Source organism: Cetorhinus maximus, chromosome 19 (genome assembly GCF_964194155.1).
Source record: "Cetorhinus maximus chromosome 19, sCetMax3.hap1.1, whole genome shotgun sequence".
Lineage (NCBI taxonomy): Eukaryota > Metazoa > Chordata > Chondrichthyes > Lamniformes > Cetorhinidae > Cetorhinus > Cetorhinus maximus.
This window is the reverse complement of record NC_135897.1, coordinates 58,403,279-58,475,367: the sequence shown is the minus strand read 5'-3', so window position 1 is coordinate 58,475,367 and position 72,089 is coordinate 58,403,279.

The window sequence follows — 72,089 nt, the reverse complement described above, 5'->3', positions numbered from 1 at the left end:
CACTGCGTGGGTGGACACCCCATGCCAGTGGCTCTGAAGGTCACAGCGGCCCTCAACTTCCATACCTCCAGCTGTTTCCAGGGTTCAGTGGGAAATCTGTGTGGAGTCTCCCAATCAGCTGTCCACAGTTGCATCAAACTGGTGACAGATGCTCTGTTCTGGCAGGTATTGACATTCACTCATTTCCGCACGGACAAGGCCAGCCAAGCTGAGCGAGCCAGGGATTTTGCAGCGATTGCTGGGTTTCCCCATGTCCAGGGTGCAATCGACTGTACACATGTGGCCGTCAAGGCGCCAGCGGGTTAGCCGGATGCCTTCATCAACAGGAAGGGCTTCCACTCCATGAACGTGCAGATAGTGTGTGACCACAGGATGCAGATACTGCAAGTCTGTGCAAAGTACCCTGGCAGCTCCCATGATGCTTACATCCTCAGACATTCCCAGGTGCTGAGGCTCTTTTGTGCTTCAGCCTGGCTGGATGGATGGCTGCTGGGGTGACAAGGGCTATCCACTGAAAAGATGGCTCACAATGCCTCTCCGCCATCCAAGAACAGAAGCTGAGCAGCGGTACAACAGGAGCCATGCTTCCACAAGGGCAGTAGTAGAGAGGACCATTGATGTTCTCAAGATGCGCTTCCGATGCCTGGACCGTTCAGGAGGTGCACTGCAATACCCCTCAAAGCGGGTGTCACTCATAGTGGTGGCATGCTGCATTCTCCACAATCTAGTACTGGCAAGGGGGGACCCACTGGAGGAAGAAGATGTTGACACAGCTGCACATGCAACAGATGATGAGCCCAGTAGTGAGTCCAAGGGCGAGCACGGTGAGGAGAACACTGAGGGCCTGGAGGCAGACCTGGGTAACCTCCAGGGAGGCAGGGATACCCAGGACACTTTGATCCAACTGTCCTTCAGCTACCAAATAAGAATCATCACCACATGCCAGGGCTGCAGCCTCCCTACTCGATCCCAGAGGGGACCATTTCCTTGGCCAACAACATACACTTTGTGCCTATGCAATAAAGTTTCAGGAGACACACATCCATCATTACATAATGGCTTGCCCTGCATCTACAGAACAAATGAAAAACACAGGCCAATAGCACAAAATCAAATCTCATTTAATGTAGCATGTGACAGATTGCTGAATTAAACATTAACCGGTGTTGCTTGTCACACCATTAAAAAACTCAAAGCAAAATGGGGGAACAAAATATCACCCATGATAAGCCCGTCTTGTGCTTAGGGTGCTTTAAATTTATGTTTGCGAGTGCTACACCTAGGTGCTCCCCCGTCGCTGGCAGCGACATTGGAGACAGCCTGCTGACTCTGCTGTCTTGTTGGCCCTGATGACCTTGGCAGTCATCCTCTAGCCCGTGGAGCCTGTGCAGGCCCCGCCTGGGAGGGAGCGGCCAGTCATCGCAACCTCATCAGATCCCACGGTCACTGGCTGAGGGGCAGAAGAACTGCTGCTGTCATCCGGAGCGCCCTGAAAGGAGCCCGCAGAGATGACAGGCAGCTTGTGCACCAACGTGAGGTTGCTCCGGACTTCCCTGCTCACCATTGATGGACGGGCACCTAGCTGGGATACTGGGTGCCCCATCTATCTCCCACCCGAACACTGACCACCCGAGATCATTGCCTGTGTGTGGGCTTGCAGGTCTGAGTGCATCCCCAGGGATGCCTGATTGTGTCCCTGGAGTAGCCTCTCCATGAGAGTCGTCACTCTCTCCATGGATGAGGCAGTGCGCTCGGCCATGAGGTTCAATGCAGTGGTCATGCTCCAAAATGGAGACCATGGCACGCATACCCTCATGTATCTCCGCTGGACTTCCAGCATCTGCTGCCTAATGGATGACTCCAGATGCCCATCATCAGCCATCGACTGAGCGTTGTGCTGGTCTCCAGTAGTCCTCCGACTGCCGGCTCCCTGAACGCTCTCTGCCTTCGCCTGCACCTCAAGCGAATGTGAAATGCACTCACCAATGTGCACCGAGATACTAGGCAGTGATCTAATGCCCACCAAGGTACTGGTATCTGTGCTGGGTGCCTGCTTGACAGAGCGTGTGTCACGCAGGTGCATGGGGAGCACGGTGATCCTCCAGGGTCAGGGGTGGTCCTTCAGGGTCCTCAGTGCGAGTGTCTGCTGGTGAGCCTAAAAGGGAGAAGAAGAACATGTCATTAGTGAAAGTCATCACACTGTCACTCTACATGCCAGGCACCCTGCTGAGACAATGCAGAACTGCATCATGGTGCCCTCATCTTTCAATGATCAATGGGAACTCCAGGTTTGAGACTTTCATCAATGAAGAGACTACAGTAGAATGGTTGCACTATCCGAAAATCTCACGTCTGTGCACTGCATTCTTACCTTCATCTGACACCCCAACCTCACCATGGCCGGTTGATCGACCGCAGGCAGCCTCCCTGGCAGCGTGAAATCGCCTTCCAGCCCCGATCGCGAGCGGCAGTCGGCTTCCTGACCGCCCGCCCCCACCGAGCCAGCCTGCCAAGGGCTAAATTCTGTCCCATGACTCCATTGCCCCACCCCAGTTTACTTCCCCACCCATACACCATTTTCTATAAAATTGTGGCTAAATGAGAAGCTGCTGAAATTTGGCACCAATCCACAAGACACGTGAAAAATTGGGTCTCTGCTGATGCCAGAACAATATAATTTGAGCAACCAATTTCCAAGTGCACCCAATGAAAAAACAAAGCATTTACTCTAATCTGCACCCTGGCATGACAAAAACATCCAAAACAATTTACATTAAAAATAAGAAAACCAATTTATAGGACTTTTTCAAAATCACAATGGCTGGTTACGGCGGGTAAAAAGCATTGGCCAGTGTTATACCGATCTTACTAATAGATGAATAGCACTGAATCAGCTGATCATAGTGATTGGGTTACATTTGAGTCCAGTGACTCTGGATGGGAAGTGCAAGATAAACCTCTGTTTACATCTACTATCCTTTGTTTCCATTGGAAATTGCACAATGTGAAAGACATAAGAACATAAGGAAGAGGAGTAGGAGTTAGGCCTCACCAGTCCCCTAGCCTGCTCTACCTTTCAATAAGGTCATGGCTGAACTTTTACATCAATTTTACTTTCCTACATATCTTCACTTCCCTTTATATCCTTTGTGCCAAAAATCAATCAGTCTTAGTCCTGTATATCCTCATTGACTGAGCATCTACAACCCTCTGTTGCGGCAAATTCCAAAGGATCAGAAACCTCTGAGTGAAGAAATTTCTCCTCATCTCAGTCCCAAATGTTGAGCAAGAACAGGATTAGGCTTGGTTGGAATGCGCTCTGCTGTGAAATATCCAACAGCCACAACAACAAACAGATTTTAATTAAGGAGTTGAGGAAAGGTAGGCAAAATAAATTTCAACAAGTCTATGCAGTAATCCCAGCTGGAAAAACACACGTGTATGGACAGAATGGACTGAGCTCCAATGCATCCCGTCACATATCTGGAAATGATAAAACAGCCAAATCTTCTGAGCTCATACTCTCAGTAGGAATTGCCACTGTTCATTTTAATAGACAAAAGATCCTGGGAATAGCACCTGCATTTTCTTGATATAGATACAAGGAGAGGAAATGAGGGGAGGAATAAGGTGGTGGTGGGGGCTGAGGGGCGTGGTGGTGGTGTAGTGAGGGGTGGTAGCTGGGGTGGGGAAGGAGAATGAAATGAATAAAACTGAATTGAATAAGAATGGGTATGTTGTGATTCTGTTAGCTGAATGCCTGGGTTCCACATGGCACTTAAACAGCTTGGATGAGAACTAATGAAAACGTTGAAATCCCTCTTAAGACAGGGCAATCCAAATGGCAGACCCTCAGAAACCAGATTCCGGTGGGAGTCAAATGTTGCGTGACCAGTTACAATGTCCAGTTAAAATTTTTTAAAACTCAGTTTTAATACAATTATGCCATTTTCAGTGTTATTTTATATGCCAGGCAATTTCACGCCACTGATATATCTTTAGGATTTCTTAGGAAACCATTTTTCTCTTTAAAAGTAAGTCTGTATTCTGTGCACCATATGCAATGCAAACTGACATGCATTCCAACATCTGTTACTTCTAAATAGGAAACACTTTAGCTGAGAATTTCATGGTAAATTTCTTTCTATAATGCGGTGTGAATGTATGCTAGGAAGAAGATGAAAGCAATTTTATTTGATCTGAATTCTATTTATGTCCACCGAGGAAAATAGGATTTACCCAAAGAAGCTGGGGATGGGGGAGGGGGTGGTGGGAAGTGGGGGGTTGGGTGGGGGCGGAGGTAGTGGCTGTGTGGGGGGAAGGTGGAGATAGTTCAGACAGGAAGGGAGATGAAAAGCTGAACTCAATTTACCAGTCAGAATCCTTAATGCTAAGTTAATAGATAGACAGGTTAAACAGAGGAAAAGTCCAATCAGGCCACAAGTTTATCACAGCAATTGAAGCCAGCTAGGAAAATGAGAGACAGAAAATCAAAAACACAATTGATGGTAAGCTGTCATTGCTTTATTTTCAGTCACAATTAAATTTGAAGAATTTTGATAAGTGACTAACTAACCATATTTCTATGGCGTAAGTCCTCTCATGAAATTCAAATAGATAGATTTTCCTATCAACTTTCTGTCAACCATTTTATCATCGTACTGGCACTGTTTGACAAGTCAATGAAGTAATTACAAACTACCACTATATGCCACATTCAATGCCAATTTATTGAATTTCTGTATTTATTCAAAACATGTTTGTTCAGGACCTCCTGTTACCTTTACATGAATGACTGGGCAAAGGAAATCTTTTATTTTAAGGTTTTCTATTGGACTTTTTTGGGGCCTTTGTGTAGTTTCAGTCTCTTTTCCATAGTCAAAATGATCAATTGGTAAAGTTTATGTTGCGACAGGGACTTTGGGAGCAATTTTAATCCTAAGAACAGGTGGATTGAGTCAGGTGGGAAACAGACCTTGTAGAAATATCAAATGCAGTGCAGCCTACCTCCAACATGCCCAATTCTGTGTTTAATGGAGGCACATTCGGCAGCGTGTAAGTAGCCTGCTTGCTGGAGATGGGTGGATCATTAGGACTGGTGGGTCAATAACTATTGCAGCTGTTTACATCATTAGCACTTGGCAATGATGGGATTTTGAATTGATTTAAATGGACATTGGAATTTAATGTCTCAAGTGTGGGCTTCCTGGGGAAGGGGGAACTCACCAGTGCAAAGGAGACAAGATTGAACAGCATTTCATGGAGAGTTTAAAGTTCAGATTATCCAATATCAAAGCTTACAGTTGCTTTGTCAGTTCCCTTTTGCAAATGTTTTGCAGATTGAGTTCTTGAGAGCATAGAGTTTTTTTCCGAAGTATGTCAAGAGTCAGGATGTGGGGGCAGGGGGTGGGGGGGTTGCCATGGATAATTTTGAATGGACATCAGATGAGGAGGATAATCACCATTCACAAAAGCAAAGTTGTGTTGTTGTGGAATCTGTAGGTGCACAAAAGAGAAGTGCACAACACAGATATGGAGAACAGGTGAGATGAGAGTAACAGAGGGCCTGAGGCCATAGAAGGCACTATCCATGTGAAAGGGTCAACTACCATGACTTACCTGAAGCGCAGTGTTTCTAAACCTCAGACTGGCAAGGCAGGTAGTTGGTGACATTTGCAGTCTCTTTCAAGAAGAGCTGTTCCCTGCTGGACCTGCTGCCCATGCATTGCCGGTCACTGTCAAAGTCAGGGCTGCTCCGCTTTAACTTTGCCTTTGAATAATTCCAGTGTGCCACCGGAGATATTTTGAATATCTCTCAGTTAGCTGCATAAGACCATAATAAGACCATAAGACATAGGTGCAGAAATTAGGCCATTCGGCCCATCGAGTCTGCTCCACCATTCAATCATGGCTGATAAGTTTCTCAACCCCATTCTCCCGCCTTCTCCCCGTAACCTGTGATCCCCTTACCAATCAAGAACCTATCTATCACGGTCTTAAATACACTCAATGGCCTGGCCTTCACAGCCTCCTGTGGCAATGAATTCCATAGATTCACCACTCTCTGGATAAAGAAGTTTCTCCTCATCTCTGTTCTAAAAGTTCTTCCCTTTACTCTCAGGCTGTGCCCTCGGGTCCTAGTCTCTCCTAATAATGGAAACATCTTTCCCACGTCCACTCTATCCAGGCCTTTCAGTATTCTGTAAGTTTCAATCAGATCCCCACTCATCCTTCTAAACTCCATCGAGTATAGACCCAGAGTCCTCAAACGTTCCTCATATGTTAAGCCTTTCATCCCTGGGATCGTTCTCGTGAACCTCCTCTAGACCCTCTCCAGGGCCAACACATCCTTCCTGAGATACGGGGCCCAAAATAGCTCACAATATTCTAAATGTGGTCTGACCAGAGCCTTATAAAGCCTCAGCAGCACATCCCTGCTTTTATATTCTAGTCCTCTCAAAATAAATGCCAACATTGCATTTGCCTTCCTAACTACCGACTCAGCCTGCAAGTTAACCTTAAGAGAATCCTGGACTACGACTCCCAAGTCCCTTTGCACTCCATATTTCTGAATTCTCTCCCCATTTAGAAAATAATCTATGCCTCTATTCTTCCTACCAAAGTGCATGACCTCACACTTCCTCACGTTGTATTCCATCTGCCACTTCTTTGCCCATTCTCCTAACCTGTCCAAATCCTTCTGCAGCCTCCCCGCCTACTCAATACTACCTGTCCCTCCCACTACCTTTGTGTCATCTGCAAACTTAGCCAGGATGCCCTCAGTTCCTTCATCTAGATCATTAATGTATAAAGTGAACAGTTGTGGTCCCAACACTGACCCTGCGGAACTCCACTAGTCACCGGCCGCTATCCTGAGAAGGACCCCCTTATCCCCACTCTCTGCCTCCTGCCAGACAGCCAATTTTCTATCCATGCTAGTACCTTGCCTCTAACACCATGGGTTCTTATCTTACTGAGCAGCCTCCTGTGCGGCACCTTGTCAAAGGCCTTCTGGAAGTCCAAGTAGATAACATCCATTGGCTCTCCTTTGTCTAACCTACTTGTTACCTCCTCAAAGAATTCTAACAGATTTGTCAGGCATGACCTCCCCTTGATGAAACCATGCTGACTTTGCCCTATTTTATCATATAAATGCATGTCATGGATAGGTTACTTGCCAGGACTTATGTCAACTTCCCCTGTGACAATAATAGCCAGAAGGAGCTGGCAATTGCATTCACCTATCTAGCTGGCTTCCCACAGGTACAGGGTACCGTTGAATACACACATGTAGCAATCTAAGGAGCACCAGATCAACCAGGACTTTTTCTCAACTGCAAGGGACTTAATTTAATCAAGGCACAGCTCGTGTGCAACCACAGGAGGTCCATACAGATGCGTCCAGATTTACCATCATGTATACTACAGCAGTCCAACATTTCAGACCTGTTTGTACCAAAAAACAGACTTAAGGGGTGGCTTGTAGGAAATGAAGGATACCCCCTACAAACTCGGTGAAAGGACAAATTTGTAGGGCTACAGGGAAAAGGCAGGAGAGTGGCACTAAGTGAATTTCTCCTTCAGAGGGCCAACATGGGCATGACAGGCTGAATGGCCTCCTTCTATGCTGTAAACATTCTATGCTTCTATGAGATGCTACAACAAGACCAACATGGCCACCACTTGTGTCACTGAGCAAGCCATTGGCATGTTGAAGATGTGCTTCAGGTACCTAACTAGATTAGGAGGCACCCTTCAATACTCACCAGCAAGGTTGTCCAGAATAATAGTGATGTGCTGTGTCCTACACAACATTGTGCAGCAAAGGGATGAGAGGTGGAGGGGATGATCAAGATGCTCATCAGGCATCAGTTGATGATGAGAACTTTGAAGATGAGGAGGAGGAGGAGGAATATGAAGATGAGGCACCCATTGCCTTATCCATCATGCACATTGCTGCCCAGGATGCCAGGAATGCCCAAATAGCTCAAAGATAAATTAGTCAGTATGTAAAAAAAAACAAGCAAAATCCTCTACCACCAACCACCCTCCCACAATCCCCACCCTCCACCATTGCACTAAACAGTTCTTTAACCAACCATTGCACATCTTCCCATTGGGCACCGTCATGTCTTGACATTCATCATGAAGCAAGTGAAAGGGCAAATTGGTACTCAGGAAAAGATATTGAGGTGGTGCTAATCAATAACTTGTATGCATTGTTATTAAAAAAAAAAGGAAACTTAGCAACAAAGCATTTTGTCAAACACCCATATGCTTAGTCTTGGTGAATTCCAACTTTTTCAACCTACATTTCCAACCATTTCTATATGGTGCTTCCCACGTGGCTTCAGTAGAGGTAAATATGGGCTGTTCAGATCCTTGACCTAACCGCTGAAATGCTTTTGGTCTATGATGTCTGGATTTTGGAGCTCCTGAGAGCCCCATCAAAGATTGCCCCATCTGTACATGGACAGACTCCAATATTGGAAGACAAGGCGGAATGTCGGGTACTGGCTGAAGCAGGGGCAATGAGTGAGTAGTGGGGTTCCCACTGCCACATCCCCTTTCACAATCATTCTTCCCCGAGACAATGCCACATCATTTCTATCACTCTTCTGAAGAGTAGCTTGATGAAAATCAGTGACCTATTGAAGTCACTGTTCAAATGTTGCTCCCACACTAATATAAAGCACGCTCTCCACCCTATATTTATATCCCTCCTCTGTCTCTAGTACGTTAAGTTAGTGATGCAACTGTGTATTTATAGAAGGCATACAGATTTCCCCTGCCCTGCCAGACATGATGTTTAAGTTTTTAAATTGTAGGTAGGTTATTCAATACAAACATACAGACATATGAACATGCAAACATAAGAATTAGGAGCAGGGATAGGCCAGTCGGCCACTTGAGCCTGCTCCGCCATTCAATAAGATCATGGCTGATCTGACAGTGGCCTCAACTCCAAATTCTGCCTACCCCCATAACCTTTGACTCCCTTGTTAGTCAAGAATCTATTTACCTATGCCTTAAAAATATTCAATGACCCTGCCTCTATTGCTCTCTGGGGAAGAGAGTTCCCAGACTCACAGCCCTCTGGGAGAAAAAAATTTCTTCTCATCTCTGTCTTAAATGGGAGACCCCTCACTTTTAAACTGTGTCCTCTAGTTCTAGTCTTTCCTATAAGGGGAAACATCCTTTCAGCATCCACCCTGTCAAGTCCCCTCAGGATCTTATATGTTTCAATATGATCACCTCTTATTCTTCTAAACTCCAATGGATACAGGCCCAGCCTGTCCAACCTTGTGCAATAATTTGAATCCCCTTGGAATAAAAAGAAAGACTCAAATTTTCATAACTCTTTTCCTGACTTTAGAATGTCCCAAAGCCAATGACAGTTTGAAGCTGAGAACTCCTCAAATATTTTTCAAAAGAGTGCCATATGGGATCTTGTAAGGTCCACTTGAGAGTGCAGATGAGGCCTTGGTTTAAAAACTCATCTAAAGATGTCACCCAGCTGACAGGGCGGCACTCTGTCAATGCCGCACTAGAGAGTCAGCCTAGATTATATATTCAAATCTCCAGTGTGAGGCTTAAATGCACAATCTTCTGATTCAGAAGCGAGAGTGCTACCACTGAGCCACAGCTGACACCTGAGATTTTCACTCATCTTTTATAATCCTGGATGATTAAAGCTAAATAAAACAAACCTCTTTATCCTACGCAAAGTATCTTTGTGCTAGTTTAAAACATTCCTTTCTAAGTGCATTCCATCTCAAATCTATTCCTGAAGAAGCCTCTGCCGATAGTTTAATGATAAAAGCTGATATTATTTTGAGCTTGTTTCGGAGTCCTTGTAATTAAAGTGTAATGACAAGAAATAACTTTATTAAGGTTTACAAACAACATTATGTAGGAGCATTAAGCAGTTCAGTCTCTACTATGGAACTTCATCTTGCATTCTTTGCCTAGAGCAGGATATCTGTCAGACATTGATAGTCAAGGGAATGTCTCTAGCAATGACAGTTGCTGAAGTAAATAAGCACCTGTAAATCTTTATATTGTATGATTACAGCATATGTCTCTTTATAGCATTGTATTTGGCAGAATACATCTTAAGGTGCTGAAAAACCAACTGAACATGGGAAATAAATAGGTTTTTTATGACCTTACTGTCTTTAGTAAAGGAAATCTATGTCACATCTTGTCAATGTTTTCTAAATGTAATCATAAAGAGTGGAATTTCCTGACCTTTATTCCTGAGGAATGCCTAGTTTCCTGACTGTTACAGTCAAGAAAGAAACAGAAGAAATCTAGATAACTGGGTTTACATTGCCCTGGAATTGCTGAGACGTTCCTGAAGGGTTGGGGAAGGGTGGGGAGGGATGGTTGGGGGGGGGTTGGCTGCAGAGTTTGGCTTGCATCTAAAATACATACTGGCCGGTCACGAGAACGTAATGAAGCAAGTGACGACAATTCCAGTTTCCCACCAGGTTTTCACAACACAAGAACACAAGAAGTAGGAGCAAACGTAGACCATATATGGCCCGTTGAGCCTGCTCCATTATTCAATACGATCATGGCTGATGTTGGGCTTCAATTCCACTCCCCTGCTCGTTCCCCATATCCCCTCTGAGTGAAGTAATTTCTCCTCATCTCAGTCCTAAATGATCAGCCCCTTAGCCTGAGACTGTGCCGTCACATTCCTTGACCAGTGGATGCAGCCTCTCAACCTCTATCCGATCAAGCCTCTTCAGAATCTTAAACAAAAACAAAAATTGCTGGAAAAACTCAGCAGTTCTGACAGCATCTGTGGAGAGAAAGGCAGAGTTAACGTTTCGAGTCTGTATGACTCTTCTTCCTCTGAAGAATTTTTGTTTTTGTTTCAGATTTCCAGCACCCGCAGTATTTTGCTTTTATCTCTTCAGAATCTTGTATGTTTCAATGAGATTGCCTCTCATTTTTCTAAACTCCAGAGAAAATCTGACCCAACCTGCTCAGCAAATTTCTTGATGGTTGCTACATGGAAAGAGCATCAGAAAACATGGCACAGTGATCTGCCCCCAGATCATGATGACTAGGGGATTGTGCGAGTCCAAATGCAAGCCAAAGAGTTGCAGATAAACCTTCTTTTGACCATTATTACCTGTGAAATAGTTTCTGGATGTTAGGATTTCACCCTCCTAGAGAAATTTCCTCCACTTGTGATAGGAAATAAGGCTACAAGTCAGTGGTGCACTATTTCAACTTAAAATGTGTCTTTATATCATTTGAAATATTTACCAAATTAATAGCCTGTGGACAGAATTGATGCTTTATTAATCAGAGAGGATAGCAAACAAAAAAAGAAACATTGGAAAAAACAAATTTTGGGGTATGTCATCTTTAGATTCATTCACTCCAAACGTTTGTATTTCACGCTGATATTTGTGCTTTGGAGGCATGGTTCACATATCAATGGGAATTCCCACAAGAACTGGAATTTACATGTGCAGTGACTGCAATCTCTTCCAATTGTAACTCAGGTAGGATTAGTGCTGAGAATAGAGGAAAGAGAGGGGAATGAAGAGGGGAAGAAATGGATGGCAATCAAAGGGTGAATACAGAAAGAATTGAAGGGAGAAGATAAAGTAATGCTAATTGGGAAGGGAAAGTGGAGGGAAGCTGAGAATCGTATTTTGAGGTAGAAGAAGAAGGGGAGCACAGCTTGAACTGAAGAGGGTGAGGAGTGCCAGCATGAGTTGAGAGGGATAATGAAGAGTGCAAGCATGAATAAGGGTAGGAAAGAAATAAAAGGTGAAAGTTTGAATGGGGAAGGAAATAATCTGGGTAATAATCACTAATGCTTTTACAAAAATATATCCCTTCCAATTCAGCCTCAATTCAAAATGGCACTTTCCTACCTCTCCAACCTAGTTCTCCCATTGATGAATGGGGAAGGGGTGGTGATGGGGACAAGCTGATAGAAGAGGAATATCAACTTGAACTGGGTTGTTGGGAAAAGAGGAGCACCAGGTTTAATCAAGGCTGCCAAATGAAGTGGAAGTGTTTGAAAGAAGAGGTTTTTTTGGAAAAGGAGGAAAATGTACAGGGGGCTAAATTTTAATGGAATGAAAATCAGGTGCGTTTTCTAAGGGGCGTCTAATCCTCCCCACCACTATATTACGCAGTTAATGAGGGCTAAAACCTACCACCGTATTTCTGTGAATGGGTGGAAGGGCAGAGTGCCTTGGAAATATTGAGGCCAGTGGGGCTGGATATGGGAGATTGGCTGTTGAGGCAATTTTTGGGGAATAATGGTCTGATTGATTTGTTAAAAATCTAAATCACTTAGATTTTTATTTTTAGAAGATAAACAAGTCAATTTTAAAGCATATAAGCACTGAAAATTAACTAGAATGCATCATTTCCAATAATTTGTTTTTCTGGGGTTAATACCTCAAATTATCCTCAAATGATATCACTAATTTGGTGTCTTCAGCATTTAGATTTACCTCTTCAGGTTGTTATGTTTTATTTTCCCCTTCAATAGACAATAGAAGCAACATTGGGTATATCACATGCTAAGTTACAAAGACTAAAACAATGAATTTTCACCTTACATATATAAGTATGACCATTCTTGAGCTGTCAGCTTTTTGGGGCTATGTCAGCTGTTGGTCAGCTTTAGGTGGTTTTCTAGTTTGTAATGTACACAGGAGAAACACCAATACAGCACACTGACAGTAACATTGAGGGGGAGGTGGTGGTGTAGTGGTGTTGTCACTAAGCAACAGCCTGACATATTCATACTCACGGAATCATACCTTACAGATCATGTTCCAGACACCACCATCACCACCACCGGCAGAACAGGCCCAGCAGAGGTGGCGGCACAGTGGTATACAGTCCGTGGGGAGTTGCCCTGGGAGTCCTCAACATCAACTCCGAACCCCATGAAGGCTCATGGCATCAGGTCAAACATGGACAAGGAAACCACCTGTTGTTTACCAAGTACTTTCCCTCCTCAGCTGATGAATCAGTGCTCCTCCATCTTGAACAACACTTGGAGGAAGCACTGAGGGTGGCAAGGATGGGGGACTTCCATCACCAAGAGTGGCTCGGTAGCACCACCACAGACCAAGCTGGCTGAGCCCTAAAGAATATAGCTGCTTGACTGGGTCTGCAGCAGGTGGTGAGGGAACCAACAAGAGGGAAAAACATACTTGACCTCATCCTCACCAACCTGCCTGCCACAGATGCATCTGTCCATGACAGTGTCGATAGGAGTGGCCACCACACAGCCCTTGGGGAGATGAAGACCCTTCTTCACATTGAGTATACCTTCCATCGTGCTGTGTGGCACTACCATCGTGCTAAATGGGATAGAATTCGAACAGATCTAGCAACTCAAGACTGGGCATCCATGAGGCGCTGTGGGCCATCAGCAGCAGCAGAATTCTACTCAACCTCATGGCCCAGCATATCCCCCATTCGACCATTACCACCAAGCCAGGGAATCAACCCTGATACAATGAAGAGTACAGGAGGGTATGCCAGGAGCAGCACCAGGCATACCTAAAAATGAGGTGTCAATTTGGTAAAGCTATGACACTGGATTACTTGCATGCCAAACAGCATAAGGAGCAAGTAATAGGCAGCATTTAGCAATTCCACAACAAACAGATCAGATGGAAGCTCTGCAGTCCTGCCACATCCAGTCATGAATGTGGTGGACAAATAAACAACTCACTGGAGGCAGAGACTACACAAATATCCACATCCTCAATGATGGAGGAGCCCAGCACATCAGTGCAAAAGATAAGGCTGAAGCATTCGCAACAATCTTCAGGCAGAAGTGCCGAGTGGATGATCCATCTCAGCCTCCTCCAGAGATACTCAGCATCACACATGCCAGTCTTCAGCCAATCTGATTCACTCCACATGATATCAAGAAACGGCTGAAGGCACTGGATACTGCAAAGGCTATGGGCCCTGACAATATTCTGGCAATAGTACTGATGACTTGTGCTCCAGAACTTGCCGCGCCCCTAGCCAAGCTGTTCCAGTACAGCTACAACACTGGCACCTACCCAGCTATGTGGAAAATTGCCCTGTTGTGCCCTGTAGGCAAAAAGCAAGATAAATCCAACCCAGCCAAATACTGCCCCATCAGTCTACTCTCGATCATCAGTGAAGTAATGGGAGGGGTCATCAGCAGTGCTATCAAACAGCACTTGCTTCGCAATAACCTACTCACTGATGTTCACTTTGGGTTCTGCCAGGGCCACTCAGCTTCTGACCTCATTACAGCCTTGGCTCAAACATGGACAAAAGAGCTGAACTCCAGAGGTGAGGTAAGAGTGACTCCTCTTGACAACAAGGCAGCATTTGAGCAAGTGTGGCATCAAGGAGCCCTTGCAAAACTAGAGTCAATGGGAATCGGGGGAAAACTCTCCGCTGGTTGGAGTCATACCCAGTGCAAAGGGAGATGGTTGTGGTTGTTGGAAGTCAGTCAACTGAGTTCCAGGGCATCACTGCAGGAGTTCCTCAGGGTAGTGTCTCCAGCCCAACCATCTGCAGCTGCTTCATCAATGACCTTCCGTCATAAGGTCAGAAGTGGGGATGTTCACTGATGATTGCACAATGTTCAGAACCATTCGCAACTCCTCAGATACTGAAGCAGTCCATGCCCAAATGCAGCAATGCCTGGACAATATCCAGGCTTGGGATGACAAGCGGCAAGTAATATTTGTACCACACAAGTGCCAGGCATTGACTATCTCCAACAAGAGAGAATCTAACCATCTCCCCTTGACATTCAATGGCATTACCATCACTGAATCACCCACTATCAACATGCTGGGGATTACCATTGACCAGAAATTGAACTGGACTAGCCATATAAATACTTTGGCTATATGACCAGGTCAGAGGCTAGGAATCCTGTGACAAGTAACTCACCTCGTGACTCTGCTAACCCAATGCCTGTCCACCATATACTTGGCGCAAGTCAGGATTGTGATGGAATGTTCTCCACTTGCCTGGATGAGCTCCAACAACACTCAAGAAGCTTGACACCATCCAGGACAAGGCAGCCCCCTTGATTAGCACCCCTTCCACAAACATTTGCTCCCTCCACTACTGGCGAACAGTGGCAGCAATGTGTACCATCTACAAGATGCACTGCAGAAATTCCCCAGGGTTTCTTAGGCAGCACCTTCGAAACCCATGGCCCCTACCATCTAGAAGGACAAGGGCAGGGATTGGAACATCACCACCTAGAAGTTCCCCTCCAAGCCACTCACCATCCTGACTTAGAAATATATCGCTGTTCTTTCACTGTTGCTGGGTCAAAATCCTGGAACTCCCTTCCTAATAGCACTGTGGGTGTAGCTACACCACATGGACTGCAGCGGTTCAAGAAGGCAGCTCACCACCACCTTCTCAAGGGCAATTAGGGATGGGCAATAAATGCTGGTCTAGCCAGTGATGCCCACATCCCATAAAAGTGAATGAAAAAATTCACTTTGCAGCTTTCGCATGGTTCATTGTGGAATTTCCTGTCTAAGCCTTTACCTTTCAGTGCCCACTTCAGTAACACTTCCAGTAACCTTCTAGTCTTGCAAATCAATCCCTCCCTCTCTTAGGTGATTTGGCCACTGTTACCAAAGGACTAGCAATCTTCGCCATATTAAAAGAAGACTGTGTGATACAGTTGAGTTAAGTAGCTGTCCTTTTACCTGCAGGCTGTTTTAGAAAGAAATACTTTGGCAAGTTTAGATATCATTAAACACAAACTTTGCACTCATGGCTATTAATTAAACAATTGGTGCACATTACGCCAAATGTAGAAATTGCTGTGTAGATTCTAACTTGAAAAGACAGCCAAAGAAAATTAGAAAAAGCTTCAAAGATCACATGTTTTGATCTGCAAAGATCTACTTTACAGTGAAAACAATAAAAGGCATTTATAAGAATAATTCTATAATATTTCTGCGCTCAATTCGTTCTTAGCTATTCATTAAGGGAATAGCATGAACACGGACAGAAGATACATCACAAGTTAATAGTGAAGATGGCAGTGCCAATTCACACTGTTAATTATTGTCAAAGAATCATTTCCACCTAAACACTAATCACAGCAATAAATACAGATCAGGGAAATTATTAGCATAGAAACTGACAATCACCCTCTCCAATCACAACAGCTAACTTGAATAATTCCAGAATAATTACCCCACCTAGGAAGTAATTCATCACTGTACATGCAAAAGTCCTTATTGTGTTGAGTCATTAATTTGCCTAATACCAATTTGTATCTGTTTGCTTGTCATGGTTTGACTGAAAAAGTGCTCCGAGATTAACTTTTGCGATTGCATTTGGTACATTATGGAGTTCCATAAGAAAGGGATAATAGTCATCAAAAATGAGTATAGGACGTAAGATGGCAATTGAAGGACTTCACTTTGAGGGGAATGCTTCAAACACATCTGTAATGCTGTACCAGTAACTGACTGTTGTATAAGTCAAAGTTTCTGCTGTTTATTGAAGCAGCAGGATTCTTTTTTCCACATTCTCCAGCTCACCCAGTTTCAAGGTAATTTCCGAACTTGAAAATTAAATCAGAGAAAATGAAAAACTTCAAAGACCACTTGTTGCTGTGCAAAGGTCTGATTTACATTTAAAACAACAAAAGAAAGCTTATTACAATTATTTAAATAACTTTCAAACGAACAAGATTGGAATAAAATGATCACATAAATTCTAATAGAGCACTGTGTACTACTCCATACTCAGCATTTGCACACAATTCTTTAAAAGACAAAAATTTGGATAACTACAATGATCTCTTAGAACTTGATCCATTCTCAGCATTCCACCCCTTTGACTTATTTGTACAAATTGTGTTATTGGAAGTGTTTGCACTGTAGAATAATCCCATCGAATTTTAAAAATTTTCATTTTGTTTTGTGGGGCAAAATATCCTAAGATGTTCCCAGAGTTCATGATTTTCCATTTAATTTTATTGTCTTGTAGGTGAATTATATTGGCCTGAATCTTCAGAGCAGTGGCAATGTTTTGCATTTCTTCCAGGATCTAGCTATCAAAGGATTGAGCAGTGCAGCTTCTCCCCGGGAAACTCCATCAGAACAGAATAGAGTCAGAGGGAGAGAGGACGCACCCTCATTTTAAGGCACTAGTTGCCATATTCTTTCTGGTGAGTTTAAAGGTCCAGTCTTTGAGTGTGGGTTAGCAAATGGATGAGCGAATGAGTGAGTGAATGTGTTAATGGGTGAGTGGGTGCGGTAGGAGGTGGCTGAGTGGGGAAGTGGGTGAGTGGAGAGGTGGGTAGGTGAATAGATGGGTGAAGTGAGTAGGTGGGTGAGGTGGGTGGGGTTGGGGAGTGGATGAGTGGGTAGTCAGATGGTAGATGTAAGTTGACTCCAGTCGGAAGTAATCAGGGTAGGGAGGATAGTCGGGTGGTTGGGGGATAGTCAGATCCTATTGGGGGGGCAGTGGGGTGGTTGGGGGAGTAGTGGGGTCAGGTCGGGGGTAATCGGCTTGGGTTGGGTGGATAGTTTAGTGGTTGGGGCAATTGTCAGGTGGGCGGGGTGAAGGGTGATCCGGGGGCAGTGAGCTAGTCGGGGGTGGGATAGTTATTGGGCCTTGGGGTAGTCGGGGGTCGGGGGTGTGGTGCAAGAGGTCAGTTGTGTAGTGACCCAGGTGTTAGACCAGGTTTCAATCTGTCTAACATTTCCTTGGTAACTAAGTCTCCACGCAGGTTCCTGGGGAGCAGGGAAATTGCCCATTGGAAGTTTAAATTTCCTCGGTAATTCCCATTTAGGTCCAAGTGTCATGACATGCATCTTCCATCGTACATCCAGTTTCCAACTATCCGGAAACCAGAAGATTTGGGCCAGTGTACTTTAAGAAAAAACCTATATTCTATGGAGTTACTGGGAAACAATAACTATTATAATTTGTGTATCCACATTTTGGGAAAAGTGATATTCCTCTTTTTTATTGTAAACTCCCATGGAAATGATGCAAACGATTTTGTGATGCAATAGATTGGTATAATGTAATTTGCATAATCTTGCCACAGTATTTGTCGAACACAGTATTTATTAAAAAAAACAGTGCTAGTTCACATTGTACTGGATCTTAGGAAACTGAGAAAGTCTTAAGAGAGACATTATATATATTTTTAACTCATCTTTCTATGTTCCCAGGTGGAGCTGACTCTTTGCAGGGAAATGATTTTACAGGCACCAACTGTTTTCTGCTGTGCCTCCCAAGCAGCCCATGTGTGAATAAGGACAGGTTACTTAACCATAGGGGCATCAAGGTTTGAGCTGAATCCTGTCTTTACCCAATGTCCTCAGAAATGTTTTTGTAGCAGACATGTAAACCATGCTGTTGTTCAGGTTCACTGAGGCCAATTGTACTGTCAGGGCTAATCTCTTTCAACTCAGCGCAGGCCAGAAATCAAGCCCAGTCTTTCTTGTCTATCTGGGTCAGATACCGATTGTGTAAACCCACTGTACTATGTTTTCTGAGTAATGTTTATAAAGAAAGCCAGAAATGGACTCCTTGGAACACGTAAAAATTGGTTTCACGACATCATGAAACTAGTTTGCGATTGCCCGCTCAGCCCATCAAAGGTGAGCTGCTTTTCCTGCCATCAGACATCGGGAATCTCATTGTAATACATCTACATATCATTATAAGGCCAGTCTGCTGGAATCATCCCCCCACTGGATCGTCCACCCACGACGGCATATTTGCACTCCGACATGTTTCACAACAGCACAAGGTGTGCACTTGGCAGGCTACACTTTGAGGGTAACTCAGAGGTGAGTGCACAGTAAAGTTGTGCAATGCTTGTAAGGGTTGCATGTCGGAATTCAAGGTTGAGACAACTTGTTGTGGGGGGCGCAAAGGCTGCCCTGCAGTTGAAGGTAGTGCGCAAGCACATGCGGGGTGTGGGGAGAGGGAAGTGGCCAGGCATTAGGGAAACCTTGTATAAAGTGACCATTCCTCTGGAGTTAAGACAGTTCAGACACAGCCACATTGACATGCGTGGAATTGGGCCTCTAGCTTATCTGCCCACTCAAGCAACGCAGAGGCATGAAAGTTCCACCAAGTGCTCCAGAGCTTTTCACTCCTCGGGCACAGACTGCAAACTAATGAGCATTTTAGTGGACTGCAGAGCAGTTGGACAACTGGGCACGTTGTACAATCTCCATGCTAAAGCTGGCCATGGAGCAGTCACTAGTGGAGGTGCTCACAGCCCCATGCAATGTCATCATCCCGGTTTGGGCCAGTCCTCCCCCATGGTTCAAGCTAATAGCGCAGCCTTGCAGTGTGGGTTAGGAGAATGCCTGTGCCTGGGCTGAGAGCACAGTGTGCAGTCCAATGGGTAAGACTGCTGCCAATCAGTCAGCTGGAGCAGGGCGGAAGTGGATGAGGTTTCAGTCAACCATGGAGCGCACTAAACCCTGGCCATCCAAGTGGTGGCCAGGGCTGTTGGGATGTGTTAAGGGGCCTTCAGGCTTAATCAAGAGAGGTTCTTAGATGACACAAGCTAACCCACGCATTTCTCTCTTTCATCCTGCAGGAGGAGTACATCAGGAGCATGGAGCCTGGTGAACTAACTGTATGCCTCATGGCGTACAGAAAGTGAAGATGATGAAGAAGAGAGCGACTGAGGCTCCTGGCTGTGCAAAGGGAGGAACAGCACCCTCAGGAAGAAAGGGCGGCTGGGGCTTACGCACAAGCTGCCGAAAAGCCACAGCGAGCCGTCGCTGTTCAGTGCCTAGCGACACCCAGGGTCTGTAGACGCCGCCTTTCATTCCTGCAGATGAGCAAGAACCAGTGTCGCCAAAGACTGTGCATGTCTTGGCAGTTGGTTGGTCACATCTGCCAGCGGCTGCAGGATTTGGTGCCACGGGGATATGGAGAGCATCCACTGCCAGTAGCCATCAAAGTGACTGCGGTGCCCAATTTTTACGCCTGTGGCTCCTTTCAGGGATTCACAGGTGACCTCTGTGGGATATCACAAGCCTCCACCCACACATGCACCCATGAGGTCACGGATGCCATCTTCACGAGGACACATAACTTCGAGCATTTCGCCCAGGACCAGGAGAGCCAGATGCAAGAGCAATTGGATTTGCTCAGATCTCAGATTTCCCACAGGTGCAGAGTGCGATTGTCTGCACTCACATGGCGCTCAAATCTCCATCGCAACAAGGGGTCAACTATGTCAACCACAAGGGCTTCCTTTCGCTGAATTTGCAGCTGGTGTGCAACCACCGCAAACGCTTCCTGCAGGTCTGTCCACGGATTCCAGGGACTGTCCATGACTCCTACATTCTCAGTTGGTCACAGATCCCAGATATCTTCCAGGGTCTACAGATGCTACGGGGATGAATCCTCAGGGACAAGGGCTACCCACAGAGGACGTGGCTGATGATACCTGTGTGGCACCCTCAGGCTGCAGCAGAGTGATGGTATAACAAGGTTCATGCTGCAACTCGCAACTTGGTGGAGTAAACCATCGGGATGTGGAAAATGAGGCTCCGGTGCCTGGACCGGTCTGGTGGAGCCCTGCAATATAGTCCACAGAGGGTGTCAAGCATCATCATCGTCTGCTGCGCCCTATACAACCTGGCACTGCAACGGGGAGAGGAGCTGGTTGAGGAGGAGATGGAGGAGCTGGAGGTCTCCTCTGATGAGCAGGACACGATGGGGACGAGGGTGAGGAGGTCCTTGAAGGCGATGATGATGGCAATGAGGCCCTCACACTGGCCAGATGAGGCAGGCGCGGTCGTAAGGCCCTCATAGCTGCTAGATTTGTGAAGGATGATGACAACATGCAATGAGGAGACACCATAGATCCTCACATTGCATCTGTGAATATTTGACTCCAGTCTGGCTGATGGCAGCGCAACTACACTCTGTGATAATGTTCCTGTCATTAAGATGCAGTGGAGGCCCTAATAGTCGCCTGATTGCAGGAGGATGATTACAACATGTAGTGAAGGCACATCATAGATATTCACACAGCCTCTGAGAATGTCTGACTCATGTCTGTCCAAGGGCAGCTTGCTTGTGCTCTGTGATCAGGGTCATATCATGCAGACACAGCCATGAAACTTTAGAAGCATCTGATCCTTTGTCCGCCTTCAGCACCTGAGCCCTTCAGGAGCACAGCATCACTGGTCACAGATGCTGAAGGAATGGGGGCCAGCCCCACCTTAAAGGTGCTGAGAGCACACAGAGAGAATGACAGAACTCTGTGATGCCTACACATGACATTCTGACAACAATGACAAGCACCATTGAGGTGCAGGGATCAGTAACGTTTCCACGGAGTGTGAGGCCGGACCATCACTTTAGTCTGAAAGCTGCACAAATCACAGGTAAGAGCCCCTGGACTGAGAAACCTGCCTTTATCTTGTGCAGAAAAGTTTTACATCTGAGCGACAGGAACACTGCTCATCAGAACAAGGAGCCATAGGCAGGGAGACATTGTTGAGAGTTTGTTGACAATGGTGAACATTATGTACAAGTGATTAACACTCGTGCACAGGCTGTGCAATTACACCCTCTTAACCTTCCTAACCCTGCTGCTACGTCTTGGTGCTCCCCAGATATCCACGACAGAAGTGGAGGCAGCCTGCTGGCTGCTAGACAGGGCATCTGTGATGACCTTGTAGGTGTCCTCTGGAGGGCTGAGACCTGGAGGGCCCCTGCCTGCTTTTAGGGTCCTGCTGTGTGGCAATGACACCCTCTTCAAGCTGTGGAGCTAGAGCTATTGGGGTCACGGGAGGAGGGGATTCGGATGGGCTGCACACTCCCAGAGTCACTTGGGTGGATGGCCCTGGTGGGGTGGGTGGGTGGGGAGGCACACACCTGCTGACCCTCTTCCCTATGGGTGCCCAAGGCCGGCTGACTCCTTGAGGAGAAGGGGTAGCTGGAGTAAGATCGAGCTGCCCCTCACCCCTCTCGCATACACACTGTTGGAGGGCAGCTATGGCATCAGTGATGGAGTTCAGCCCGCGCAGTAGTGCAGGAGAGATGTCCTGGGCCAAGGTCTTCATGGTGCCGCCATCCTACCAGTGTTGATTTTGGTGCTTTGGCATACTGGTGCTATCACCTTAGTCTGAAGGAGGACGGACTTTCCATTGTGCCTTGCAATCTGAGGAGTGCAGCAAATATCCCTTCCTGATGTTCCCGAGCTTGCCTTTGCAGCTCCAGCAACTGTGACATGACCGAGTCCAGAGGCTCGTCATCTGACTTGGACTCAGCAAATTTCTGGGCTCCAGCAGTCCTCCGAACACCGGGGACCTGGGAAATCTCTGCCACTGCTTGCAATATGCTCACCAGGTTGTGACCCCAAGGCTACTCTAAAGCTAGGTCCACCGAGATGTGTGTCTCTGCACTGGAGGAGGGTACGGGTGAGCAATGGGATGGGACTTCAAGGAGGGTGCCTTCAGATTCCTCTTCAGTGGTTTCTTCGGGGCTTGATTGGAGGCCCTGGGTCATGGACTCTGTCAGCTGTTTGGCAGATGTGCCTGCGAAAGCAAAGAGAGAGAATTAATGCATGGCAGTGGCCTGTGAAACAGGACACATCACAGCATGGTTGTCTGATGGATGTTGCACTGCTGGATTCTCACTTGGTTGAGCACCGCTGACCTTGCCGTCAGCACAGGACCGGTCCAGATCCTCGCGGACAGCTGGATAACTCTCTGAGGACCTTGATTTCAGGCATTCCCCCACCAGTCTGCAGCTTCTCCCTGTTGTTGTGTGCCAGCTTGTCCTTCAGGAATAAAGATGGAGAAAGTGTAAGCAGGATGACTGCCAGGCCAGATGATAAGTATGCCCAGCATGTGTGGCTGCTGAGTGGTCCCATGGATGGGGTGAGGACAATGAAGGTGTGTGTGAGAGAGTGAATGGTGATGGCCCTTGAACTGGCAGTGAATGAGGGCCCTATGGATGTATGCTGGGTTTGTGAGTGCGAGAGTTGAGAGTGATGAGAAGAATGGCTTACCCTGGCGGAACGGAGGAGATCATTCATCCCTGTCCTCTCTTGCAGGGCATTGGCGCTGACCACCGTTGCCACTGCTTCCCCAGCCAGATTGATGACGTTGCTGCCTATCCTGCGGTCAGAGCGAGATTAGAGAACATCACGGCGGGTCTCCACTACGTCCAAAAGGCACTCGAGGGAGTAATTGAACCTGGAGGCTGCAGTCTTTTTGCCTTTTGGGGCCATGTCTTCCATGCAGCAGACCTGGGCGGGAAGCACTGAGGGGTATGTGCGTGGCTACACTTTAAATATGGCACCCGGCGCGATGAGCTGGTGAGATGATTGTGTGGCGGACAAATGAGAGCCTGCCCGCCATCAAAATGGTGTGTTTCCCGGGAATGCATAATTAACACAGCAGGACTGGGATGATACAACGTGAAAAGGAGCCATTGTGGTCAGCGGGTAAAACGTCGTTATCTCCACCCGCTACCGCACTTAGTGAAAATATGGGACAATTCCACCCATTATCTTTGGTTTCTGCCACAAACTCAGTTCCCTAGCCATCGACTCCATCCCTCTCCCTTGCAATTGTCTGAGGCTAATCCAGACCATTCACATCCTAGATATTGTGTTAAACACTGAGATGAACTTCTGACCACATATCAGTGCCATCACCAAGACTGCCTATTTCTACCTCCATGACATCACTTGATTCCACCCCGCCTTACCTCATCTGCTGCTGCTGAAAGATCCTACTTAAAACCTATTTCTTTTGTGCCTTAGTTACCTCTTGACCTGACTATTCCAATGCTCTTCACATGGCCTCCCATCTTCAACCCTCTATAAACCTGAGTTTATCCAAAACTCTGTTGCCCGTATTCAAACTTGCACCAAGTCTTTTTTCTTTCATGGGATGTGGGCATCACTAGCAAGGCTAGCATTTTTGCCCATCACTCCTATGCTTGCTGACCAACATTGGCTCCTGCTCCGGCTACAGCTCAATTTTAAAATCCTCAACCTTGTTTCATGTCCCTCCATGACTTTTCCCCTTGACTCTCTCTGAAACCTCCTCCAGCCTTCCAACCCTCAAGGATCCCTGCGCACCTCCAATTCTTGTGCAACCTCTATTTTAATAATTCCGCCATTGACGGCCATGTTTTCAGTTGTCTAGGGTGTAAACTCTGTAATTCCCTCCTAAAGCTCCCTACATCTCTCTCCTCCTTTAAGGCACTCCTTAAAACCTGTTTCATTGACCAAGCTTTTGACCATTTGTCCTGAAATCTCCTTATGTCACTTGCTGTCAAATTTTGTTTGATAAAGCTCCTGTGAAGTGCCTTGGGACATTTTACTATGCTAAAGGTCATGTATAAATACAAGCTTTTGTTTGATGCATATGATGCATTCTTACCAATATTTTAGGGAGCTTTGGAACACAGAGCAAAGAGGAGAGAGCCAAAAAACCAGTAAATGTTTTCATGATAGTTCACTGTCACCGTTCGCAGAATGACGTGTTATCCATTCTTCAATCTTGTAAAACTGTATCCACTACATTGAGTTGTCATCATTTTCATTACCATAGATCAGTATCTTTCAAAAGGTTCTGTACTACAATGGCCTTTTATGCTGCCTCTTAAGAATGATCACTACAGTTTAAAATTAACCCGCCTTACTGTCCATCAGCATTATTTCTCGGAGTCTCAATTTTTTTTTCAAATTACTTGACCTGAGAAACCAGGCAGCAAAGTGTGAAGTAGTCGAAGTAGTTCTGGAGCTCTGTGGGTCACCCCTGCTGCATGAAAGATTGCCGCACTTCCCCCGAAGGCAATCAGTAAACACCATTCCTGCGGCAGGCAGCAGCTGTTAACAGTTCACAATGAGATCCATCAGTGGCACAGCTGGGCCGGAGGGAGCTGGCTCCATGCCTGAGGGGGCTCAATTGGACCCCTGTCTACTTCAATCCTTTCCTGTAGGAATTGCAGCTTTACAGGCCTCTGTCAGACATCCAGTGATGTCTCATTCACAGATTCAGACCACTGCAAACAGGGGTTACTTGGTGACTCAGACAATTCCAGCACCATGTCTACAGCTTTTGAGGTCAGTGCTGGCTTTCTTAATTTGCCATCACTCATGTGATACAGGACACAAGCTTTTAAGGAATTTATACAACCACGATGGAATGCTTAGAGCAAAGTTCATAATAAATGGTCTCTCAAACAGTTAGTATTCTTTGAATCTAACAGTTGCCAAGAATATATTCTCTGTGGTCATCCCAATGCATTACTAGAAATGTATTATTTTAATAGTTTCATTTTTAAAAATCGCCTTGTTTCCAATCTTTAAACTTTATTAATACTTGCGAATTCATGCCATACATTCCTTTTTGAAAAATTCTCAGTGCTTAGCAAGATGATAAATAATGTACAATTAGGATGGATGCCTGTTGGGTGCCTACAGATCCTTGATTGAGTGGCCCCTGTGGTGTTTCCGTCACAATTAACAAACTGTAAAACAGACAGGAATTTGACTGGAAAATTATTTAATAATTGACTGGGTGTAGATCATTTCTAAATTTCTGCAATCATTGTCTTGTTTGCTTTGATTATTTCTCCTTAATCAGGTTGAATGTCTTTTTTCTTTACTGTTTCCTGTTTTAATAAGCTCTCATTTATCAATCACTCATCATTATTTTTTTAGTGAAACCATCATAGCTTTAATTCCATGAACTCCAATGTAATTTGCCTGTGGAAGTTGAACTGGCAAGTCCAGAGTTAATTAGAACTGGTTCATTAGCCAGGAAGAAACCAAGTCCTATTCAATTAGCAGATGGTTGAATTTTACTGAAATGCTTAACAGGAAAAGTTAACATTTCCTATACAATCACATAGGAGTTGAATAATTGAATTTTCAGCTTCCTTTCCCCGTACCAAAGTACGTCTAAAATGAATGAGATTTACTGCACTGTATTAGACAACTATCCCAGTCAAACTGAAGACAGTACAGCCTCTTAGCTTCATATGTTCAGAATGTTTTATGCTGTATTTATACCAATTATGGATATTGTGATAATCTGACGTGTAATACACCTTTAAGAGAATGTGAGCAGATCGACCATGTGACTGTAAGACCCAATATCTGTGTAGCACGGGCTACCATGTTAATGTTAGTCCAGAATAGGGTCTGGTTGGAGACGTATGCATTATGTTAATGCTCTGTTGTTTGTGTAAATAAATAGTATGTGCTTCATTTAATATTGGTCTCTGTCTGCAGGATATTGTAATCGACTCACCTCCTGACAGATAAGTGTGCAACAGGTTCACGAGCAAAGTGACCCCATAGTAGAACACAACAGGTGTAAATTCAGTACGGAATTCATAGTATAGCAAAGGTATATGATGTTATAATACAGGTAAAACCTAATTTAAATTTGCCTAAATTGACTGTAGGTTCAGTTCTAGGCTGAAAAATTTTACTCCATAAAACTGCTGGAGCCAGAGCATTGGAATTTGGAGTTGCTGAAAACGATGGGCTAACCGCTCCTGGGGCACCATGTTGGTAAGGATGCCAGCCTGGACGTGCTGTGCATGCACTGAAAGTTTTCACATTGAGTAGACTGTGATGCCAAACAGCCTCTCAGGCTTTGGACTGTGCAGATTCAGTGATCGCCCTCTGTTAAACATGCGTTCAGCTGCACAAGCCCCCCCCCCCACCCACTAGTGCTAGGCATCCAACTTGTAGTTGGGGTGCTTTTAACTTATTTTTGTTCTTGAGAAGTTTGTGGAAGTAAGTACTGTGCAGTGTTCTTTGTGGAGTTTAGGTGACTGTTTGGCTATTGAAGGGAGTGTTGCTGTCCCCTTACAGGGAGATCAGAGGAGTTTTCTGTCCAGTGTGCAGTAATAGGGGGTCATAGTTGCAGTCTTAATTGACCTACAACATATCAGGGGCATGGAACAGAAGCTGCAGAAAGGGGAAGCTGTACGCAGAAGGAGGAGGGCTCTCAACAGAATGTCCTACCAAGGCTATTTAGGGAGCAATTCTCCTGACTCCATCTCAGCCAGGAGCAATGCCTGAGGCACCTGAGATTCACCAAGGAGGTGGTCACTGAACTGTGTCACCTCCTTCAACAGAACCCAGAGCCGTACAACAGGGTAAGGACGGCACTGCCAGTGGCCATTAAGATCAGCATCACATCAACTTCTGTAAAATCGGATCTTTCCAGACAAAGCAAGCTACGTAGCCAACATTTCAAAGTTCACCATTCGCAGTGCAGCAGTGAGGTGATTGAGGCCCTATATGCAGGAGAGGGGACTTCATTGTGTTCTTTTTTACCACGGAGAAGCAGGATGAGTGCCACATGGCTTTGCCAGGGTGGCGGCATTCCCAATGGTGCAGGGTGCCATCATTTGCATGCTTATGGCTCTGTGGGTTCACATGTAAACGTAGAGATTTTTAGGAACTGTAAGGACTAGCACTCAATTAACACGCAGCTGGTGTGCATCCATGCCTATAACGTCATATTGAAGAATATTGATGGTAGCAACCACAATGCCTTCATCCTGAGGCTGTCAACCATTCCCACTGTTTTTGTCCCACCATGAATAACCGCAGGCTGGGTGCTTGGAGACAAGGGATATGCCTACTATGGAGGCTGATGACTCTCCTCCGCTATCTGACCATGCAAGGACAATGTTCCTGTAAAGAGCCATGCAGCCAATAGAAACATAGTTGAGCACACCATTGGTGTCATTAAGCAAAGTGCTGCAGCCTGGATCACTCAGAAAGAGCCTTCCAGTACTCAACAGAGTCGGTGTCCAAGTTTGCGGTGGTCTGCTCCATCCTCTACAACCTAGCTATCATGAGGACGCAGCCCTTTCCACTCAGTATCTGAAGGTTACCTCGGGAGGGGAAGGAGGAGGAGGAAGAGAAGGAGGATGAATAGATGGAGGAAAAAGCAGAGAGGAGGCATCCAGGACCCCTTTGTTCTAGCCAGGCACTCCATGAGCAGCTACTGAGATTCTGTTTCCCCGAAAACCTCCTCCAATCATTACCATTGCTCCACAATTTCCCACCTTGTAGGCCATCTGTTATGTCCCATCACAGTGTTCCTTTGTCCAAAATCCTAAAATACAAGCTATCAACAAAAACATTTTCCATAACAACTTTATCCAGCAAAGCATCCAATAATAAATACAAAACTATGCTATTCACCCTTGCATATCTCTTTCTCAAGAGTTTTGAAGAATGAGAGGTGATCTCATTGAAACCTACAAAATACCTGAAGGAATAGACAGGATAGATGCAGGTAAGATGTTTCCTCTGTTTGGGGAGTTTAGAGCCAGGGAACACAATTTCAAAATAAGGGGGTAGCCCTTAGGAGATGAGGAGAAATTTCTTTACTCAGAGGGTTGTGAATCTTTGGAATTCTCTAACCCAGAGGGCTGTGGAAGCTTAGTCATTGACTATGTTGAAGGTAGAACTGATAGATTTCTGATTAACAATAACGTAAAGAGTTATGGGGATAGTGCAGGTAAAAGTCATTGAAGTGTTCGATCAGCCATGATTGTATTGAATGGTGGAGCAGGCTCGATGGGCTGAATGGCTGTCTCCTGTTCCTATGTTCCTTACAGCCAGTCTTGGAGGGGCCTTTCCCTGTCCTAGTTTTCCTACATGCTGCTACTCCAGTGACTACAGTGGAAGGGTGCAAACTTTCACTGGGAGAGATTGCAGATGGCCTTGCAAGACAACTCAAGCGGCTCTGGACCTTGAGTGCCCCATTTCGAATTGCACACCTTGGCATGGGCATCAGCAGTCTGGGCTGCCTGGCTGACAGGCATCAGCAAGGGTACTGGCAGAATGGCAATGGTGGGAATGAAGAATGCTGTCATCCTGAGAGAGAACAGCAGGTTCATGCATCACGGAGCTACTGCCATTCTCCTGGGGTGGTGTCTCAGCAATCCTAGTAATCTGTTGGAGAACAGATTCATGGACTGCTGTGAGAGCCTGCAAGCCCCTTTGAGCATTGGTATCCACAGCTATGATGGCAGAACCATGAGCCTGTGTGGCAGCAAGAGTGGATCTAATAGTACAGCATCTTGTGGTTGCTTCCATTGGGTGGCTTCTGCCCATGCTGCAGTGCAAGTGAGACAGTGGTCAGCTGACGTGCACCATGGTGGGACTGCAAACGCTGGCATACAACTGGCCACCATTTGCACACTGGAAAGGATGGGCCCTAAACTCTGTTGAATACCCTGTGCCAAATTGGAATCAAACACCTCCATGCTCCTTGACAGTAACAGGAGGCTGTCTGGCAGGCTTGCAAATTCCCCAAAAATCATGGTGTGCATGTTCATCAGCAATTTACTGTTGGCGGCGTCATCAAAGTCCTTATCTGACTTCCGGCCACAGAACCCACCTGCACCATCACCTTCCGGGGAGCTGGCACATGTGCTGCCCTTTCACCAGCTTGGCTGCAGTTCACTTGTGTCCAGTGGCTCACCATATGCAGATCCCGACTATATATTACCTTCTAAAGCTTGCATTGCACCAGTATCTGAGCTGACAGGTCAAGTCATATTCTTCTTCCTCAGAGATCTGTAGTAACTCATTATGATCCTCATAAGGCTGCAATGGCTGTCCAGGGTGCTGTTCTTGGGTATCAGAAAGTATAAATGTAGAAAGAAAGAATTGGAGCAAGGGAATTGGGGTGGAGCATTAAGCAACAGGCCCATGGTCACACCATCTGCTGCTTTCGCTTCATTCCAGATAGCAGAATGGTGTTGCGGTGGGATTTGAGAAGGTGCATAAGGCAGGAACTGTACCTATGATGTAGAGCACCATCTCTTCCAGAGGGCTCAAGTGATGCAGGTGTGCTGCACCACTCTGCTTCCGATCTGCTTTCTCCTGTTTTGGATCACTTTGTCTTGCAAGAGAGGCAAAATGTCAATGATTGTGTTCCGTTAATCTGCTTGTCGTGGATGGATAGCTGGACGTCTGTGGAAGGAGCAAGAGGCGGGTATGAGGCTGGCAGCAAGGTAAGGTGTATGAGGGTCAAGTGGAGCATGTGAATGCCAGTTCTGAGTCCTGATTGGTAGTTTGCTGATGGCGAATGATAGAAAAGTGGTATATTGAGTAATGTGAGAGGTTGGTGGTGTGGTGGGTAGGAGATGGCATTTGAGGATATATTCACTTACTTTGACCGCCTGTATTTGGCAATTTAATTTTTTGTGACATTGCTGCCAGGTCCTTGGGGCCAAACTCTGGGGATTGACTTACCTGGCCAGCTGCTCCCATTCCCTTTTCAAGGTTTGTCTTGCGAGCATCCTAGCTGGCCCCCTGTGGAAACATTGGCTGGAAACTTCCGTCCCCGTTGGCTTTGGGCAGCATGGTGGGCGTGAACGGACAATATGACGAGAAGGCCAAAAATTTGTTTCACTCTGTTGTGAAACCAGTTTGTAATAGTCTGCTCCACCTGTCAATGCCGGACCATGTTTCCCACTGCCACACGTCAGGAACGTCATTTTAATATACCTGCATCTCCAGCTCGCCAGAATCACCCCCCACCCCATGTCAAATTTACCACCCAAATCGGCGGGACACCACACTGACCCAGAACATGTCTTGACAGGTGTGAAGTGCAGAAGTCGAGAATTACCGCCAGAGCCGTGCTCACATCATGGACATCCGAGGGGCAGAGGATGCTGGAGCCCTACAGCTACCGGACCCTGAAGGAACACATGCAATGCATGCTCGGTGGATTCTGATGAACACGGCTCCGCCGCAAAGCAGCTCATGGAAGGTGGGAGGTCTCCGTTGATGTCTGGGTTTTGCTTCGGGACATCAGTGCCTTGGCGATGTGCTGCTATGGGTGATCGACGAGGAGGGGGAGAGGAAGGTACAGCTGTGAGTGGAAGAGAAATGTGCACCGGGGTGGGGGGCTGGGTGTGTGGGGATGGGAGACAAAGGCTTAGGTTTGACTGGGAGAGGAAGGCGTGCTGGATTGACGGGGGGGGTTGGGGGGGGGGGCGGGGAAGGGGAGTGTGGGGGGGGGGGGGGGGGGAGGCGCCGGTGGAGAGGTGAGGTTGGGAGGGGGGGAAATCAAAGATGTCAGGAGGTGAGCTTGGGAGGGGGGAATGAAGGCATCGGTGGGGGGTAAGGTTGGGAGAGGGGGGAGGGAGCACGGGGAGGAGGGTGTAACGGGAGAATGCGGCAACTGGGGAGGTAGGTGTTAGGGGGAGAAAGGAGCGAGAAACCGGATTTGGATGGGGGGAAGGAGTTTGGAGGGGCCAGGACTTTGCGGGGAGGAAAGAGTTTGGAGGGGGAAAGGAGTGCAGGGGGAGGAAGGAGTCCAGGTGGAGGAAGGAGTTCAGAGGGGGGCAGAAAAGAGTCCCAGGGAAGGAGAGGGTAAGTATAGAGGAGAGAATAAGGGGGTTGTCCAGGTGATTGTACAAGGGAGGTGTCTGTGGAGTCGATGACTGCCTCCTTAATGAACTGAGGTTGGACATGGTAGGAGGGAATGGTGAGTATGAGAGAGGGCAGAGTGAACCAGTAGGGTGGAAGGGTGAGGGTGTGACAACAGCAGTGGAAGGGATGGTAAGGGTGGTTGGTGGGGACTCGGAGGCAGACACGGACCCTGAGGGTGGGAAGGAGGAGGTCGTGAAGGTCAATGTGGATGGGGGTGGGATTCTCGGGAAGATAGGGAATGTGCACGTTCACCTGGACGTCCTGAGGTCATTAGACATCTTGTGGCATTGTTGCCAGGTTCTCAAGTTTAGATTCTGGGAATCAGTCTCTCTGGCCTTCTGCTCCCACCCCCTTCTGTGGATGGTCCTCTTAAGAGCCTCCTGGCACCACCTATCCACAGGCCCACCCCCGTGGAACAAAGCCATTTCTCCTCTACCCACCAGCTCCTCTGATGCTTTCAGCACTACACCCATCACTCTGGAAAGCTCTGTCTGCCCTGGTGTTCACTTTGCAATAATTTGCATTGCAGCAATATTTTTGTGCAGCTTCCTTTTAAGGAACTTTTAAGGCCTTTAAGGAGAACAGGCTGGCTGTACCACATGATCAGCAAGCAACACTGCTGGGGTCCCCTGCTGTTCACAGGTGCAAACAGAGAAGCAGCGCTGGATCCACTTGGGCCAACACTATAATCATGCAGATGAATTGAATATATGCATGGTCCCCATTCTGTGCGTAAAAATTCAGGACAATGCAATTTTTAGCCCTTAATGTTTGGTTGACAGAGGACATCATTGTTTGGCAATGGTGGCAGGGCAAGTCGAGAGGCTGATCAAAAGGCATAGGTAATCCTTCGCTTCATCAATAGAGGCAAGGGGAAACAATTCATTCATGTTTGCAGGCACAAGTCAATTCCCTGAGGTCAGGCAGTGCCGTAGGCTGCTACCTGAGTGGCCCACTTGGTATTCCTCTCTGATATCAATGAAAAAAGTTCCACACGCTGCACAGGGCAGTACTGCAGACCCTGGGAAATAGATGTAAGAATGTATAACGTGGCTAAAAGCAATGGCGTGTGAATTAATTTTTCCTCCATGGAGGATAGAAGCATAGGTGTTGAGATAAATCTTTTTATAATGTTACAATCCTTGCAGAGGCAGATTATTTTTAAAAAAATATTTGAATTCCAGTGACCAACTAAAAAGATCACACAAGAAGATTCCGAGCTTTAAGACTTTTAATAAACAAAATAAAAGCAACATTGTCAAAACACTATTTAGTAGGGAACTTATACTCTAAACTACAGGAAAGATCCTCCTTTTAACTTTAAAAATGACTGAAAATCCCCTCCACGGTTATATTTTTCTCTAACCTTTAAGTGGACACTTCATTCTCCAGGAACCATCCAAAGCTATTCTCAGCTCCCAATAGCTTGCCTTCTTTCCCTTTTTTCAGGTGGATAATTTATAATCCCTGAACTGACTTTCATGGTGAGGGACAAATTGAAGATTCTTGTCTCTAGCCAAGCCAAATGCATCTTCCAATCTAATTTAAATCCTCACAAACTTGGTCTCTTCAATCTGAGCACGTGCTCCCACCCGCGTTTTGCGAGGTGACTGACAGGGCCAGCATTTTCTCTGCTTAAGGTGCAGGCCTAGCTGCATCTATCTTTCTGCTCTCTCTCTCTCTCTCTCTCCCCCCAGATTCTTGCAAACCAACCATGCCTATGGGTTTCAGGGATATTTTAAGAAAACCCTGTATGCCAATAGCTTCCTATGGACCATTACCCTCTTAAAGCCCATCTCCATGACAACGTGAATCACATGGGCCTTGTATTTAGGTAGAAAAATGAATTAGTTATCCGCTAGCCCCTCAACTCCATTCTACCTAGGAATTAAATAAACAGTTTAAAATATCGCCCTTTATAAAACCTAACATTCCTAATACCTTCCTGTGACTTGGAGACTGGTAGTCTAGCCACTATCAGTACATCTGCCCTGGTCATTGTTTACAGGTGTGAATATCTTGTACCTTCTTCCTAGTAAGACCACCTAGACCCCCCTTTTCTTTTAGTAACCAAGTCACCCAAGCTTGTTGTCGGGCAGAATTCAGAACATGATCCCCTTCATTCCTCCATTTTACCCTGGATTAAAGAGACAGTCCTAAAACATAACAATCTTTCAAACCAAATAATTGTAACAATAAAGCACTGGAGTATTGTGTGTAATTCTGGGCACACATTTTATTAAGGATATCAAGGCCACACAGGGTGTAGGAGAGATTCATTAGAATATTACCTGGAATGAAAGACTTCAGTTATGTGTAGAGACCAGAGAAACTGGGATTCTCCTTAGAGCAGAGAAGTTTAGGTGGAGGTTTGGGATAGATATTGGGTTTGAAGGTGGGGCGGGCGGGGGGTGGGGGGTGGGGGGTGCTTGTAAAATGCAGCACATGGCCTGCCTGCCACTACCCACCCACCCCTGACCTGTCTCCCATTTTATGGGAGAACTAATTGCAACTTAAATGCCTCATCCCTCCCCACCACTATCTTATGAGTGGCAGGGGGAGTCCCACACTAAGCAGGTAGCCCAGCAGCTGTAGCTGCACAGGCTGGTGTTAGGCAAGGTGGGGGTGCCTCCCTTTGAGGTTCCCTGTGCCCATCGGAGGCATCCTCCCCCGAGGTCATATCCCCTTAAACCCTCCCCCGCAGCCTCTGAAACCCGGCCACTTAACCCCTTCACTCCACTTGCTGGGGCTTACCAGCCAGGCCCTGCCAAACCCAAAATGTAACTTCAGCCTGCTTCGCCTTTGGTTCAGGCTCTAGATGAGGTTTCTTTAGGGTTTGCCTGTTATGTTAAGAATGCTACCGTAGACTCTTATTGTAAAAACCATTCTTTTTTATTTACAGACCTATGTACATCTCGGTATTCTACACGAGGTTGTACTTCTTTTCTCACCAGACCTCACTCTCTTTGTCATGAGATATTGCAAGATAGTTACATCATTGTTACGCCAAAAGTTACATCAGTATCAGGTGCTTTTGATGTTAACCCTTTACTCTACATCTCCTCCCAAGTCTTTATCCCAATTATATACATTGTCCTACATCTTCCCCCTAAAGTCTCAGACTTCACAGAGTCTCTGAGGTGCTTTGACCAATCTCCCTGATCTGGTCCTGATTTCATTTTGAGGTTGAGGACAAACTGCACTTTTGCATTGTTCGATAACAGTGTCTTCCACCTGGGTGGCTGTAGATTTTCTATTTGTTTATGGTTCCTTGCCTCCACCCGGATCTAAATAGTATGTCCAAGGTTCCGTTGGTTTCCTTCCCAATGATATCAAGGCTCTTCAGTCCCTTCTGATATTTCCCTGGTCCATCTCAATTCTATAAGGTCTTGGCTATGGGGCTCTTTCTGTTACAGTGCCTTCTTTCTGTTGATCTCATATCCACGCTCTCTCCCCGGGCTATAGTACTTTCAAGCCTCGTGCTCTGTGCCTGAAGTTGAAATGATGAGCTCGACTGTCCTTTTGTTGTTCCTCATGCTTCCAAACTTTCTCACGATCATCTGAGGTAATGTTAGGTTATTGTGTTTGTTGTAGAGCCAGAAGTTGTGTTTGCAGCCGTCTTCCCACAAATAGTTCTGATGGCGCAAACCAGCTTTTTAGCAGCGAGGTGCTGTAGTTAAGAAGGGCTAAGTTAATGCCTTTGTTCTTTTTCATCAATTCCTTGATTGTTCAAACTCCTTTTTGTTTCTCCACTTTACTGAGGATAGGCAAACTAGTCACATGCATGAAACCATATTCCTGCACAAAGTTATGAAACTGTCTGACACCACAATGTCCAAGGTGCTATATGTTATGAAGATTCTTCTTAGTGATGTAATGACTGCCTCCACCATGGTGCTATGCAATTTCCTCACTTCAAAGCATCTAGAGTAGTCGTCAATGACAATGATGAAAACTTGGCCTTTCGACTCAAATAAATCCATTCCCAGGTGCTGCTATGGCCTTGCAGGAAAAGTGGAGGGTGCCAGTGGTCAGCTCTGCTGTTGGCTATTCACTGCTCACTTGAGGGGATTCGTGATTAACTCTTCAATGGAGTGATTCATGCCTGGCCACCAGGCTGACTGCTGGGTTCTTGCTTGGCATGTTGCTATTCCCAAGTGACATGGATGGATTTTGTGGAGAATGTAGAAGTCAAAATGTTTTAGGGATGACTAGTCTGTCATTAAAAACTAAGAAATCATCAATGACTGTGAGATGTTTTCTCTGTTCCAAGTATTAGCTAAGTATTGGGTTGTTAGGAGTATAGTACAGCCATTCATTCTGGAAAACTCATATTTTGATGCACTTGTCATCTTGCTGTTGTGCTTCCTTAATTTCTTGTCATCTCTTCTTAATGGCTGGTAAACATTTCATTATGAGCAAAGTATATGCTTCCACTTCCTCAATAAAATTTAAATCATCCATTTTAATTCCTTCCACAAGTATTCTTGATAATGCACCCGCTGTTATCTGGTACATTCCTTGAACGTACTCAGTCACCGAATCATATCTCACAAATGTCAGTCTAAAACATTGAATTCTAGGCGGCATTTTTGCGATTTCCTTTAGGTTAAGAGGATCAACCAAAGGTTTGTGATCAGTTTCAATTTTAAATCTTAATCCCATGACATAAGCAGAGAACTCCTCACAGGCCTACGTGGCTGCTAATGCTCCTTTCTTAATGGTTGCATACCTCCTCGTTGTGTCCATGAGTGATTCGGTGCGTAATAAACTGGTCTTCTTTATCCATCTTTCTGAACTTGAAACAGCACTGCGACCACGCCTGTAGTTGATGAGTCTGCTGCTACAATTGTTGGCAACTCTGGATTGTATTGCACAGGAATTTCTGGTGAAATTAGGAGATTTTTGATCATAATCAAAAGCAGTTTGCTGGTCCATCTTCCAACACCACTGTTGACTTTGTCCCAACAGCTGTCGTAACTGCTAGTTGATTTCTACCAAGTTTGGGAGGAACTTGCCTACTTGATTGACCATCCTGAGGAATCTTTGTAATTCTGTGATGTTTTTAGGCTGCGGGAACTCTTTAATAACCTTGGTTTTCTGCGGGTTGGCCACAATTCCTGAAATTTTCACAATGTGGCCCAAGAATTTTATCATAGGGTTTGCAAATTTACATTTCTCGTCTAATGTCAAACCTGCTTCTTGTAGGGCTTTACTCTCACTCAACGATCATGTTCTTCCCGCGATGAACCATGTACGAGAATGTCATCCATACGGCATACAACTTCCACGGTCTGAGATATTAGCTGGGATTTTCCGTGCCTTCTGGCGTTGGGCATGTTCAGTGGCGTCAGCAGACAATACGGCGCGATTGCTTTCACGCCGTTGGGAAACCAGTTGGTGATCATCCGCTCATCCCACCGATGCAAGGTCGCGCTTCCTGCCATCGGACGCCGGGAACCTCATTTTAATACATCTGCATATCATTATTAGGCCAGCTCGCCAGAATCACCCCCCCCCCACCACCCCGACTGGATCATCCGTCCACATCGGTGGGAAAGCACGCTGATATGTTCCAAAACAGCATATGAAAGGCATGCACTTGGCGGGCTGCACTTTGAGGGGAACTCCGAGGTGAGTGCACCATAACGTTCTGCAGCACTTGCCAGGGTCGCCTGTCGGAATTCAAGCTTGAGGAGCATTTGTAGGGTTGGTGGGGGGTGGTTAAGGGCAGCCCTGCTGTTGAGGTGAGTTGGGGGGTGGGGGTTGGCAAGCACCGCCTTGCTGTTGTGGTGACTTGTTGGGGGGAGGGGCAGGGTGAAGGGCAGCCCTGCTGTTGAATGTAGCGCACAAGCATTCGGGGTAGGGATGGCGAGGGAAGCGGCGACGCATTAGGGAAACCTGTATAAAGTTGACCATTCGCCTGCAACTGAGACAGTTCAAACACAGCCATTGATATGATTGGAGTCGGGCTTCTAGCTTATCTTCCCACTCAAGCAATGCAGAGGAGTCAAAGTGTCACCAGGTGCTCCAAAGCTTTTCATCCACCCAGCACAGACTGCAAACTAATGAGCATTTTAGTGGACTGCAGAACAGTTGGACAACTGCCCACGTTGTACAGTCTCCTTGCTAAAGCTGGCCATGGAGCAGTCACTGTTGGAGGTGCTCACAGCCCCTTGTAATGTCAGCATCTCGGTTTGGACCAGTCTCCCCACATGGTTCAAGCTAACAGTGCAGCTTTGCAGTGTGGGTAAGGGAATGCCTGCACCTGAGCTGAGAGCACAATATGCAGTCCAATGGGCAAGGCTGCCGTCAATCGGTCAGGAGGAGTGGGGCAGAGGTGGGTGGGGTTTCGGAAGCCATGCAGTGCACTAAACTCTGGCCATCCAAATGGTGGACAGCACACTACAGGAAGTGTTAACACGTCAAACTTAACCAGGACAGGTACTCAGTACACCTACGCTAACCATGTGTCTGTCTCTTTCATTCTGCAGGAGGAGTACATCAGGATCTTGGAGCCTGGTGAACTAGCTGATTGCTTGATGGCCTAGAGAGAGTGAAGACGATAGAGGAGAGAGCAACTGAGGCTGTAGGCCGCGCAGGGCAGCAGCAGCAACCTCAGGAAGAAGGAGCGGCTGGGATGCCCACACACACCGTCAAAGAGCCACAGTGAGCCGTCACAAGCCGGCACCTAGCTACAGCAGGATGTGGCGCCAAGGGGACATGAAGGGCATCCACTGCCAGTGGCTGTGAAAGTGACCACGGCACTCAACTTCTACGCTGGTGGTTCCCTTCAGGGCTCCACAGGTGACATCTGTGGGATCTCACAAGCCTACACCCACGACTGCATCCATGAGGTCACGGATGCCATCTTTGTGAGGGCACACAACTTTGTGCATTTCGCCCGGGACCAGGACAGCCAGGATGCAAGAGCAATTGAATTTTCCCAGATCTCAGGTTTCCCACAGGTGCAGGGTACGATCGACTGCACTCATGTGGTGCTCAGATCTCCATTGCAACACATAGTGAACTACAAAAACTGCAACGGGTTCCACTCACTGAATGTGCAACTGGTGTACAACGCATCCTGCAGGTGTGCACACGGTTTCCAGGGGATGTGCACGACTCCTACATCTTCAGTCGCTCACAGATTCCTGAAGCCTTGCAGAGTCCACAGAGGCTGCAGGGATGGCTCCTCGGGGACAGGGGCTACCCACAGAGGACGTGGCTGATGACACCCATGTGGCGGCCTCAGACTGCAGCAGAGCGACGTTTAATGAGGATCATGCTGCAGCTCCCACAACTTGAGCAGACCAACGGGATGCTGAAAATGAGGCTCCAGTGCCTGGACCAGTCTGGTGGAGCCCTGCAATATAGTCCACAGAGAGTGTCACAAATCGGCGGCGTCTGCTGTGCCCTTTACAACCTAGAGCTGCAACAGGGAGACGAGTTGGCTGAGAGGAGATGGAAAAGTTGGAGGTCACCTCCGATGAAGAAGACGCCAACAGGGATGAAAGTGAGGAGGAGGTCCTCGAAGGCAACGATGGCGGGGATGAGGCTCTCTCGCTGACTAGATGAGGCAAGCGCGCTCCAGAGGCCCTCACAGCTGCTAGATTTGTGGAGGACGATGACAACATTCAGTGAGGTGACCCCATAGATCCTAACATTGCACCTGTGAATGTTTGATTCCAGTCTGCCTATGGCAGCGCAAATAACCTCTGAGAGAATGCTCCTGTCATGGAGATGCAGTGGAGGCCCTAATAGTTGCTCGATCGCAGGAGGATGATGACAACATGCAGTAAGGACACTGCGTAGATCTTCACACGGCCTCTGAGAATGTCTGATTCCTGTCTGGCCAAGGGAAGCTCACTTGCGCTCTTTGATCAGGGTCATATCATAGAGATGCAGCCATGAAACTTCAGAAGCATCTGATCCTTTGCCCGCCTTCAGCACCTGAGCCCTTCAGGAGCTGGAGCACAGCATCAATGGTCACAGATGCTGAAGAGATGGGGGCCAGCCCCACCTTAAAGTTGTTGAGAGCACGCAGAGATAATGACGGAACTCTGTGACGCCTGTCTGCTACATTCTGGCAGCAATGACAAGCACTGTCGAGGTGCAGGCATCAGTAATATGTCCAGGGAATGTGAGGTCGGACCATAACTTTGGTCTGAAGGCTGCGCAGAGCACAGGGAAGAGGCCCTGGACTGAGATACCTGCCTTCATCTTGTGCAGAAAGGTTTCACATTTGAGTGACACTAACAGTGCTCATCAAAACAAGGAGCCATAGGCAGGGAGATATTCTTGGGAGTTTATTGACAATAATGAATAGTACATACAAGTGACTAACACCCGTGCCCAGGCTGTGTTACCAATTATTCTTAACTTTCCTAATCCTGCTGCTATGCCTTGGTGATCCCCGGACATCCACAGCAGGGATGGAGGCAGCCTGCTGACTGCAAAACCCGGGTCTGAATTAACCTTGATGGGCGTCCTGTGGAGGGCTGAGACTTGGAGGGCCCTGGCCTGCTTTCAGGGTCCTGCTGTGTGGTAGTGGCGCCTGCATCGGCCTGTGGAGCTGGAGCTGCTAAGGTCACAGGAAGGGGGGATTCAGATGGGCCAGACGATGGGCCAGAGTCACCTGGACGGATAGGCCCTGGGGGATACACCTGCTGATCCTCCTACCTCTGGGTGCCCGAGGGAGCCAGGCTGACTCCTTGAGAAGGGGTTGCTGGAGTGAGATAGAGCTGCCCGGCACCCATCTCATGTACACACTGTTGGAGGACAACTATGGCATCAGCAATGGAGTTCAGCCTGCGCAACAGTGCAGGACCAATGCCCTGGACCAAGGTCTCCATGTCAGCCACAACTCTACCAGTGTTGACCTTGGTGCATTGCAATTCTGGTGCTTTCACCTCAGCCTGAGTGTGGACGGACTCCTCCATTGTGCCCTGAAATCTGAGGAGTGCACTGTGTGTTGCATCCCTTCCTGATGTTCCCTAGCTTGTCTTTGCAGCTCCAGCAACTGTGACATGACCGAGTCCAGAGGCTCGTCATCTGACTCGGACTCAGCAAATAGCTGGCCTCCACCAGTCCTCCAAGTGCTGGACACCCAGGAAGGTCCTGCTGCCACCGGCTATAGATCAGACAGTGCGATGTGCTCCCCAGGTTGTAATCCCGGTGCTATTCTAAAGCTAGGTCCCACCGAGGTTTTTTTTAATTCATTCCGGGATGTGGGTTTTGCTGGGCCAGCATTTATTGCCCTTCCCTGGTTGCCCTTGAGAAGGTGGTGGTGAGCTGCCTTCTGCAACTGCTGCAGTGCATGTGGTGTAGGTACACCCACAGTGCTGTTAGGAAGGGAATTCCAGGATTTTGACCCAGCGACAATGAAGGAACGGCGATATATTTCCAAGTCAGGATGGTGAGTGACTTGGAGGGGAACTTCCAGGTGGTGGTGTTTCCATCTGTCTGCTGCCCTTGTCCTTCTATTTGGTAGTGGTCGTGGGTTTGGATGGTGCTGTCGAAGGAGCCTTGGTGAATTCCTGCAGTACATCTTGTAGATGGTACACACTGCTGCTACTGTGCCTCAGTGGTAGAGGGAGTGAATGTTTGTGGATGTGGTGCCAATCAAGCGGGCTGCTTTGCCCTGGATGGTGTCAAGCTTTCTTGAGTATTATGGGAGCTGCATTTATCCAGCAAGCGGGGAGTATTCCATCACATTCCTGACTTGTGTCTTGTAGATTGTGGGCAGGGCTTGGGGAGTCAAGAGGTGGGTTACTCATCGCACGATTCCTAGCCTCCAGGTATGTGTTTCTGCTCTGGTGGAGGGTGTGGGTAAGGCGCTGTGATGGGACTTCAGGGAGGGTGCCTCTAGATTCCTCTTCAGAGGTTTCTTCGGGGATTGATTGGAGGCCCTGGGTCATGGACCCCATCGGCTGTTTCCCAGATATGCCTGCAAAAGCAAGGAGAGATAATTAGTGCATGGCCGTGGCCTGTGAAACAGTACACCTCACTCACACCATGGTTTTCTGATGGATGTTGCACTGCTAGACCCTCACTAGGTAGAGCAGCGCCAACCTCACCATCAGCACAGGACCGGTCCAGATCCTCGCCTGGCAGCTGGATGGCTCTGTTTTCAAAGTCCGCGAGGACCTTGATTTCAGGCATTCCGCCACTCGTCTGAGATCTCTCTCTTCTTGTGTGCTAACCTGTCCTGCATTAACAGAGATGGAGATAGTGTAAGCAGTAAGAAGGCCAGATTTTAAGTATGCCTGGCAGGTGTGGGTGGTGAGTGGTCCCATGGACAGGATGAGGACAATGACAGTGAGTGTGAGAGAGTGAATGGTGATGTCCCTTGAACTGGCACTGAGTCCTATGGATGTGTGATGGGTTTTTGAGTGTGTGAGTTGAGAGTGATGAGAAGAATGGCTTACCCTGGCAGAACGGAGGAGATCATTCATCCTTTTACGGCACTGGGTGGCTGTCCCCTTTTGCAGGGCGTTGGCGCTGACCATCACTGCCACTGCCTCCCAAGCCTGATTGGTCATGCCGCTGCCCATCCTGCAGCCAGAGCGGAGGTTAGGGGACATCACAGTGGGACTGCACGGCACCCAAAAGGCGTTCCAGTGACGCATCACTGAACCTGGGGTCTGCAGTTTTTTGCCTTTCATGGGCATCTTCCCTGCAGCAGTCGTGGGCTGGAAGCACTGAGATGTGTGCTGGACTTTAAATATGGAACCTGGCGTGATGAAGCGGCAAGGTGATGGCGGGCGGACGAATGAGAACCCACCCAGCATGGAAACAGCGTGTTTCTCGGAAATGCACAAATAATGTGATGGGTTTGGGACAATAAGTCGTGAAAGCCCTCCATCAGGGCCACGGGTAAAATGTCGTTTTACCCGCCTGCTACCGCACTTATTGCAAATCTGGGATGATTCCGCCCACTGTTCTTTGGAATAGCTCAGGTGCAGAAGCAATTCGGCATGGTAACCTGTTAAAACCAAAAATGACCAAATGTGATAAAAGTAATTCGCAATCTGAATTCTTTGTCCAAAGGCACCTGCCAAAAGTCACGGTTAGCACCAATTTTGTGAAGTGGTGCTTTTTGCTAATTCAGTCAAAATTCCATCTATTGATGCCATCAGGTAGATCTCGTGCTCTACTGACTTTTTTAATTGAGTCCAGTCTACGCAGATTCTAAATTGAACCACTAGACTTTGGTATTGTGACCATTCCAAAATACCACTTCATTGGTATGGTTAGTGGAGGGAAGACCCCTTGCTGGACATGTGTTCGATTTCACTCCTGACTTTGTCTAAGAATGGGTAAGGGACCTTCCTCGCTGTGAAGAGACACATATGCTTAGCTTCCACCCTTAGGGTTGAAGTGATATTCTTTTTTCAGTTTTCCTAAGCCTAAAAATAAGAGATGGAAATTTATTCTTTAGTACCTCACTAGACAGCTCGTCAACAATTCCATCACCCTTGTAAATGAGCTCCAGCTGCAAACATGCTTTTCTACTCAGCAATGATGACTTTGATTTTTTATCACAGGCAGGGGTTCCACAACTTCCTTATCCTTGTATCTTAATCTTGCCTAGTGTTTGCCTTTTACTTTTAGTGTTGTCCCTCCTCGACCTTGCAACTGGATGGAGGATGGCTGAATGGGATATTTTTAAACCACTTAACCTCGTTATATAACACTGAAACACCTGCACCAATATCTAGCTTGAATTCTGCGGGGTGACCATCAACTTTGAACTTATTGTTCCAGTAATTACTTTCTGTTTCATTAATTTATCCTAAGAAGGCTATTTGTTTTTTGCTGCGGCCCTTCCACTCATTGGATTTTATTTGGTTTCATTGTTTTCTCTTTCTCCCTATCAGCTATAGGAACTTTGGATCTGCAGGCTAGTTTAAAATGTCCTAACTTCCCACCGTTGTGGCACTCACCTCCTGCTGCTGGGCATTCCTGCTGCACCGAGAACATCTCAAGATGGTAGTTGGTGTGCTTTTATCGGCTTTGTGAGCTTTTGCTTCACTGCGCTTTCTCTTTATGTCCGACATATTGAAAGGTTTCACTCATTTTTTCCAAAGGGACATCACTTTCATGAACAACCATTCTGATTTCCTTCCTAAGCTCAGTCTGTCACACTATTTGTACTGCCTTTGTGAGAGTTAAATCTTCCCTTGTTTGCAAAAGATCTGACAGGGGTTCATCTTAGATACCAACTGCTACACAATTGGGTATTAATTCGTTTCTAAGGATCCCATAATCACAATTATCTTTGAGTCTGTACAGGTCATTTACAAATGAATCCATGGATTCACCCACTTCTTGCCTCCTCAATCAAATTTTTTGAATACTGAGGTATGAATCAAGTGCCTGGAGGACCTCCTCAACTGAGCTACTGGCCTTGTCTTACTAGCTATTAGCTACGATGCCTTGTCTTACAATAGCATTGTCTGCTATGACCCCTACTGTGTAAAGTACTGACCTGATCAATCTGGCCCTTCTTATGCAAACTTGCAGCTGTTCTGTATCTGGAGAATCTCTTCCTCCAATTGTCCCAATGTTGAGCCTGTTGTGAGCCTTCAGTGCTTTGGAACAGTTCAGGGATTGGCAATGGAGTATGGGGAGTGTGCGGGAGTACAGTGGTGAGATAGAGGATCAGCCATGATCATATCGAATGGCAGAGCAGGCTCGAAGGGCCGAATGACCTACTCCTCCTCCTATTTTCTATGTTTCTACGCTTACTCTAAGCTCCGGATCTGTTGCTGCTCCAGTAGTTTGACTTGTAGACTGTGATCTGTACTCACTGCTGTCTGGGCCCCGGGTCTCTGTGTCTGCTTGCATCTGCAGCACTCATGGTGCTCCATTCTCAGGTGGGTCTTCAATCTTTTTTCTCCTTGTGCTTTTCCCAAGGATTTGTAGGTCTTTCACTTCAGCCATCATCTCTCGGAGTTTTTTTTTGGATATTTCTGCTCTGTCCGCTGCTGCTGAACATGAACAGTTGACAGAAACAGTCAGCTGCCACCATGTTTTGTCTTGGGTTCGGGGTCCATCTGTGGTTTCTTTAGGGTTTGCCTGTTTACCCTAAGAGTGCTATCATAGACTGTTATTTGTAAAAAAGCATTCTTATTTATTTACAGATCTATGTACATCTCAGTACTCTACATGTGTTTGTACCTCTGCTTCCCACCAGATTTCAGACTCTTAGGCATATGTTGTTGCATCACAGTTACAGCATTAGTTACATCAGTATCAGATGCTCCTAATGTTAACCCTTTACACTACACAGCCTGACCTCCATTAGCTCCTGTTCTTTGAGGACGGATATAGCTCCAGTAGTGGCCACTGCTCGAACCTGGTACTGCTGGGACTACAGAACTGCCAGCCATCTGACTGGTGGGACTTCCTCCCTAGATGTGGGGCAACTGGTATTGGCAGGGATGCATTCCCTGCTGACACTTCGGGGGAAAAATCATACAAAAAATCCCATCCTTCATCTGCCATTTTATGCCGGAATGGGGAAGCAGTGTTGGCATCCCTGCTGTGGATGGAAGCCAGAAGAGGTTTAGCATGATGAGTTTAGGGTTTTTTTTAAACAGATTCCTTGGCGTGGTGGAGGGCGGGGGGAAGGGGGGGTGGGGGGGGGGGGGGGGGGGTGTTGGGTGCAGGAGAAGTAGGAATGCTCCTCTGGACCCCACAAGTAAACCTTGGATCTACCATGCCCCAGGTGTAGTGTATTGAAGATTGCATTGTTCATTTTGCCCACTTAAGACTACCATACACACATATGAGCAGAGGGAGTCTAGAAGAAGAATAAAGGAATCCATGTTTTAACAGCAGTTCTGCTCCTTACTGAATCTTGCTGAATCTTAATGTTTCTTGCTAAGAACTTCAGACTTTCTCCCCTGACTGGAATATCCCACTCCTTGAGTACTCACCCTTTGCTATTGACCATACGCTTACTTCCCTGGTGGCAGCCTGATGTTGCCAGAGTTTACCAGCTCGGCAGTTGCTTCCCAGTCAGTTTAGTAAGGAAATACACAAATGGTATGATAATGAGAACAGAGTGTTAAAATTGGCTGAGCCAAATTGCTGCCACTCCTACACAGGCACACCACTTAATTTGCCATATTCCCTCCTGAGAATTAAAATCAAGTGCCTTGCTTAGCCTGTTGTTGTTTTGCTAATTATGAAAAACAAATATTGGTCCTGGTTCACCTGACACCAGTAGCGTTCATCTAAAATACAGAATACAAGAGGGGTGTTTGGTAGTACAGAACCTGAGTATTGCTGAAAAAAGAGACACGTCTAAGCTTTTAAGACCATAAGACGAAGGAGCAGAACTGGGCTATTCACCCCACTGAGTCTGCTCTGCCATTCAATGAGATCATGGCTAATCTGATAATCCTCAACTCCAGTTTCCTGCCTTTTCCCTATAACCCTTGATTCCCTTACTGATTAAAAATCTGTCTATCTCAACCTGCATATACATAATGACCCAGCCTCTACGGCTCTCTATGGTAAAGAGTTCCACAGATTCACCACCCTCTAAGAGAAGAAATTCCTCCTCATCTCTGTCTTAAATGGGCAACCCCTTACTCTGAGATTATGCCCTCTGCTCCTAGATTCTCCCAGAAGGGGAAGCAGCCTCTCAGCATCTACCCTATCAAGCCTCCTAAGAATCTTATGTGTTTCAATAAGGTCGCCTCTCATCCTTCTAAACTCCAATGAGTACAGACCCAACCTACTCAACCTCTCCTCATAAGAAAATCCCTCCACACCTGTTTTACACTCATCAGGACACTTTACGAGAATACCAATATAAGGGGGAATACAACAATTTGTAATGTATGTGAAGAAAGTGCTGATTGGTTGGCAAGTGGACTCTGATTGGTAAAGGTGTTGCCATGGCGAATGCACCAGTGGAGGTGACTGACAGTTAACTGCCAAGCATTATTTGAAATTTAAACCAGGCAGTTTGACCCTGATTGGTCAAGGCATTGATCTGAGGCTGTCACTTGTTTTCTTTAGCTGAAACAGGCACAATGTGCGTACATGTTCTTTCTGTCTGCAAAGAACAGGGCCCTGTGTATTAACGTGTAGCTTCCAGTACATGCAAATGTGCCACACTGCAAGCCTGATTGACAATATTAAATTGGTTGTCAGCATTATTCTTAGCACAATGAGGGTTATTTAGCAAATGTTGTCCAATCGCAGAACCACACCTAATGTTGGACACTGTTTTGAGTTTTGCAAGCATGGGCTGGTTGGCTACGGTCTGTGCCTTACCCATTGCAAACAGCTGCTGGGTCATGTTGTTTGATATGATCTGCCAGTCTTTGGAAAGTATGGCCTACATATCTGGCATCACACTGGCACTGAAATTCATATACCACATTACTCATTTGTGTGATAGGCAGAACGTCTTTTTGGCTTGACAGCAGCATCCCGTTACTGACGAATACCACTCGTGTTGCTACTGAATAGTAGCAGCATGAAACAGCTAGCTTCACCTGTTGCTCAAATTTTTGAGATACCTTGCCCTTGCAGGGTAATCTGAAGCAGACTGCATACTTTTCAGGGCCAAAAGTGACAGCCTTAGGCCCGTTCGTGAGTTTGTGCGATATACAGCCCAAATGGACTGATCAGGGTAGCCATTATCCTGCTGGATGCCTTTGATGTGCCCTATTTCAGCATCAAGCTTGCATGGTGAGCAAATGGCTAGGGCCCTACATACAAGGTTGCCGATAAGACCAATCTTATCATGTGGATCTGTCAGAATCGCAATGCATGTATTGACCAGTGAAGGTAGGGTTGCGGTAGACCATGATAGAGAATCACCTGACAGATTTCTCAACTAGTACATCAAGGAAGGGGAGTTCATTTGACTGCTCCATTTCAAAGATGAGTTTGAGCACAGGACGGAGCCCATTAAGACATGTAAGGAAATCGATCCATGCAATTGCAGATTTAAACATAGCAAACGTATCATCTACATATTGGAAATATGCAAGGAGTAGGAGGTTAGGTGTCCTTCCATTGAAGACACGTTTCTCATGGAACCCAACAAAGATGCTTGCGGGAGCTGGGTCTAGAGGCAACACCATTTTTCTGGGCATACATGGTGTCATTAAAACTGAACTGAACTGCGCAAGTTGCCGAGTTCATAAGTTTAATGAATATTGATTCATGTAATGGTGGCGGGTTGAGATTGCCATGATATAATGCTGCAGCGCAAACATCTTTAGCCTATTTATTAGGAAGCCATACAACAGGAATGCCTAGGATAAGTGATTAAGTCCTCCACTGGGTGTCCTAAATAAATCTGTGACACTGTAGATAAAGGTTGGCATGTGCTTTGCTTAGACTGCGTATCTCTGGGGTAAAAATTGTCTGTTTGATGGATTTTTATTTTGCCCTGGATGGCTGCATGTTCAAAAGGTGCATGTTCAAAAAATGGCAACACCTCCCATGTCCTATGAAGGAAGGAAAAGCGAAGTTGGAAGAACTGGAATCTCCTGTAATTTGATTCTTTGCAAAAGTGACATCTTGCAGTTGAACAAGAAATGAGTGATTTCACGAGTATGATTTTGCAGGGGCTTGCCATCGTCTGAGCACATTCAAGCAAAATTCAAATTTCTGCCAAAGTGCTCAGCTTCTGCAAATCCGTTGTGAGTAAGCCTTATCCACAAAGAGCACCTGAGGGAACATTCTTGACCTTTGCATCAGGTTTTGATTGAATAAAAATCTAAAAATCTTGCAAAGCCGTAAGGCATATCCACCACAAAATGGAGAACGTAAAGCAGATTCTGACCATTTGAATAAACAAATAATATACAAACTGAACTTTGCATTTGCAGTAGCTTGAACAAATGAGATTATTTCCACCCTTTGAAGATCATCTAATATGGGGCTTGTGGTGATGCTCTTAAATTTCTGAATGCAAATCACTATCAATAGATATTCAATTATTCATACTTACTGTACTAATGATTAGATGGTCTGGAATATGTAGATTACCTGTATAATTAATAAATAGGTATAAGTTACTAAATGTAATAGTTTTTATCCAGATTGTGGAACAAATTATAATCAATTATTAGCTGTCAAACTTGTCACTGTATTGTACAACAATCTTAAATGGGCACTCTTGCAGTGATGAAGGCTATTTATTAGACTTTGCATAATGTATTCAATTACCAAGAGTGAAACTGTTTTGCTGTTCTCTATTTGGACTCCAACACCATCTTATCCTGCTGTTCTAAAAGCCAGAATGAAAGACTTGGATTTATGTAACGCCTTTCATGACCTTAGGGCATCCCAAAACACTTTACAGCCTGAAGAGTAATCATAGTTGCAACGTAAGAAATGTGGCAATCTATATGTGCAAAGCAAACGCCCACAAATAGCAATCTGTTTTTGTGATGTTGATTGAGGGATATATATTGACCAGGACACCAGGGGTCAACTCCCCTGTGCTTCTTTGAAACAGTGCCTTGGAAATTTTTAAGTTCATCATTGAGAGCAGATGGGGCCTCTGATTTAATGTCTCATCTGAAATAAGATACCTACGACATTGCGGCAATCCTTTAATATTGCAATGTAGGATCAACCTAGATTTTTGTTCTCAAATCTCTGTAATGGGATTTGAACACAAAACCTCCTGCCTCAGAGGGGCAAACCAACTGAGCTCAAGATGGAGACCCATTTCCAAATAGTGTCTTGGTTAAGTTCTGATGAAAAACCACTGATCTGAAATGTTGAGGCAAATTTTAACTTGCAGGAACATGTTGCTTTGGGAATGGGTGAAAAGTTAAAATCGTGGAAGTTGACAGCACATCAAGAAGCTGACTCCAACCCGCTAACTTCCACATTTAATTGCAGCCATTAGGTTGCATGTGAACAAACCCCTTGGGAGAGGTGGGTTATGTTAATCTCTGAATTACCCTGCCATCATCATGGCTTTTGTAGATGCTTGGCTTTGTCTGCCTTTCCAGAATTCACCAGTGAAAGCAAGGCAAGAACTCATTGGCCGTTGAGGGAGCTGAAGACATGGCAAAGAAATACAGTATTAAGTGCTGGAACCTCACAGCTACTTTCTTGTGAAAGGCCTTTGTTCACAGTATTGTGTTGAGAGATTATTTTCACAATTTTAGAGGTTACGTTCACCATTTTGGAGGCTTGCACATCTGATCTCCACTTTGGAGCTCTGATCTATTAGATCAGCATGACTGTCACTTGTGTCATTTTACTTTGGACCTCAGATGGAACCAAGGTGATCAACAGCATCAACAGCACCAGCAGAAAGAGCACTACCAGGAGCACCAACAGGAACACCAGTAGCACCAGCTGTGCCCCTCACAGATAAGCTGCTTTACAGGAGAGAAGATGAGCAGAGACACAGCGGGTCTTAAAGAAGCAAGAGGCAGCGTGAGAGACTGCTGAGATGCAGCAGGGCTTAAAGGAATAAGAAAGAGCATGAAGTTTCAGAGACACAGCAGGGCTTTGGAGACACAGTGGGGCCAGTCTGTGGATAGTCTGTTGGGTTCAGAGCCTGCATTCAGAAAGAGAAATTGAGGTGCGACATCACAACCCAGAAGGAAAAATAGCAGATCGGACCGATACTTTTATTTCCCAGTTTTTACTGGTGTTCCATTTTAAGATATAGAAGACAAGTTCAGACCAGTATTCTTATTTCCCAGATTTACTGTTTTTTCCTTCTGGGAAGGAAGCAGGTGGGTGATTGGCTGGTGAATATTTCCTACTTATCTTACCTGAACTAGGGAATAAACTGGTGAGTCTTATCTTTTTTTCATGTAAGGTTTATTACTACTAGTATGGTGTATTAAGTATTAGTAGGGCTTATCAGTACCAGTAAGGCATATTGGTCTTGGGAAGGTTTATTAATAATTGTGAACTTTATTACTAAAGGTTATTTGGTAAAGGTTATTAGCAGCAGTAAGGTCTCTTTGCAGTTGTAACGTTTATTAGCAGTAGCAAGGTTATTAACTAACAGATAAAGGAATGGCTGGGCTGCTCCAGCTCTAGAGCGCACATCCTGTGCTATGTGGGAACTCCAGGACACTTCCCATGTCCTGCAAAACCATTTGTGCAGGAAGTGTCTTCAGTTGCAGCAGCTTGAGCTCCGGTTTTCGGAAGTTGAACAATAGCTGGCGTCATTGCGGTTCACCCGTGAAGTTGAAAGCTTTGTGATACGACGTTTATTGACGTTGTAACCCCGCAGCTTACATACAGGGGAAGAGGGAATCGGTGATCACCGGTCAGTCAAGTAAAAACAGGCAGGTAGTGCAGGGGTGCCCTGAGTGCATCCCACTCTCCAACCAGTATTCAGTTCTGAATACAGATGAGAGTGATGCTTCTTCTAGGAGTGTAGCCAGAGCGAAGTCCATGGCACCACACGTGGCTCAGCTGTACAGGGGGGTACAAGGAAGAGTGGAAGAGCAATAGTGATAGGTGATTTGATAGGGGAATAGACAGGTGCTTCTCCTGCCACAGATGTATGTTATCTCCCTGGTGCCAGCTAAGGATGTTGCTGATTGGCTGCAGAGCACCTCGAGGAAGGAGGGTGAACATCCAGCAGTCATGGTCCACATTGGTACAAACAACATAGGCAGAAAGTGGGATATGGTCCTGCAGTCAGAATTTAAAGAGCTAGGTAGGAAATTAACAAGCAAGATCTCAAAAGTAGTAATCTCCAGATTACTCCCAGTACCATGTGCAAATGAGTATAGAAATAGGAGGATAAAGCAGATAAATGCGCGGCTGGAAAGATGGTGCAAGAGAGAGGGCTTTAGATTGTTGGGACATTGGGGTGAGCTTTGGGGCAGATGAGACCTGTACAGGCCATACAAGTTGCCCCTAAATAGAGCCTGGATTAAGTTCCTTGCGGAGCATTTTGATGGCGGTGTTGGGGAGGATTTAAACTAACTTGGCAGGGGTGTGAGAACCGGGAGCTAACATCAGAGAGGAATACCAAGGTGCACAGAATACTGGGAGAGATAGCTAGCACTAGAACAGTGAACAGTAAATTAATAGGTGGGGTCAGAATAAGGAAGAAAGTAATAAACTCTAAATCAGGGTTACTGTGCAAGTATGTGGTAAATAAGATAAGGTTGTAGTAAATAAGATTGGTGAGATACAGGTACAGATTGCCGTGTGCATATTTGATGTTGTGGCTATAAGAGAGACCCGGTTCAAAGTAGGGTAGGACTTTGTTAAATATTCCTGAATACAAGTTGTACAGGAAACAGGGAGGTTGGCAGTATTGATTAAGGAGAGCATTGCAGTGTTGAAGAAAGAGAATGTCCCAGAGGGATAAAGGACAGAATCCATTTGGCTAGAGCCCGCCCCCGCATGCCAAAGGGGAAATTGTGCCCAGAGGGACAATATAAAATAAAGAATACAATTCTAAGGGGGTGCAGGAGCAGATAGATCTGGGCGTATATGTGCATAAGCCACTGAAAGCGGCAGGATAGGTTGTGAGAGTGGTTAATAAAACATATAGTAGCCTAGGCTTTATTAAAAGGGGCATAGAATAAAAGAGCAAGGAGATTATGTTGAATTTGTACAGGACACTTGTTCGGTCTCAGCTGGAGTATTGCATCCAGTTCTGGAAGACGCACTTTAGGAAAGATGTGCAGGCATTGGAGAAAGTGAAGAAAAGATTCTTGAGAATTATTCTGGGGTTGAGGACCTTCAGTCATGAAGATAGATTGGAGAATTCCAAAAGAAGCAAAAACAATATGGGAAAAAACCTTTTTGTGCAATGAGTAGTTAAAATCTGGAATGCACTTGCCTGACAGTGTGAAGGGGAGGCAGGTTCAACTGAAGCATTCAAAAGGGAATGAGACTGTTATCTGAAAAGGAAAAATGTTCAGGGTTATGGGGAGAAGGCAGGAGAAAGGCATTTGGAGAGCTGGTACAGACACGATGGGCCGAATGACCCCCTTCTGCGCTCTAACAATTCTGCAATTCAGAGAAGTGAAATTCGCAGGCGCCACATTTACAAAGTGGGGTGTCAAGGCAGAAGATCAGCTTCCTCAACAGGGTCTCACGTCAGGTGGTGGCAGATACTTGCAGCCTACTGGAACAAAGCCGGCTGCTAAGTAGACCCAATAGCCGCACTTTACAAGTGGCTGTCAAAGACATCACCATCCTCAACTTCTTTGCCTATCGTTTCTCCCGGGATTCTGCTGAAGATATTGGTAGGATCATCCAGTTGGCAGCCTACAAGTACATAAGGCAGATGGCTGATAGCTTGTTTTCTAGAGTAAACGATTCTTGCAACTTTGCCACCAATGTTATCAGCCAGAGTGCATAGGCCCTCTGGTTTGTGGCTCTGGCTGGCTTCCCACAAGTACAGAGTGCACACATGCCAATTAAGGTAACTCTGGGTCACCCAGGAGTGTTTATTAACCACAAGGACAGCCACTCCATCAATGTGCAGCTGGTGTGCAGCCACAAAAAGACCTTAATGCAGGTGCATGGAAGATTCCCATGCAGCTGCCGTGACACTTTTGTCCTGCAACAGTTCACCTTCCCTAATCTCCTCGTATCTCAAATGAACTTGCTGACTGGTTGCTTAGAGACCAGGAATTCCCACTGAAAATGGAGCTGATGACACCTGTTTGGGATCCAAACAAGGAGGCCCAAGAGCAATACAATGAAAGCCAAATGACCACCTGATGATGCAGCATGCTGATCAAGCACTGCACGTACCTGGGCATATCTAGATGCACCCTGCAATATGCACCAACCAAGGTCTCCAGAATGATCATGGTATACAACAGAGCCAGTAGCACCTGGCACTTTCGATGCCATTCTGCATGAGTGTAAGCTTTGCCTTGTGCACCTTCTCCACTAATTCCTCACCCTCACCTTGAAAGATGCCATGAGAAGGAAAATGCCGATGGAGTGACCATGATCTTACACTTCCCTTCCCATTCCTTTTCCCTTAACCCCACCCTCCCTTTATACTTTTGTGCTTCCAGATAGCCAAGAACTGCCATCAACCTCTGTAACCTCACATAAAAGGGTGAGAGCAGAAAGAGATCTCAGAAGTAGATATACTTTACTCCTCTTAACACTTGCAGCCACAAGCTCAGATATTGGCACTGCATGTACCTTAGAGGCTAGTTTAGAGTCAGGATCTGCACATTGTGGGTCATCGGGCACTAGGTGACTGTTGCTAGGGCAGGGGGTTAGGTCATCTTGTGTGCGAGTTCTCTGGAGGGCAAGGTCACACCCTCAGTTCTGCTGCCGGGGATTCAGATGATGACCTCTTGCTGATAAGACTATAGGAGAACACCGATGAACATGCACACTGAGATGCTTTAATGCATTGGCCTCCTGCCACTGTCAAAAAGCATGGAGGAGCCTGGATCCAACATGGTACAGGGCCTTGTGCTGAGTGTCAAGCCCATCCTTTCCTTGAAGGAAGTGGTAGGCACCTCCATGGCAGCTCTCCAACACCAGCTCTTCACTGGCCATTGTCTGCATTTCCCTTGCAGCACAGGCGAAGGCCTCCTAATGTATCAGTCCTGCAGTAGAAGCTCAGACATCATGAGATCCCTGTTGTTGGTATGTAGGATCAAACCGTTGCCATCTAGACACAGACAGTTGTGATCATGGATGTGGATCTCAGTGCTCGAAAGGGCATCCAGATGCTCACGTTAATCCAGCAATCTGTGCTCCAGCAGATTACAAAGTGCAGTGAGGCACTGCCCCGGGCAGACTGACAGTGGCTCCATGGTGCACGAACTTCTGTACCCTCTCAGAATTACAGCATTCGTGCTCTACCGCTGCCACTCCACCAATGTCCTTGCTGTTGCCTCTCAGCCAGCCAAACCAGGCTACTGCCACCCATGCTGAGGTGGTACAGCTGCCAAGCCCTTAAAGCTCAGAGCTATGTATGTTCATCCTGCAAGGCCATCGGCATTCTCCACCAATAAATTCAGCAGCCTTCCACCAGCCATGCTGCAGCCACTGAAATAGAATTGTACAGGAGCACTAGAACAGGCAAAAGCACCCGCAAAGCAGGCAGTAATTAGTTCTGTTTTTTTTTTGTATTATTCATGGATTTCTGGATAAAGTTCTTGTATGAAGCTGTTGGTGTTGGCCTTTATTGAGTGGCATAGGCCAAAGGGACAATGGGGAGTCTGACATAGATGTACTGTGAGGGACTGGTGGATCCATGTTGGTGGTGGAGAAGTTCTTTCCAGCTGAAGCAAATCTTCACTATATGGTCCCTCTCACTCCAGCCAATTGAACATGATGCATGAGGTCTCCTCCCCATCCCTCCTCCTTCTCCTCCTCTTCTTCTTCCTCCTCCTAGGTGAGATGAATAACCAGTTAATCAGTTTTTGTTACTGTTAGTTTGAGGGAAGGAATTTTGGAGACAATATGAGAGAATTCTTCACTCTTCTTCAAATAGAGCCAAGGAACTTTTATTATCCACTCAAACTGGCAGATGGGGCCTCAACTTAACAGTTCACCCAAAAGAGAACGAAGATGGAACTAACCTCTGACGGGAGGGAGAGGGAGGTAGTGAAAACCAGTTGATAATTAATCGGCAGCCCCTTTTTCATCTCATACTCCAAGGTTTATGTTAGGAAGGTATTTGTAAGCTGTAATGCTATGGATGCAATTTTTAATTACATATCAAAACCCCATGCAAATTTTACACCAATACAATCAATATGCTGCATTTTGCAGTACTAAAGATCTTGCTTATAACTATTTAAAAACTAAATTCTATCAGGTAAGGAGTAAAGTCAACATTGGTTACTTTGTAACTGATATCTGACTTAGGAATCAGTAAGAGATCATTATCAGAAGTGCCATAAACTATCACAAACAGAACTTGTGAACTGTTTAAAATAAAAACCACGTCACAAGTGCAAGAATATTGACGTTGTAAAACAATAGCAGATTTCCTTTGAGTATAAATGTTCAAGGAAACATTGGGTCTGAACTTCCTTGGAGTGGCAATCAGCGGCAGATTACTACTCCCTGCCCAATTACTTACATAATGGGCCATAATCTCTGACTAGCGTCAGAAAGTGCTGGCCTGCAGAAATTAGAAGAAAAAAAATACCCACTTATCTTGAAAATTACATTGTCACTTCCATTGTCACTTCCACTTTCACACGAGCTGCTCGGGTCCTGCATCGAACGACTCCTCAAAGGCCCCAGCGAAGAGTAGATCCAGCAGATTGAAGGAGGCCACCTTTTTTCTGGCACTAGCTGCTGCAAAGCGGGTAAGTGTAAAGACCAGGGAAATTGGCAAGCCAGGGGAAGGTGTCTAAGGTAAGTAGATAGGATTTGTGGGCGAACAGGGGTTGGGGGTGTCCAGGGGTTGTGGTTGGGGGGGTTGGTCCATGGGTTGGGGTTGGGGGGGGTGGTCCAGGGGTTGGGGTTCAAGGTTGGCGGGAGTCCAAGCCTGGGGAGCGGAGGGGGGGTCTGAGGTCGGTGGGGTGGTTGGGGGTTCCAAGATCGACGGAGGGGGGAGGTGGTGGGTGGTGTTGGAGGTCACGGGATGGATGGGGGTAGTCCCGTGGGGATGGGGGGGTAGGGGGTGTAGGGCAGTCCCTTGGGATCGGTCTCGGTCTTTACAATAGTTGCTCAGAAGTTAGTAGAGGTTTTAATTCTTCTAACTTTTTCTGGGCAACTATTGGTATAACCTCGGCGGGACCATCAGAAGTTTCCAATGTAAATCACATTTTCGGATGGTTCCCAGTGCAATGAAAGTGTGCACTTTTGGGAAATTGCCGTGCAAACCCTTAACTGGGAACTTTCCAGAGGGATTCACCAGCACATCCTTGGGGTACCCCCCAAATCCCATGCTGGGAGCACAGAAGTTACAGACCTATATTTTTCCAGGCTATCTCACCAGACCTTCCGGCTCAGACCGGGTGACATCCAGGCAGTGCAGTGCATCCTTGAGGCCCATCATCAAATTGAAGAGGCCACGCCCCATTTTCTACAGCACTAACTGCCATGAACCAGGTAAGTTTAAAGGTCCATTGAAATTTAAAGGTCGTTGACAGCCCTGGGAGAAGGTAAGTACCTACGGTAAGTGGATAGGGGGTGGGGTGGGGGGATTGGAAGTCGGGGGGTGGGGTGCGGAAATCAGAGGTCATTGGGGGGAAATCAGAGGTTAGGGGGTAGGATCAGAGGTCTGAGGGATCGGAGGTTGGGGGCGGTTCAGAGATCTATGGGGGTTGGTTCAGAGTCAGGGAGGGGGAAGGGGGAGCGGTCGAGGGGATCGGGCCTCTGGGGAGGTGAGGGGGTTGGGCCTCGGGGAGGGAGGGCCTCGGGGTGGGGGAGAGTGGTTTGGGACTCGGAGGAGGGAGGAGGTTGGGCCTCAGTTGGGAGGGTGAGTCTGAGCGGAGGGTGCCCGGTCAGGTCTGGTCAGGTCTAGGAATGGCGGGAGGATTGGGCCACAGGAAGAGGGGGTGTCAGGTCTCGGGTCTGGACCAGCTGGGCCTGGGGGGAATCGGGGAGGGAGAAGAAGTCCTGTACAGTTGACGGAAATCCCATGGTGTGGAGTATTCCAGGGGGGTTGTAGGGAGACCCTTTGGGCTTGGGGGTTGTGGGCATCCCAATGTCTGGGGTGTATTGGGGCCTGGTGGGAGTCCCCTGGGGGGTCGGTGTGGTGGGGTAGGGGAGCCCCCTGGCTGGAAGGGGGGGCAGGGGGGCTGTGTGAGGTCAGTTTGGGTCTGTACAATACTTTAAAGAGATTTTAATTCTTCTACCTTTTTCTGGGCAACTATTGGTGTAACCCAGTTGGAACCATCCAAAGTTTGTGATTTAAAGTGCATTTCTGGATGGTTCCCAATACAGGGCAATTGCCCAGGGGAAGCTTGCACTTCTGGGCAATTGCTGTGCAAGCCTTACCTGTGAACTTCCAAAGGGGATTCCCCAGCACGTCTTTGGGGTAATCCCCAATCTGACTCTGGGGAGCTCAGAGTTTAAGACCCATTAATATTATTATAGCAGGACAGCATTAAAAGTATTCACAATTTCCACTTCTGTAGTCGAGAGATTGAAAATAGCTGGTGTGGAGAGGCAAGAATGATTCCAGGAATAAAAAACTGTAGCTATGAGAATAGATTGGAGAGTCTGGGACTGTTTTCCTTGGAGAAAAGAAGGCTGAGAGGAGACCTGATAGAGGTATTCAAAATCCTGAAGTGTATGGAGGGTAAATAGTGAGAAGCTGTTTCCTCTCAAAGAAGCATCAAGAACAAGTGGGCACAGATTTAAAATAATTGGCAAAAGGAGCAATAGTGATGTGAAGGAAGTTTTTTTACCAGAAGATGGTTGGACTCTGGAACAAACTTCCTAAGAGGGTGGTGGAGGCAGGTTTGATCGAGGTATTCAAAAGGGATTTGGAGTGCTATCTGAAAATAAAGAATGTGCAAGGTTATGAAATCAGACAGAGGAGTGGAACTAGGAAGAATGTTCTTTCAGAAAGCCAGTGCAGACCCAATGAGCCAAATGGCCTCCTTCGGCGCTGTAAAGATTCTGTGATGCTGAGGCAGTCGGGAGATTGAAAACAGCGCAAGTGGAGAGGCAGTCGGGAATCTGAAAACAGTGCGAGTGGGGAGGCAGTCGGGAATCTGAAAACAGTGCGAGTGGAGAGGCAGTCGGGAATCTGAAAACAGTGCGAGTGGGGAGGCAGTCGGGAATCTGAAAACAGTGCGAGTGGGGAGGCAGTCGGGAATCTGAAAACAGTGCGAGTGGGGAGGCAGCCGGGGATCTGAAAACAGTGCGAGTGGGGAGGCAGTCGGGAATCTGAAAACAGTGTGAGTGGGGAGGCAGTCGGGGATCTGAAAACAGTGCGAGTGGGGAGGCAGTCGGGGATCTGAAAACAATGCGAGTGGGGAGGCAGTCGGGGATCTGAAAACAGTGCGAGTGGAGAGGCAGTCGGGGATCTGAAAACAGTGCGAGTGGGGAGGCAGTCGGGGATCTGAAAACAGTGCGAGTGGGGAGGCAGTCGGGGATCTGAAAACAATGCGAGTGGGGAGGCAGTCGGGGATCTGAAAACAGTTGGAATGGAGAGGCAGTCGGGGATCTGAAAACAGTGCGAGTGGGGAGGCAGTCGGGGATCTGAAAACAATGCGAGTGGGGAGGCAGTCGGGGATCTGAAAACAGTGCGAGTGGAGAGGCAGTCGGGGATCTGAAAACAGTGCGAGTGGGGAGGCAGTCGGGGATCTGAAAACAGTGCGAGTGGGGAGGCAGTCGGGGATCTGAAAACAATGCGAGTGGGGAGGCAGTCGGGGATCTGAAAACAGTTGGAATGGAGAGGCAGTCGGGGATCTGAAAACAGTGCGAGTGGGGAGGCAGTCAGGGATCTGAAAACAGTTGGAATGGAGAGGCAGTCGGGGATCTGAAAACAGTGCGAATGGAGAGGCAGTCGGGGATCTGAAAACAGTGCCAGTGGGGAGGCAGTCGGGGATCTGAAAACAGTGCGAGTGGGGAGGCAGTCGGGGATCTGAAAACAGTGCGTGTGGAGAGGCAGTCAGGGATCTGAAAACAGTTGGAATGGAGAGGCAATCCGGAGATTGAAAACAGCACAAGTGGAGAGGCAGTTGGGAATCTGAAAACAGCAGGCGTGGAGAGGCAATCGGGTGTCTGAAAACATCACAAATGGAGAAAAAGAAATCTAAAAGTGACATCGCAGGGGTCCCGTAATTTGATTGGTTGGCAAGTATAGGCCTTTCCAGACTTGACACAGAGGATACAACTGGTGAGTGACAGGTTAGTTATTGGATTATACCATACTGTAGTGAACACTTCATATAAAGTTTATGGGAATGCAGCTTGGTCATGCTGAATGTGCATCCTGCGGGATGTGGGAAGTCATGTAGGCACAAAGTGCCCTTGATGACTACATTTGTAGGAATGTCACCAGCTGCAGAAACTTGAGCTGCAGTTTGTGGAAATTGAGTGGCAGCTGGAATCACTGTCGTGCACATGTAAGACTGAGGATTACGTAGATAGCACACTTAGAGAGGTGGTCGCATTGCAGCTAAGACAGACAGAGAGGGAATGGGTGACTGCCAGAGTATGTAAGAGAAGCAGGCAGGTAGTGTAGGAATCCCCTAAGGCTGTCTCGCTTTCTAACCGCTTTTCCATTTTGGATACTGATGAGCGAGGTGGTTCCTCAGAGGACTGTAGCAAGAGGCACGTTCGTGGCACCATGGATGGCTCAGCTGCAGATTAGGAGAGGAAGAAGAGTGGAAGACCTATAGCGGTAGGGGATTCCATAGCTAGGGGAGCAGACAGGGGTTTCTGCGGCCGTAGACATGACTCCAGGATGGTATGTTGCCTCCCTGGTGCCAGGGTCAATGACGTCACAAAGCGGCTGCAGGACATTCTTTTGGGGGAGGGTAAACAGCCAGAGATCATGGTCCGCATTGGTTGAAAAGGGATCAGGTCCTGAAAACATGTTTTAGGGAGTTAGTAATGGAATCAAAAAGCAGGACCTCAAGAGCAGTAATCTCAGGATTACTCCCAATGCCACGTGCTAATGACCATAAGTATGGAAAGATTGAAGAGTTCAGCACATGGCTGGAGAAATGGAGTAAGAGGGAGGGCTTTTGATTTCTGAGGCATTGTGACCAGTTCTGAGGAACTGTACGAGAAGGACGGGTTACACCTTAACAGGACAGGGACTAATGCCCGCCCCCCTACCGGGGATGTTTGCTAGTGCTGTTGGGGAGGGTTTAAACTAGATTGACAAGGGGATGGGAAACTGAGGGGAAATTCAGAGTGGAAAGGAGAAAAACTGGCAGTGGGAAGTAGAGAATCATTAACTGATAGGGAGAATATATCAGAGTAGTATCAAGGTAGATAGAATACTTGGAAAGTTTGATAGAATTAGAGTAGGCAATAGTAAGTCACTGGATGGGGTCAGAATAAGGGGGAAAGTAAAAAAGGCTAAATCAGGGTTAATGTGCATGTATGTTAATGTATACAGTGTGGTTAATAAGAATGGTGAACTACAGGCACAGGTTGACAAATGGAATTATGATATTATTGCTATAACAGAGACCTGGCTCAAAGAAGGGCAGGACTGGGAGTTAAATATTCCTGGGTGCAAGGTGTTTAGAGGAGATAGGAAAGGAAGAAAATGTTGGGGTGGGGGGGGGGAGTGGTCATCTTGATTAAATATGGCATTAGAGTACTGGAAAGAGAGGATGTCCCAGAGGGGTCAAGGATGGAATCTCTCTGGCTAGAGGTTAGGAGCGAAAAAGGTGCAATAACATTGATTGGTGCAGTATATAGACCACAAATTAGTGGAAGGGATGTAGAGAAACAAATTTGCAAAGAAATTACAGAAAGGTGCAAGTATTATAGAGCAATTATAATGGGGGACTTCAGTTATCCAAATATAGACTGGGATAGGAATAGTGCAAAGGGACAAGAGAGGGTGAAAGTTCCTGGAATGTGTTCAAGATAATTTTCTGCAGTAGTATGTTTCTGGTCCAATGAGAGGGCAGGCACTGTTGGACCTGGTTCTGGGGAATGAGTTGGCCCTAGTGGATCAAATATCAGTGGGCGAGCATTTAGGGGACAGTAACCATTGCAATATAAGGTTTAGGTTGGCCATGGAGAAGGACAAGGAACAACCCAGAGCAGGATAATTAATTGGGGGAAAGCCAACTTCGATGGGATAAGAATGCATCCACGTCAAGTGAGTTGGAATTAAATGTTGGCAGAAAAGACGGTGGCTGAGCAATGGACCACCTTCAAAGAAACAGTATTGCAAGCAAGGTATATTCCCTTGAAGGGGAAAGGTAGGACGAACAAATCCAGAGTTCCCTGGATGATGAGAAAGATAGAGGTGAAGATGAAAAGGAAGAAATGCGCTTACGACAGATGTCATGTAGAAAATACAATGGAGTATCAGGCTGAATAAAGATGGACTAGAGGGTAAGTGAAAAAACTAATAAGAAAAGCAGGAAGAGAGCATGAAAAGAGGCTGGCAGCTAACATATGAGGGAATCCCAAGGTTTTCTACAAGCATATAAATAATTTTAAAACTGGCAAAAGAAAGAATAGGGCTAATTACGGATTTAAAAAGGTGACTGGCACATGGAGGCAGGAGAAATTGCGGATGTATTAAACAAGTACTTTGCACCTGTCTTTACAAAGGAAGAAGATGGAGGAACAAAGGGATCTGGGAGTTCAGATACATAATTCCCTGAAAGTGGCATCACAGGTAGATAGGGTTGTAAAGAAAGCTTTTGGCATACTGGCCTTCGTAAATCAAAATATTGAGTATAGGAGTTGGGATGTTATGGTGAGGTTGTATAAGACATTGGTGAGGCCAACTTTGGAGTATTGTGTGCAGTTCTGGTCGCCTAACTACAGGAAGGATATCAGTAAGATTGAAAGAGTGCAGTGAAGATTTACTAGGATGTTGCCGGGTCTTAAGGAGTTGAGTTACAGGGAAAGATTAAACATGTTAGGACTTTATTCCTTAGAGCGTAGAAGGATGAGGGGAGATTTGATAGAAGTTTACAAAATTATGAGGGGTATAGACAGAGTAAATGCGAGTAGGCTCTTTCCACTTAGATTAGGAGAGATAAACACGAGAGGACATGGCTTTAGGGTGAAAGGGGAAAGGTTTAGGGGGAACATTAGGGGGAACTTCTTCACTCAGAGAGTGGTGAAAGTGTGGTACAAGCCGCCATCTGACGTGGTAAATGCGGGCTCACTCTTAAGTTTTAAGAATAAATTGGATAGACACATGGATGGGAGAGGTCTGGAGGGTTATGGACTGGGTGCAGGTCAATGGGATTAGCGGAATAATATTTCGACACAGACTAGAAGGGCCGAATGCCTGTTTTCTGTGCTGTAGTGTTCTATGGTTCTATGCTGCACAGGCTCAGGTGAGAGAGGAGGTAACTGGTACACCAGAAGAGTTTACAATTGAGAAGGATGAGATCTTATAAAGGCAATCTTGACTTAAAATAGATAAGGTACCAGGACCAGATGGGGTGCATCCAAGGGTACTGAAGGAACTGAGAATGGAAATTGCAGAGACACAAGTGATAATTTTCCAGTTTTCCTTAAACACAAGGGTGGTGCCAAAGGATTGGAGACTTGCGAATATTACACCATTGTTCAAAAAGGGGTGCAAGGATAAAGCGAGCAACTACAGACCAGTCAGTTTGACTTCAGTGGTAGGGAAACTTCTGGAAACTATAGTTCAGGACAAAATCAATAGTCACTTAGACAAGTGCAGAATAATTAAGGAAAGAGAGCTTGGATTCATTCAGGGGAAAATCATTTTTAACTCACTTGCTGGAGTTTTTTGAGGGCGTAACAGAGAATGTTGATAAGGGCAACACTGTTAATGTGGTGTATATGGATTTTCAAAAGGTATTTGATACAGTGCCACACAACAGACTTGTGAGCAAAATTCAAGTCATGAATTAAAAGGGAAAGTAGGCTCTTGGATAAGAAATTGGCTGAGTGAAAGGAAACAGAGTAGTGATAAATGGATGTTTTTCAGGTTGGAGAAAGGTTTGTAATGGAGTTCCCCGTGGGTCAGTGCTGGGACCCTTGTTCTTCCTGATAAATATAAATGAGCTAGATTGTGGTGTGCAGGGCATGATTTCAAATTTTGCAGATGGTGTGAAGATTGGAAACGCTGTCAACTGTAATGAGTATAGACTTGAACTTCAAAAGGACATAGGCATGTTGGTGGATTGGGTAGACAAGTGGCAAATGAAGTTCAATGCAGAGAAATGTGAGGTGATTCATTTTGGCGGGAAGAATATGGAGAGACAGTATAAAATAAAGGGGTAATCTCTAAAGGCAGTACTGGAACAGAGGGACCTTGGTGTATACATAAGTCATTGAAGAGGTCAGGGCATGTTGAGAGAGCAGTTAGTAAAGCATATGGTATCTTGGGCTTTATTAGTAGTTGCATTGAGTACAAGAGTAAGGAGGTCATGTTGAATTTGTATAAGACACTAGTTAGGCCTCATCTGGAGTTCTGCATCCAGTTCTGGGCACCATACTTGAGGAACGATGTGAAGGCATTGGAGAGAGGACAGAGGAGATTCACAAGAATGATTCCAGAGATAAAGAACTGTAGTTATGATAATAGAAGGGGAGGTGATGGCATAGTGGTATTGTTGCTAGTAATCCAGAGACCCAGGGTAATGCTCTGGGGACCAGGGTTCAAATCCTGTCATGGCAGATGGTGGAATTTGAATTCAACAAAAATCTGGAAAGTCTAATGATGACCATGAAACTGTTGTTGTAAAAATCCCTTTGGTTCATTAGGGAAGGAAGTCTGGCCTAGATGTGACTCCAGTTCCACACAGGAATGCAGTTGACTTCTTATAATACCCTCTGAACTAGGGGGCTGATGGATGGGTCTAGCCAGTAACGCCCAAGAATGAATAGTAAAAGAAAGATTGGAGAGGTTGGGACTGTTTTCCTTGGAGAAAAGAAGGCTGAGAGGAGACTAGTAACAGTGAGGAAATTGTTTCCACTCAAGACAGCATCAAGAAATGGAGGGCACAGATTCAAAATAATTGACAAAAACATTTTTCATCCAGAACGAACTTCCTGAGAGGACACAGGTCCAATTGAGGTATTCAAAAAGGAATTGGATAATTATCCGAAAAGAAAGAATGGGCAAAGTTTCCAGGGATAAGTTAGGGGAGTGGAGTAGGTAGAATGCTCTTTAAGAGAGCCAGTGCAGATTTGATGGGCCAAATGGCCTCCTTCTGCACTGTAAAGATTCTGTGATTCTGTGGAGGAGCTATGGCAAGTCAGTGGGAAATAAAATCTGAATTTTTAACACTTTGTTTCAACTTTCTAACCTTTCCTTTCCTCCACTCCTGGCTCTGTTAGAATGGTTGTATGGACATATATGAAGACCTTTGTACCTAGCCAAGTGACCATTCTTCACGAGTAAACCTAGACAATAAGAAGCAAGCAAGAGGGCGGTACAGTTGAGCCTGTTCTTTCCTTACTTGATGTTCACACAGATTAATAGGAGTCAGGTGATAGCAATTTCAAAAGGCCAGTTGATTTTTTTCCCCAAGTACAATGTCCCAGAGGCCCTCTACCACTACAGCTGTTATCCTGCTTTTGTATCTCAGCACTACACCATGCAGTGCAGTTATGCATTGAGCCACTGAAAAGAAACCAGTGCTATCTACTTTATGTAAAGACAAGTATTGACTTTAAGGGATAGAATTTCCACGGGGTTTCCCCAATCTCCCACCATTACCTCAGTGGAAAATTGGCAAAAGCCTTGGAGAAATGGCATAAATGGCTGTTTGCCCTGTTTCTCTGAGGTTTCCACTGACCTTCCCCTGAAGTTATGGTGGGAGACCGTGAGAACCTCTGTGGAAATTACTGGCATTTGTGTTCAACTCCTCACAGAAACTATACCTGCAGAATTTGTCATAAAACAATAATGGCAGCTGAATTATCAGGTCAAGGGAGATAAAGAACCTTTGTCCTTAGATCATTCTGTTGGGTGCCCTTCTAAATTATTGGCCTTCAATTCCAATCAAGACAAGGATTTTTCATATAAAAATTTATTGTTCAATAAAAATAGGCGTATTCGGTTACCTTATAGAATAATGAGATGACAGTTTTAGTGAAGTCTCAGATTGTTCACAGATAAACTGAAATATTGAGCCTTGGTGAAATTAAAAGCATTAACAACATAGCTCCTGCAGCGATCATTACATGTTCCTGAATCAGAGACATTAGATGCTTCATATCAGATTTGACCAAAGATCAGTAATAAACATCGACCAAGGATTTTGAGCTGTAGCCCAGCAGAAATGATGAGTAAGATCCTAAGATCATCAATCAACGGAAAGCTGGAGCAAAGGTTACTTTTAATAAATTCTAATAAAATTTATAGCCTTACCTTGCTTAAATAGAATTACGTTAATCAGAATTGTGTAAATGTAAACACATTTATTGAAGAAATGCTCAACAGTTGGATTCATTTTCATGAACTGATTCTAAATTCCAAAACAAATGTTGTACATTTTACTAAACTGTCAGTTATGAGTAATGAAAATATATTGCAAAGGGATAATAATATTTATTTGATTATATTTTTATTTTTCACTAGCCCTTTGCAACATAGTTACTTTAAACTCTCGTGGTTTGGTACAATGACATAAGTGTTACAGGAAGCAAATATATATCCGGATCAGTAGATAGTTTGGAACAATTTAAGAAGCTGAATGTATTTCAAAGGCTCAGTTGGTGGTGTCATAAACTGAAAACAAAAGTCCAAGTAGTGAGTCTCTGGGAATTCACAAAGATCAGTTGTGCAGATCTAGCAGACTCTGGTTGATATTCTTCTCCATCTACAGAGCTTTCTGCATTGCCTCCAGACCATTTGAGTCAACAATCATGTCAGAGTTTTGAACTACCTTCATCAATGTTTTATTTTAAAGAAAATATTCCAGCTTCCTTGGTCAGCCAGTGGATCACTGTGCCTGTCGGTGGTTTCATTTAATTTATGTATTAATAAATACATTTGCACAAACATAGGAAATGCAAATTTTCATTTTGTCATCAATATTAGTAATTCTCAATTCTTTGTAATGGTCACATAAGGAACACAGTTACAAATCTCTAAAATCATGTGGTATAATATAGGGATGTACAAGTTGTTGTGATATTACAATAGCAGCAATGTATAAATGTTTAAGATGGTTAGTTGACTGTGGAAGACAATAGGGCTAATTTTAACTCCCAGCAGGTGTGTGGACAAGCAGAAGCCAAGGCAGCTGGCAAAAATGTTGCTTAAGGAAGAGTGACTCAAATGGGAGTACAGTTCTGGGCAGTTGTCATTCACTCAAGTGGCCAATTTTTTGTATGAATCATCAAATTACTATTGGTTCAAATATGTTTGTTTCAAAATCATATGCACAAAGAGTTACATTTGGTCTGAGCAGAAGTTGCTTAATAACTTCACAGTAAGGTCTGTTCACTTAGCCACGTTGCATAATAGCTACTGAATCTTCATCAACACATTTTTATCTTCTCAATTTTTAAAATCATATTCCCTTCCTTTCATCCCTCCCTTGAGACAGATAAAGTACTATTTAGGAATGTGAATGTCAGCAGCTCTCCAGCAACCTCACATAAAGTTGAAGCATTTGCTACAATCTTCAGCCAGAAATGCTGAGTTGATGATCCATCTCGACCTCCTCTGGAGGTCCGCAGCATCTCAGCTAATTCGATTCACTCCACGTGACATCAAGAAATTGCTGAAGGCAACGCATATGGCAAAGACTATGAGCCCAGACCATATTTCGGCAATAATACTGGAGATTGTGCTCCAGAACCTGCCATGCCCCTAACCAAGCTGTTCCAGTACAGCTACAACACTGGCATCTACCCGACAATGTGAAAAATTGCCCAGGGCATATCCTGTACACAAAAAGCAGGTCAAATTCAACCCAGCCAATTACCACCCCATCGGTCTTTATGAAGATAAGTGAATCTTTAATATTAAGAAACGCAAAACAAGCTGCTCTGGGGCAGTATATGATGCACTGGCCTCAGCAGCACCACCAGGAGCGGTGGGCACTGCTGAAGCAGACTGGAGATGTGCTGCATTCTTATAGATAGGCCAAAGAAAAATAAAAATACATAAATTTGCCAGTGACAGAGGGGAAACCCCTCTGAGAAAACAGTTGTGGCTGCAGGGCTGACTTTCCTGCCTGTAGGCCCCTCTTTGCTTAAAAAACTATCCGCCCCAGGCTGCCGCTGGGACATTGCCTCTATTTAGCTGGCAGCCTCCCCACGCAGCAAGGAGGGCTGATCTGCCACCGGCAAAATGCCATTGACCTGGTAAAATGACCCTTAATAGGACCTTTGCATTTTCAAATTGGCTGCCCGCCATCTTTGTGTGGGCAGCCTTTCCGATCCCGACCCCGATGTTGGTAAAATTCCCCAATGGCGGGACATGGTCAGGGAGCCCATCCAATGCAGTTCCCATGATTTTACCAGCGCCCCCCCCCACCAATCCCCACCTCAATTCCTGCTTCCTGGTGGCTGGTAAAATTTTGCCCAATGGCTCTGACAGGATAACAAGAAGACTACATGGCATTGAATTAAAAAATGGAATGACCTATTGTATTTTGCAGATTCTGATTGATTGAGTCACAGTACTTGGTAAATGACCATTTCATTCAGACCAGATGAAAGTTGGTTTGATTAATAGCAAGCATTATTCCTGAGAAATTAAAAGTAAATAAATGTGCCAATCTGCTCAAAGTACACTCCCCAATCAATGTCCCATTGCTTTAGTATTTGCTAATGTTCTTTATTACTGGCACAAAGTGCAGGGCAGGGAAGTTTGGCACAACTACAAGAATGATATAAATGCAATCTAACTGATAGTGTTCTATCAACACAACAAAAAAATGTAAATATGTTATATACTACCACAGTCCTTTTAGGATCCGTGACACATGATATCGTGTCAGCCTGCATTCTTCCCCACATTGACAAGTTTCTGAAGAGGTTATTTTTAATGATCATCAATATAAAATTACTCCAAAAATTACTCAGATCGCTCATTAGTCATACAAGGCTATGCAAAATACACCCTGCATTGATTTACCACTGCAGGTAGGGCAGAGTAAACAGTCCTGGAGCTTCATTTAAAAGGCTGCAGCTTATTCAAAGCAAGATGGCAGAAGAAACATTAGCCTTCGGGGTGCCAGCGGCTGGAATGGCCATCGGCTTTTTCAATGTGTCCATGCAGATGTTGCTCACTAAGGGAGGTGTGGGAGGAATTTTTGATGAGCGCCGAGGATAGGCAGCCCCGAAAGAGGGTACTGACGTTGGCTGCTGCAGCCAATGCAGCCTCTATCACATATTGCAGGAAGAGGTTCAGTGCCCTTACAAGGATAGCCAAGGTAAGTCAAGCCTAGCGCCACTACACAATTCCTACCATTCATCTTTTCTCAGCACTTGAGTGTCAAGGAACTCCATTTTTCAAACCGCAACCTTTTCAAATACTAAAGCATCTTCTTTATTCAAAACCACTCAATTCACCTTGCCCCACAAGGACTACAAGTGTTCAAGGCATTTCATTAAGGACTTCAGCATCGAAGGTGCTATTTGAATTGTCAGTTGTCTTTCATGTCATAGAAGATGCCTTGACAGGAGAGACCAGCTACTCTAATAACCACCTGGGCACTTCATCTTCAATAGCGTCTGAAATGTCGACAATAACTCCTTAACATTTCCTGGTGTAAATGCCAACACAGAGACAACCACTCACAAAGAATTAGGTAGACAGTCAAAAAAAGGATGTCTCCTGGTGAATTACTAAACACTGGCAAGAATGAGGACCCGGTGGTCACAGAGAAGGTAAGTGCTGTTTCACCATGGAGGATGACAAACTGGCTTTGGTTGATGACATAGATGTCAGGGCTCAGCTTTCAAAAAAACAATTATTTGGGAGCATTGTTATCATGCAGAGGTGGTGAAGAAACTTCCCCATACAGTATGGTGAAGAGAATGGAGAAGAGCAAGCAATCCATTATCTGCGTCTCGAACACATGACTGCAAGTTTCTCATTACCTGCAGGAAACCCTGGGGGAGAATTTTCCCCATGTTCGGTGGACCATGCGGGAGTGAGCGTGGGCGGGCGTGGACCCAATCGCCACCCGTGATCGGGTCCGCGCTTCCATTTTATGCGGTCAGGCCAATTAAGGCCTGGCCAGCGTATTTCACAACTCCCAAGGATAACGGGAGTGGGAGGGCAGCGGCGGACGTGCACAGAATGCCGGTTCCAATGGCGACCCAGTGGCCTGTTCAAATGAAGGCCTGACAGCCTTTGCAAGGCTGCTCACAATGGCCGGGAGAAGAGCACAGCAGAGGGCTAATGTGCATCACGCAAGTCCAGAGGGTAGGGCAGCGGGGCAGTGTGCCCCTCGTTTCTCTGACAAATGCCTAGCTACCCTCCTAGAGGAGGTGGCAGCACAGCAGGAGGTCCTGCTTTCAAGGGACAGAAGGTGGAGGCCTCCCCATCTGACCAAACGTGCGTGGGAGGAGGTGGCTGAGAGTGTGAGATGTAGTGCAGCGCACATGGGTCCAGTACCGAAAAAGATTCAATAACCTCCTGCGCTGCGGAAGGGTGAGTACCATGTCAGGTCACTTAATGCAGCCGTCACCCTTCCCCCCCAACCCCCACCACCACCCACCCAGCAACTCTGAGTACAGTTAAGACATTGAATCCTTCTTGGCATGTATCCCTCGCTGGGTGTGCCGGCAGATATTGCCGTTGCCTTGTTCACCCTGAAAGGGTTGAGCTAGGATGAGTTCTGCATCTGTGGCATGTGTGACACTGACACCCAAAGTATAGAATGGGGGTGAAAGTCAAGGATCTGCACCTAGGCAGATTGCTGGAACTGGGAAACATGTCAAAGTCACGGTGCTGACATGTTGGGAGGGAGGGGAGCTTCCAGTTGGCAGGGCACCAATCCATCTGCTGGTCTTTGCGCTCCATGTGCTTGTGCCTCCTTGCTTAGCAAGGTTACACCTTGTGGTGCCACAGGTGAAGGAGGCAGCATTTGGGCAATGGGGTGGGGGGTGGGGGGCTGCGGTCAGCTCTGGCTTGTTAGGGTGAGCGTGCGGCAGCTGCGGGGTGACGAAGGACTGGAGTCCTTCAATGTCCCACTCTGGCTGGGTTGGCAGGGATGTGATGGGAATCCAGGTACAGGCTGGACTAATCAATGCTCTTCTCTCCTTTTCAGGAAAAGACTGTGCACAATTCTGCAGAGCGGATGTGGACTGGCGAAGGCCAGGCCCAGTTGGCGATCCTGACACCTTATGAGCAGCAAGCCATGCATCTGGAGAGGTGCCATGCCCCCCAGGTCCACTGGTGGCGGTGAGGCTGGGGTGCCATGGGGAGGTATTTTGGTGAACACTCAGGTCACCATGAGTGTCCCAAAAGCCATGGCACTGCTGAATGCTCAGTGATTGAAGTTTGCAACATGGGTTTACCATTGATTATGGAAGGATGAGCGCATAATGATCCGGGGAACCGACATGCAAGTTGACACTGCCTGCACTGTAACGAATCAAATGTCCTTTTCTTCCTTTCAACATCACCGGAGCAGGGCCAGGAGGAGGAGACAGAGGGCCCACCTCTCACCCCTGAGGGCCCACCTCTCACCCATGAGGGCTCAGAGGAAATCCACTCACCAGCGTCACACCATCTCTGCCAGGCAGGCACCAGTGCAGATATTAGTACCTCGGTGGGAGTTAGATCTTCGGCTAGTGTCCCAGGGCACAGCGGTGAGGGCACTTCACACTCGTTTGAGGTGCGGGCAGAGACAGAGAGTGCCCAGGGCACCGGCAGTCAGAGGACATGCTTGGTTGGTGGTTGATGATGTGCCTCTGGAGTCATCGGTGAGGCACAGACGCTGGAAGTGCAGCAGGATATATGGGACGATCTGGCGGAGATACATGAAGCAATGCATGGCATGGTGCCCACACTTGAGTCCACGCAGAGCATCACTGATGTAACGAGCCTCATGGCTGAGCGCCATGCTTCCTCCATGGAGAGAGTGGCGACTCTCGTGGAGAGGCTCCTCCAGGAGAACAATTAGGTCCTCCTGGGGTTGCACTCAGACCTGCAAGCCCTCACAGTGGCATTGACCTTAGCTGGTCAGAACTAGTGTGGGAGATGGTTTGGGCATCAAGTATCCCAGCTTGGTGCCTATCCACCTATGGTGAGCAGGGAGGTCCGAAGCGACCTCATGTCGGCACAGCAGCTGCCTGTTGTCTCTGCGGGCTCCTCTCAGGGCACTCCGGATGAGGGCAGCAGTTCCTCCACCCATTTGCCAGTGACTGTAGCATCTGCTGAGGCTGCAGCAACTGGGGAGAAGCCAGCTGTGGAACTGGCCACCCCCACTCCCAGGCCGGGCCATCAAAGGCTCCATGGGCCAGAGGACGGCCGCAAAGGTCATCGAGGCCAACAGGACAGCACAGTGAGCAGGCTGTCTCAGATGCCAGTGCCAGCAAGGGGACAGTACCTAGATGAAGCACCTGCAAGCGTAAATTTAAGGCACCTTAGGCACACCATGGGGTTTCTCACTGGTGCTTTTATGTAGGCCAATAGTAGTTTACTGAAGACTTGATGTGATGTCTAACACCTTTTTTTTTGGTTTCTCAATAAATTTTGATATGTTGCCATGCCCCAGGGTGATCCCTGACTTCTGTAAGTGGACGGGAACCCATGATGTTATGAGTGAGTTGTTTGACATTGAACTTTATTGACAATGTTACTATCCAGGCAGATTTAGCACTCAGATATTGATTATGGAGCCTGCAACCCTGACGTCCATCGGTGTTGGGCTAGGTGAAGGTTCTTTGGATTAAAGCCTCCCAGGTGCCCCTGCCTTCCTGGATTATGCCCGGGTCAGCGGCTACCCCCTCAGCATTCTGCTGTGCATGCTCATCTCGGACTCACTGCTGGACTTATTATGTGCAGCCGGAGCAACTGCGTCTATGTCTTACTCATCCACTGCGTCACCCCTTTTCAGTGCCAGCTTGT